This window comes from Oncorhynchus tshawytscha, linkage group LG14, assembly GCF_018296145.1.
Source record: "Oncorhynchus tshawytscha isolate Ot180627B linkage group LG14, Otsh_v2.0, whole genome shotgun sequence".
NCBI lineage: Eukaryota > Metazoa > Chordata > Actinopteri > Salmoniformes > Salmonidae > Oncorhynchus > Oncorhynchus tshawytscha.
Window position 1 is genome coordinate 45,167,227 of NC_056442.1, and position 71,513 is coordinate 45,238,739.

At 45.6% G+C, this 71,513-nt stretch overlaps 2 protein-coding genes and 3 non-coding genes across 5 annotated transcripts; 3 read left to right on the forward strand and 2 right to left on the reverse strand.

Annotated features, from left to right (window-relative positions):
* The first annotated feature begins 1,313 nt into the window (after window positions 1-1,313).
* Window positions 1,314-1,385, forward strand: trnap-agg. Its single transcript has one exon. It is a non-coding gene; the product is annotated as a tRNA-Pro (tRNA).
* Window positions 1,386-1,625: 240 nt separating this feature from the next.
* On the reverse strand, window positions 1,626-1,697 carry trnaw-cca. Its single transcript has one exon. It is a non-coding gene; the product is annotated as a tRNA-Trp (tRNA).
* A 12,130-nt stretch (window positions 1,698-13,827) lies between these two features.
* Window positions 13,828-13,899, forward strand: trnag-ucc. Its single transcript has one exon. It is a non-coding gene; the product is annotated as a tRNA-Gly (tRNA).
* A 60-nt stretch (window positions 13,900-13,959) lies between these two features.
* On the forward strand, window positions 13,960-38,894 carry LOC112267615 (EF-hand domain-containing protein D2). The gene is made up of 4 exons (XM_024445815.2): window positions 13,960-14,612; window positions 24,629-24,776; window positions 37,092-37,226; window positions 38,658-38,894. Exons 1-4 carry the CDS (start codon window positions 14,305-14,307, stop codon window positions 38,790-38,792), a joined length of 726 nt encoding a protein of 241 aa, XP_024301583.2. The 5' UTR covers window positions 13,960-14,304; the 3' UTR covers window positions 38,793-38,894.
* Window positions 38,895-44,461: 5,567 nt separating this feature from the next.
* Window positions 44,462-49,897, reverse strand: LOC112267614 (inward rectifier potassium channel 13-like). Its single transcript, XM_024445814.1, has 4 exons — window positions 49,519-49,897; window positions 45,911-46,169; window positions 45,314-45,650; window positions 44,462-45,067 (listed from the first exon to the last, which is right to left on the reverse strand). Exons 2-4 carry the CDS (start codon window positions 46,109-46,111, stop codon window positions 44,493-44,495), a joined length of 1,113 nt encoding a protein of 370 aa, XP_024301582.1. The 5' UTR covers window positions 46,112-46,169; window positions 49,519-49,897; the 3' UTR covers window positions 44,462-44,492.
* Window positions 49,898-71,513: the final 21,616 nt, after the last annotated feature.

Genomic DNA, 71,513 nt, shown 5'->3' on the forward strand with positions numbered 1-71,513 from the left:
TTTGCCTATTGTCCTGTAGCCCATCCCAGCCTTGTGCAGGTCTACAATTATACCCCAGATGTCCTTACACAACTCTCTGGTCTTGGCCATTGTGGAGAGGTTGGAATCTGTTGGATTGAGTGTGTGGACAGGTGTCTTTTATACAGGTAACGAGTTTAAACAGGTGCAGTTAATACAGGTAATGAGTGGAGAACAGGAGGGCTTCTTAAAGAAAAACTAACAGTCTAATACTAGGGTGGCTGGAGTCTTTGGCAATATTTAGGTCCTTCCTCTGCCTGCCCAGTATAGAGGTCCTGGATTCCTACTCATCACTTATTATTATTACAAATAGAAGATAAACACATCTCACAATGGTGCTATTTTAGTAAAGTTAAATCAAAGCTAAATCTATGTCTCACAAGATCACATAATAATTAGGCTAATTAGTATTTTACATAACAGAACCAAATGTATTACTATAAAGGCTACTGTAGCATAGTGTGCCTATAATATGTTGCATCAAAAACATCTCCTCAGCCATGTCTTACCTGAAGCTGAATTGTCAGCTTTATTTCCTCATGAAACCAAATTGTAACAGCACGTCCAAGCAGGATAAGCTTTGATTGAAACAAAATAGGCTAAAAAGTTTGTTAACACCATCTGCTTTAATATGCCCACAAAACAGTAGTTAAAGTAGATCTAAGTGAAACTGATTGAGATCAAATATTTTCTAACAATATGTGTGGGCACTTAACATAGGAAAATGTTGCGATTGGAGGATGCATGTTATACAATGATATGCAATAGGCTACAGCTGTCTGTACAAACTTTGATTGAGAATTTATGACATAAAAAAATATGTTTGTTCACTCACCTAAAAAAAATAGCACTACATCACTGGGCAATATGGACAGTATATGAATAAAGGTAGATGTTAAAAAGTAAATTAAAATCCAAGACAGTCAAATTATATAGTTTGAGGAGTACTTCTGTCTGTAAGAATGCCCTTTTGTGGGGAAAAAAATCATTTCGATAGGCTGGGCCTAACTGCCCAGTAGGTCAGCCTGGCCCAAGTGGGTTGACCTATGCCCTCCCTGGCCCACCCATGGCTGCGTCCCTGCCCCACCCATGGCTGCGTCCCTGCCCAATCACGTGAAATCCATAGATTAGGGCCTAATGAATTTAATTAAATTGACTGATTTCCTTATATGAACTATAACTCAGTAATATCGTTGAAATTGTTACGTGTTGCGTTAATATTCTTCTTCCGTACAATTAATGAGCCCTGCATTACAGTTTTCAGTTATAAAGCGAAATATTTCAACTTTCTTCACGGCTCGTTGGTCTAGGGGTATGATTCTCGCTTAGGGTGCGAGAGGTCCCGGGTTCAAATCCCGGACGAGCCCACCTTTTATAAATATACTATAGGCTAATCTTTTTCCATGAAAAGCATGCAGATCTTCAACTATAATATCTGCCAATAGCAGAGACCAAAACGATGCAACACAGTCGAACGCTTTTTTTTTTTGTGTAAATGTGTTTTTCTTTTACAAGGTGGATGGCGGATAGGGCTCTCTTCTCACCTAGGAATAACGATTGTTTTACAACCAAGTTTCTACAAAGACAACACATACTAAGAAAAGTAATGACCCCGACGTGATTTGAACACGCAACCTTCTGATCTGGAGTCAGACGCGCTACCGTTGCGCCACGAGGTCTATAATATGCAGTTGTACATCGTCTGTAAAAACAGTTGTTCAATGTCTCAATTTCGCTACATTTATTGTAACGCTCTAGGTAGCTGATGTGATATGGCAAGAGCTAACTGACACTACAACAATGTCACAAAGTTGTTGCAAAACACCCCTTTGCGTGTTAGGCCGCAAGGAAGGAGGAGGAGCAAGAAGCGGCGGATGGAAGAGAGAAGGAAACGGAAGGCATGGGAGTAGGAGAACCAGGAAAAGCGGCGGAAGAAGGCAACCGAGTGGAGGAGCATGAGAGAGAAGAAAGCGAGGGAGGAGTGTTGGGGAAGGAGACGGTGGAAGATCAAGTGGAGTGGGGGGAAAGTGCCCTGGTGGAAGAGATGAGGGGTATGGTGGAGGAGCTGGCGGGGGGGGAGGGTGGTGTCTGTCCACTGCCGCCATCACCAAAGAAGAGAATGAAGAGGAGGGTGCGATTGGCCGACAGTGAGAGGGAGGGGATGGCCAAGAGAGTGATGGGGGTGGGAGAAACCTCTGGGTTGCTGCTGGTTTCCCCAGGCCCTCAACTTCTGTTGGGTGGGGACACACCTAACAAGACTCAGGACTGGGTACAGGAGGAGGTGGGGAGTGTTTTGTTTGGGGACTCAGCCTCCCGATTTTTTTCCAAACCAGCTGCAGCACTGGGGAGGGGAGGAGTGTGGGGGTAGACCCAGGGTGCAGGGCACCCCGGAGCCAAACACTATTCCTGCATCTGGGTTGGTGAGATGGAGGAAGAGGGGGATGTCGGGAGTACAGATGGTGTTCTCACCGGTAGATATGGAGCAGGGGAGCATCGGGTGAGTCTCCTGTTTTTTTTTTTCTGTCTGTGTTTAGAATTTGAGTGTATTACATGTTTTTATTTTATTATTTCATGGGGTCTAATTTTACTTTTGTTAGTTTAAATGTAAGGGGTTTAAGGGATTTTGTTAAGAGGAGGGCGGTTTTTAGTTATTTGGAGGGTGTGGGGTTTGATTTTTGTTTTTTACAGGAGGTTCACCTGAGGGATGGAGGAGATGTTAGTAGGTTTAAGAGGGAGTGGGACAAGGGGGAGTCGGTTTGGGGTATTGGGGGGGTGCACTCATCGGGGGTAGGGATTTTGTGTGGGCACAGGGAGGTAAAAGTGGAGGATTCTTTTGTGGTAATGCAGGGGAGGGTTATAGGGGTGGATGTCACGATAAGGGATTGTAAATTTAGATTAGTGGTGGTGTATGGGCCACAGTGTGTCACAAATAGGAAATTAGTGATAGGGGGGGATTTTAATACAGATTTAGGAATAGGGGGGATAGCAGTGCAGGCGCCATCACCAGGCTAATGGCTTGCCATGGTCTGGTTGATGGTGGTCTGCACACTACTCCGAAAATGGCCGGTCCTACATGGCGTAACTCCAGGGGGGTTGAGCGGAGGCTCGACTATATTTTTGTACCCAGGTCTTTGGGTAAGTTGTCTGGGCGGCTGTTGCCTGTTTTCTTTTCGGATCACGACGGGGTGCTCCTGCAGGTGGGGTCGCCAGTCTGTCTCTTTGGTAAGGGGTACTGGAAGTTAGATCGGGATGTGCTGGAGGAGCAGGCTTTTGTTGACGGGTTTTATGGTTTCTTTTGGAGGCTTGAAGGCCTCCGGTCCATGTGCGAGGGGGTGTTAGAGTGGTGGGAATTAGTTAAGGCGAGGATTAGGGCTTTTATAATAGGGTATTGCAAGAGGAAAAAAAGGGAGGAGAGGAGGGAGGTGGATCGTATCCAAAGGTTAATTGAACTCGAGTACGAGGCAGGCAACCTCGGCGGGTCGTTTGACTGGGAGAGATCCGCAACCCTAAAGGCGCAGCTCAGGGAGTTGCAGGAGTGGAAGGCTCGAGCTTTCCTGGAGCGTGCGCATAGTGGCTTTCTAGAACACAATGAGACTTGTTCTGCTATGTTCTTTAAGTCGGTTAGGGCCAGACAGAGTAGGAAGGTAATGCATGGCGTTAGGGAAGAAAATGGTAGTATAGTTAGAAAACCAGAGGAAATGGTCAGGGTGACAACTGATCATTTCCAAGGTTTATTTAAGGAAAGGGAAATAGATGTAGAGCAGGGAAATGTGTTTTTAGAACACTTGTCCAGGCGGTTGCCGGAGGACATTAGAGAAGTGATGGAGGCCCAGATCTCACTAGAAGAGGTTGAGAGCGCTCTTAGGAGGATGGGAAAAGGGAAGGTGCCTGGGATGGATGGGCTGCCGGCTGAGTTTTATCTCAAGTTTTGGGGTATACTTGGACCAGTGGTCCTCGAAGTCTTGAAGGCCATCCTTGAGACGGGGGTCCCGGGGGGGATCAATGGCTGTTGGTGTGCTGTCACTTTTATATAAGAAGGGGGAAGTAACAGACCTTGGCAACTGGCGGCCGTTGACCATGCTGTGTGTAGATTACAAGCTACTTGCAAAGGTTTTAGCAGACCGGTTGCGCACAGCCCTTCCCTACGTCGTCCATGAGGATCAGACGTGCGGGGTAGAGGGCTGCTCTATTAGATGGAACCTACAGTTAATCAGGGACTCCATCGCTTGGGTTGAAGATAGAGGACTGCCTTTAATGATAGCAGCGCTAGATCAGGCGAAAGCCTTTGATCGCGTGAATAGATCCTTTTTATTCAGAGTGTTAGGTCGAGTAGGATTTGGGGAGAAGTTCATAGGATGGATTCGTACATTATATGTCGGAGCGGGGTGCCGAGTTAGTGTAAATAGTCACTTGGGTGACGTTTTTGACCTCTCGTCTGGGGTCAGGCAGGGGTGCCCACTCTCGGCTCTCCTCTTCGTTCTGTACATGGAGCCTCTGGGGGCTGCCATTAGGACAGACACAGGGGTGGAAGGCTTGTTGATCCCTGGAAGTGGTGGGCTGCGTGTTAAGATGGCGCAGTACGCCGACGACACTTCCTTGCTGCTGTGCAAGGACTCGTGCCTGACAAGGTCCCTTGCCATCTTTGGGGATTTCACCCGAGCGTCGGGAGCGGTTCTGAACCATGCAAAGTCTTCCGTCAAGTTTTTCGGAAGATGGCGCGGTAGAACGGATGTGCCCGGGGGGTTATCTCTCTGTGAGGGGGCCCTGAGGATTCTCGGGGTCCATTTTGAGACCTCCGGCTCAGCGACGCTAAACTGGAACATGCGTATCGCAGTGGTACAGAAGAAGCTAGCAATGTGGAAGGCTAGGTATTTGTCTTTTATGGGCAAAGTCCTGGTCCTAAAGGTGGATGTGTTGCCGTCTCTTTTGTATTTGGCGTACATCTACCCATTGCCGGCTTGTCTGAGGAGGCCTCTAGTGAGGCTTGTGTTTCAGTTCATGTGGAGTGGCAGGTGCGAGTGGGTCGCCAGGGCACGCATGCTCTGTCCCATCGGGGAGGGAGGTAGGGGGGTACCACATTTCCCCCTCAAGCTGGATGCAATTTTTGTTTCTTTCTTGTTAACGGAGCTTGCTCATCCAGTGATACACCCGTCCGGTTATCTCCTGCGGGTGTTCTTCTCGTATCAGGCGAGAAGCGTAATGGTGTGGTCTAACACGGGTCCTCGGGCGGAACAGCTGCCGTGGCACTTTGGTCATGCGGCCAAGTGGCTGCGTGTACACCCTGAGGTTGAAGTTGCCCGAGTAGGTTTAGATCACAGGCACCTGTACGAGGAGGTCAGAAAGGCTGGGAGTCCGGCGCCTGTAGTGGGCATCTCGGAAGTGGTCTGGGAGGGAGTGCAGGCGCGGGGTCTGGACAACAGGCTCAAGGACCTGAATTGGTTGAGCCTCCATAAGTGCTTGCCGGTACGTTCCATCATGTACCGGTATAGTTTGGTGCACTCCCCCACCTGTCCAAGATCCTCTTGTGGCAGGGAGGAGACTGTGCGCCATGTCTTTTGGGACTGTGCCTTTGCCGGAGTAGTATGGGCTAGGGCACGGGTGTTGTTAGGTTTGGTAAGGGGGATTTTGTATTGACGTGGGCCAGGTTAGAGAGAGGTGTAGGGAGAGCGAGAGGGACGGATAGGGACAGGTTTCTGCTCTGGCTTCTCATGAGTCTCTTTAAACGGGGGCTGTGGGAAGCCAGGCAGAACATGGTGAAGACAGGGAGAGATTGGGGGTGGAAGGGATAGTGAGGAGGGTGGAAGGAGATTTGAGGGGGAGGATGAAGAGGGAGGAGAGGAAGTGGGGGCAGCATGTTGCTCGGGAGAGGTGGAAGGGGGGTTTAGGGCTGGGTGTCATTTAGATTTGTAAGGGGATAGATTAGGGACGGGGAGATAGGGAAAGGTAGGTTTCTTTACATACAGCCGAGAAGAACTACTGAATATAAGATCAGCGTCAACTCACCATCAGTACGACCAAGAATATGTTTTTTGCGACGCGGATCCTGTGTTCTGCCTTACAACCAGTGTAACCGAGTGGATCACATGCAGCGACCAAAAAAAAAAACGACTCAGAAAAAGAGGGAAACGAAGCGGTCTTCTGGTCAGACTCCGGAGACGGGCACATCGTGCACCACTCCCTAGCATTCTTCTTGCCAATGTCCAGTCTCTTGACAACAAGGTTGATGAAATCCGAGCAAGGGTAGCATTCCAGAGGGACATCAGAGACTGTAACGTTCTTTGCTTCACGGAAACATGGCTCACTGGAGAGACGCAATCCGAAGCGGTGCAGCCAGCGGGTTTCTCCACGCATCGCGCCGACAGAAACAAACATCTTTCTGGTAAGAAGACGGGCGGGGGCGTATGTCTTATGGCCAACGTGACATGGTGTGATGAAAGAAACATACAGGAACTCAAATCCTTCTGTTCACCTGATTTAGAATTCCTCACAATCAAATGTAGACCGCATTATCTACCAAGAGAATTCTCTTCGATTATAATCACAGCCGTATATATCCCCCCCAAGCAGACACATCGATGGCTCTGAACGAACTTTATTTAACTCTCTGCAAACTGGAAACGATTTATCCGGAGGCTGCATTCATTGTAGCTGGGGATTTTAACAAGGCTAATCTGAAAACAAGACTCCCTAAATTTTATCAGCATATCGATTGCGCAACCAGGGGTGGAAAGACCCTGGATCATTGTTACTCTAACTTCCGCGACGCATATAAGGCCCTGCCCTGCCCCCTTTCGGAAAAGCTGACCACGACTCCATTTTGTTGATCCCTGCCTACAGACAGAAACTAAAACAAGAAGCTCCCACGCTGAGGTCTGTCCAACGCTGGTCCGACCAAGCTGACTCCACACTCCAAGACTGCTTCCATCACGTGGACTGGGAGATGTTTCGTATTGCGTCAGACAACAACATTGACGAATACGCTGATACGGTGTGCGAGTTCATTAGAACGTGCGTTGAAGATGTCGTTCCCATAGCAACGATTAAAACATTCCCTAACCAGAAACCGTGGATTGATGGCAGCATTCGTGTGAAACTGAAGGCACGAACCACTGCTTTTAATCAGGGCAAGGTGTCTGGTAACATGACTGAATACAAACAGTGCAGCTATTCCCTCCGCAAGGCTATCAAACAAGCTAAGCGCCAGTACAGAGACAAAGTAGAATCTCAATTCAACGGCTCAGACACAAGAGGTATGTGGCAGGGTCTACAGTCAATCACGGACTACAGGAAGAAACCCAGCCCAGTCACGGACCAGGATGTCTTGCTCCCAGGCAGACTAAATAACTTTTTTGCCCGCTTTGAGGACAATACAGTGCCACTGACACGGCCTGCAACGGAAACATGCGGTCTCTCCTTCACTGCAGCCGAAGTGAGTAAGACATTTAAACGTGTTAACCCTCGCAAGGCTGCAGGCCCAGACGGCATCCCCAGCCGCGCCCTCAGAGCATGCGCAGACCAGCTGGCCGGTGTGTTTACGGACATATTCAATCAATCCCTATACCAGTCTGCTGTTCCCACATGCTTCAAGAGGGCCACCATTGTTCCTGTTCCCAAGAAAGCTAAGGTAACTGAGCTAAACGACTACCGCCCGTAGCACTCACATCCGTCATCATGAAGTGCTTTGAGAGACTAGTCAAGGACCATATCACCTCCACCCTACCTGACACCCTTGACCCACTCCAATTTGCTTACCGCAAATAGGTCCACAGACGATGCAATCTCAACCACACTGCACACTGCCCTAACCCATCTGGACAAGAGGAATACCTATGTGAGAATGCTGTTCATCGACTACAGCTCGGCATTCAACACCATAGTACCCTCCAAGCTCGTCATCAAGCTCGAGACCCTGGGTCTCGACCCCGCCCTGTGCAACTGGGTACTGGACTTCCTGAAGGGCCGCCCCCAGGTGGTGAGGGTAGGCAACAACATCTCCTCCCCGCTGATCCTCAACACTGGGGCCCCACAAGGGTGCGTTCTGAGCCCTCTCCTGTACTCCCTGTTCACCCACGACTGCGTGGCCATGCACGCCTCCAACTCAATCATCAAGTTTGCGGACGACACAACAGTGGTAGGTTGATCACCAACAACGACGAGACGGCCTACAGGGAGGAGGTGAGGGCCCTCGGAGTGTGGTGTCAGGAAAATAACCTCACACTCAACGTCAACAAAACTAAGGAGATGATTGTGGACTTCAGGAAACAGCAGAGGGAACACCCCCCCATCCACATCGATGGAACAGTAGTGGAGAGGGTAGCAAGTTTTAAGTTCCTCGGCATACACATCACAGACAAACTGAATTGGTCCACTCACACAGACAGCATCGTGAGGAAGGCGCAGCAGCGCCTCTTCAACCTCAGGAGGCTGAAGAAATTCGGCTTGTCACCAAAAGCACTCACAAACTTCTACAGATGCACAATCGAGAGCATCCTGGCGGGCTGTATCACCGCCTGGTATGGCAACTGCACCGCCCTCAACCGCAAGGCTCTCCAGAGGGTAGTGAGGTCTGCACAACGCATCACCGGGGGCAAACTACCTGCCCTCCAGGACACCTACACCACCCGATGCTACAGGAAGGCCATAAAGATCATCAAGGACATCAACCACCCGAGCCACTGCCTGTTCACCCCGCTGCCATCCAGAAGGCGAGGTCAGTACAGGTGCATCAAAGCTGGGACCGAGAGACTGAAAAACAGCTTCTATCTCAAGGCCATCAGACTGTTAAACAGCCACCACTAACATTGAGTGGCTACTGCCAACACACTGTCAATGACACTGACTCTACTCCAGCCACTTTAATCATGGGAATTGATGGGAAATGATGTAAATATATCACTAGCCACTTTAAACAATGCTACCTTATATAATGTTACTTACCCTACATTGTTCATCTCATATGCATACGTTGATACTGTACTCTATATCATCGACTGCATCCTTATGTAATACATGTATCACTTGCCACTTTAACTATGCCACTTGGTTTACATACTTATCTCATATGTATATACTGTACTCAATATCATCTACTGTATCTTGCCTATGCTGCTCTGTACCATCACTCATTCATATATCCTTATGTGCATATTCTTTATCCCCTTACACTGTGTATGACAGTAGTTTTTTTTTTTAATTGTTAGTTAGATTACTTGCTCGTTATTACTGCATTGTCGGAACTAGAAGCACAAGCATTTCGCTACACTCGCATTAACATCTGCTAACCATGTGTATGTGACAAATAAAATTTGATTTGATTTGATTTGATTTGAGGTAGTTTGTAGGGTGACGGGGAGGGAAGATGCTCCCCTGAGGTTTTGTTTGGGGTTTTTGTTTAGTTAGGTTAAAATACCATTTTTGGAGCATGTATGAAAATTATGAGTTGTAAAGAATGAATGGTATTGAAGGTAATAAATTATTTTTTATAAAAAGAAAAAAATAGACTGTATAGGTTTTCACGTTCCGTTTATTGTTTTTGTATTGTTCGTGTTTTTCGTCTATTAAAGATGTATCTAACCACGCTGCATTTTGGTCCGACTCTCCTTCAATGGAAGAAAGCCGTAACAATATTGTTTAGTAGAGTATGGCTGAGAGTATGGCTTGAGCGCGGCTGAGGTGCACCCGTGACCGGCTCGGATACTGGATTGCACAGCGGAGAAGGTACGTTGAGATTCAAAATGGTCAGTGATCTGTTTATTAACTTGGCCTTCGAAGACTTTAGAGAGGCAGGGCAGGATAGATATAGGTCTATAGCAGGTTGGGTCTAGAGTGTCACCCCCTTTGAAGAGGGGAATGACCGTGGCAGCTTTCCAATCTTTAGGGATCTAGGACTATACGAAAGAGAGGTTGAACAGGCTGGTAATAGGGGTTTCAACAATGGCGGTGGATAGTTTTAGAAAGAGAGGGTCCAGATTGTCTAGCCCAGCTGATTTGTACGGGTCCATGTTTTGCAGTTACTTGATGTGGAATAGAGTTCCATGTAGTCATGGCTCTATGTAGTACTGTGTGCCTCCCATAGTCCAATGTGTGCCTCCCATAAATGAATTTGCGATTTCCAACTTGTTGTGTAATGTTTATGGACGATGAGCACCGATTTGTTTTAGCTATCATTTTTCTTCATTACTTCTCTTCATATGACCCGTATTAAAAAGGATTTGCCAGTAGATTGTTGACTTGATTCATGACTTCTAACTAAGATTTTGAAAGTATGATGTTGACATGATTGGTCCTATCAAAGCTATGTGATTTGACATTTTATGGCCAATGACCTTGAGCCTTCTTGGATGGGCACTTCCAATGAAACTCTATGGCAGCACTGAAGGGGCTTGAATTTTTGAGCTCTACCCTTTGATTTGGCGGTGACATACTGTCCCCATGAGTGACAGAGCACTGAGCCTATCACGTTTTAGGGAAGACCCAGGTGCAGACAGTGTCGAAGTAACAAAAGTTAATTACTAGGACAGAGGGCAGGCAACACCACAGGTCAAGGGTAGGCAGAGGTCAGTAATCAAGTGTGGTGGGGCAAGGTACAGGACAGCAGGCAGGCAGGGTCAGGGCAGGCAGAATGGTCAAAACCAGGAACTACAGAAAAGACAGGCGCAAGGGGAAAATCAGAAGTTTTAGAACACCTACTCATTCAAGGGTTTTTCTTTATTATTGCTATTTTCTACATTGTAGAATAATAGTGAAGACATCAAAACTATGAAATAACACATATTGTCACCCCCATGATCTGTTTCACCTGTCTTTGTGATTGTTTCCACCCCTATCCAGTTGTAGCCCATCTTCCCCATCATCCCCTGTGTATTTATACCTGACTTGCCTAGTTAAATAAAGGTTAAATAAATTCATTATGTACTAATCTATGAATTTCACATGACTGGGAAAACAGATATGTATCTGTTGGTCACAGACACCTTAAGAAAAAGGTAGGGGTGTGGATCAGAAAACCAGTCAGTATCTTGTGTGACCACCATTTGCCTCATGCAACGTGACACATCTCCTTCGCATAGAGCTGATCAGGCTGTTGATTGCGGCCTGTGGAATGTTGTCCCACTCCTCTTCAATGGCTGTGTGAAGTTGCCGGATATTGCCGGGAACTGTAACACGCTGTTGTACATGTCGATCCAGAGCATCCCAACCATGCCTAATGGGTGATATGTCTGGTGAGTATGCAGACCATGGAAGAACTGGGCCATTTTCAGCATCCAGGAATTGGGTACAGATCCTTGCAACATGGGGCCGTGCATTATCATGCTGAAACATGATGAGGTGATGGCACCGGATGAATGGCACAACAATGAGCCTCAGGATCTCATCACGGTATCTCTGTGCATTCAAACTGCCATTGATAAAATGCAATTGCCTTTAGTTGTCTGTAGCTTATGCCTGCCCATTCCATAACCCCACCGCCACCATGGGGCACTCTGTTCACAACGTTGACATCAGCAAACCACTCGCCAACACAAGGCCATACACATGGTCTGCAGTTGTGAGGCTGGTTGAACATACTGCCAATTTCTCAAAAATTATGTTGGAAGTGGCTTATGATAGAGAAATTAACATTCAATTCTCTGGTAACAGCTTTGGTGGACATTCCTGTAGTCAGCATGCCAATTGCACGCTCCCTCAAAATGTGATACATCTGTGGCATTGTGTTATGTGACAAAACTGCACATTTTAGAGTGGCCTTTAATTGTCCCAAGCACAAGGTGTACCTGTGTAATGATCATGCTGTTTATTCAGCTTCTTGATATACCACATCTGTCAGGTGGATGGATTATCTTGGCAAAGGATGTAACAGGGATGTAAACAAATTTGTGTATACATTTTGAGAGAAATAAGCTTTTGTGCATATGGAACATTTCTGGGATATTTTATTTCAGCTCATGGGTCCAACAATTGACATGTTGTGTTTCAATTTCTGTTCAGTGTAGATTCAGATGAGCTGACGTTTGGGGGGCCGGAACATAATTACAAATAATTTATATAATGCAAATTGACCGCAAGAAGCCCAATCATTTCAAACCTTGCTTACAATTGTGTCTCTCTATTATGCTTGGGGATACTTGGGGACACATTTCTTAAATTAAATTCACTGGAGCTGATTTCCTGGAGTTTTTACAGTCTTATGTCCAACAATGAAAATTATTACAGTTATTTTTGCTCAGAAAACTTGTGGGGGGGGCATATAAAACCCCCCGCGGGCCACCAGTTGGGAAACCTGGAGTAATGCATTGACCAATGTTGAGAGTGAGAGAGCATAAATGCTCATCTCTGCTCACTAATCCAGACGCTAGGCCAATTGTGCGATTGCGCTGCAGCATAACTGCGCCACCCAGGAGGCTGCTGATACTGTTTTATTTCTGTCAAGCAACATGCATTCTAGAAACAAGAAGGGTGCAACTGCTCACTGGGCATTCCTGAATGTGGGCATTCCTGCATCTGCAGCAACCCCTCCTTATACTTCTTTGAAAAAATATTCATTTATTTAACCAGGCAGCGGTTTGTAACAACGTTTTATTAACAATTTTTTACCCCTTTTCCCCCTAAATGTGGAGTATGAATTTTGTTTTACATAACACATTTTTGCTATCGTTCTTTTTTTTACATTCATTATTAGACAGTGGCAACGTTGATGATTATGAACATGGTCTTTTGCTAGCTAATGCCTGCAATGCAGTGAAGAAAACGATGACAACAATAATGTCTAATGTAAATGGCCCCTCTAAGAGTACAACTGGCCCCAGCTTGGCCCCCCCAGTTGAAATGGTCTAGAACCACCACTGCAGGTAGGCCAGTTGAGAACAAGTTCTCATTTACAACTGCGACCTGACCAAGATAAAGAGTTACAGATAAACAAATGTACAGTCAATAACACAATAGAAAAATCTATGTACAGTCTGTGCAAATGTAGAAGATTAGGTAGGTAAGGCAATAAATAGGCCATAGAGGTGAAATAATTTCAATTTAGCATTAAATACTGGAGTGATAGATGTGCAGATGATGATGTGCAAGTAGAGATACTGGGGTGCAAAGAACAAAAAAATAAGTAACAATATGGGGATGAAGTAGCTGGGTGTGCTATTTACAGATTGGCTGTGTACAGGTACAGTGATTGGCAGAGGTGTGGACTTGAGTCACATGACTTGGACTCGAGTCAGACTCGAGTCACAAATATGATGACTTGCAACTTGACTTTGACTTTTACCCCAATGACTCTTGACTTGACTTAGATGAGAAAAAAAAATCCAGAAAATCACATTGTAGGATTTTTAATGAATTTATTTGCAAATTATGGTGGAAAATAAGTATTTGGTCACCTACAAACAAACAAGATTTCTGGCTCTCACAGACCTGTAGCTTCTTCTTTAAGAGGCTCCTCTGTCCTCCACTCTTTACCTGTATTAATGGCACCTGTTTGAACTTGTTATCAGTATAAAAGACACCTGTCCACAACCTCAAACAGTCACACTCCAAACTCCACTATGGCCTAGTTCGCTAGGCCATTACTATTTTAGCCGGTCCTCGCTATTAATGTGGCTAACGTTACTGTTTTGTTTGTCAATCCAGCCCACACTTGTTTGACTGACACTATATCTCCGCCATTTCAGTAATGGGAGTCGTGTTATGAGCACATAACATGTAAACATAATGGCAACTACGAATTAATGTCCAGATCAATTCCAATGCTTCTGTGAAGTTAGTAAGAATTCATCTAGTAATATACGAGCGTTGGTGGTATAGTGGTGAGCGTTGGTGGTATAGTGGTGAGCATAGCTGCCTTCCAAGCAGTTGACCCGGGTTCGATTCCCGGCCAACGCAGATAGTTTTTTTCTCCGTAGTTCCTTTTTTGATGGAAGCTACATTTTAGTACCTGCGTCACCGGTATAATAATTAGGTTCGATAGAAAGGATGTCCAAGTAAACATACCAAGAATATCTCTCAAATACTAGCTAAAATCAAAACAATTATCCATCAACACCTTGACTGCTCGTGTTGCACCTTTTATGCTCTTATTTTATTTGTTTGGGCTCGCCTGTGGTTGGTTTCAGACGCTGTAATATAGCTCAATTTATGTCTTTATGCTGATGTTCGATTGTGCTCCGCCTCCTCGAAACTGTCCAGGGTGAGAGGAGCTCTGTGTCACGAGCTGACAGACACAGCTGACCACCCTGAGTGCTAGGCACACGCTCCCATCGCATCAAGTCCAAAAGTATCCTACGCACCATGGCATCGGACGAATTGGCGAGGAAACTGCAGCCCAGGATGGCCGCAGAGCAGGCTCCCCAATTCAACCGGTGTGCACCAGAGGAGACCCCGGTGAAACCGAGCGACTCTGTCCCTGAGCCGCAGGAAAAAGCGGTGGTGGTCATTGTCAATGATGCCACATCGGAACTGACGGCGAAACTCACCCGGAGACTGGACATCAACGATGGGAACGCGGCGCGCAAGCAAGCCAAGGTATTCAACCCCTACACGGAATTCAAAGAATTCTCCCGCAAACAGATCAAAGAGATGGAGAACATTTTCAAACGGTAGGCTAATCATTTATTTTTATTTGAATTATCATTCTTGTGGCAATGGTTATAGCCTATGTTGTGACTTGACTTGATAAAGAGGTGTCCTTAGTTTTGTCTGCAGGGGAGACCAGGGAACAAAGTAACAGCGGATCAGTTGTACTGAAACAGTTTAATAACTCAAATTAGAGACTATTTAGAAAGATGTTATGAAATATGTTAGTGCTTAGTGTGTATGTATGCCTAATGCGTTTAGTTCAAATCAATCAATGATGTATTGTCTTTTTATATATACTCGCTGCCTCTCTTTTTTTGGTAATAGACCTGTGGAACCATTCTCCATGTATTTAAACGTGTTACTGTTATCAGTAAGATGGGGTCTTCTGATTGGTATAGTTGATGCCAATAATTGTTAATGTATTTTATGGAGGGTGTTTTTATGTAACACAGTACTTAAAATCGTACATAATATTTATACACATTCACATAATTTTATAAAATGTCACTTCTTTATATCAAGTTTAGCAGTACAATTTAAGATAATACATTAGAATAAATAAAAAAGTCAAATTCAGACTTTTGAATGCTAAAAAGATCTTTATATAAATATATTCATTTTGGCTACTCCTTTTTGGTCAAAAAAGATCAAATGGAAATATTTATTTTACATTTTTGTGTTTCAAATTATCCTTTTTTAATTGCCCATAATTTTTACCATTGAAGACGGTGTTACATTTAAATTTGCAGCCTGTAATGTTTCATCCTGGATACGGTGTCAATTGTAATGTTTTACTTTCGGTTGAATTGTAAAACTTGTATGTCTTAGAAATGTAGTTAATCTATCTATGCTGTTTGTATGAAATATTCTGAATCTAACATGAATAGCCTTTTCATAATAAGAAACGGCTGAAAAGTGTTACTTTGTTTCCTTGGACTCCACTATGCATGTTGCAGGCTAGTCACATCCAGGCAAGGTATTGAGTGAGCATGAGGGATTCATGTCCGAGACAACTTACTGAACACAGAATTGACAAGGTGAACTGAGATTGCTGAGTGACCTCTGTCTACTGCTTGTGGAGTGAAATTGTTGTGGAACTTCAGACTGAATGGTCTTCATCTAGCCTTCAACACTTTCCATTTCTGCCATGAATAGATATGAATAATATATAGCCCTATGTTACTTACATGACAATAATTCATCTCTAGGTTGCTAGCCGAGTGTTATTATTGTATAGGGCGAATCCCCACTTTTTTCTCTACCTCTCATTTAATCCGCTCATAGACTATGTACTGTAATAACCTGCTGTGTGTGTGTGCGTTTGTGCGTGTGTGTCTAGAGCCTGCTTTGTCACTCCAGTCTCTGCAGCACCAACCCTTTTGGAAATGTGTGGACCCAGTGGGGGGAAATGGGGCTATACTAGGCTTTACTGACATCCTCTGTACCAGGCCAAAATAATCTTTTCTCCTGGGCCAATGGAACTGTACAGTCATTGTGCAACAGTCTTTTTTCACTGGAGGGACAAGGGCCACTCTTCTCAAACACTGGGTCCCCAGTGACACCCCCTCTCCTGTGTGATAATGGCTTCTGTGTGTGTGTGTGTGTGTGTGTGTGTGTGTGTGTGTGTGTGTGTGAGTGAGGGGGGGACCGCTGACGAGAGTAGACTTTACTGTATACAGTGTTTCTCTGGTGAGGGAGAGAGAGGGGAGATTGAGACTGGGCAGCATTTGCTTGTGAGACTAGTAGTGTCCATGTACTGTATTTGCTCAGAGCTATAGGGGAGTCAGTGTTAGGGGAGTCTCTCAGAGTGAGGGAGACTTCAGAGCTATAGGGAGATTCAGAGAGACTGGGCTATAGGGAGCATTTGCTTGTAGGGGAGGACTCAGAGCTATAGGGAGTCTGTCAGAGCATAGGGAGTCTACTCAGAGTAGAGCTATAGGGGAGTCTACTTCAGAGCTATAGGGGAGTCTACTTCAGAGCTATAGGGAGGCTACTTCAGAGCTATAGGGGAGTCTACTTCAGAGCTATAGGGGAGTCTACTTCAGAGCTATAGGGGAGTCTACTTCAGAGCTATAGGGGAGTCTACTTCAGAGCTATAGGGAGTCTACTTCAGAGCTATAGGGAGGCTACTTCAGAGCTATAGGGGAGTCTACTTCAGAGCTATAGGGGAGTCTACTTCAGAGCTATAGGGAGTCTACTTCAGAGCTATAGGGAGTCTCAGAGCTATAGGGGAGGCTACTTCAGAGCTATAGGGGAGTCTACTTCAGAGCTATAGGGAGGCAGAGCTATAGGGAGTCTACTTCAGAGCTATAGGGAGTCTACTTCAGAGCTATAGGGGAGTCTACTTCAGAGCTATAGGGGAGTCTACTTCAGAGCTATAGGGGAGTCTACTTCAGAGCTATAGGGGAGGCTACTTCAGAGCTATAGGGGAGGCTACTTCAGAGAGTCATTGAACTTGAGGACATGTAATACTTTTGTTCCAGTTCATCTGTGGCTTTGTAGCTACAGGTGCGTGTGAAAACAGTGTAGAGATGAATATTGATTGGTGGATTGATGCAGTATCACTGCAGTTTTTCCAGGACTATTTATTTAAACTTGAGTTTTGCATTTGAGTTTGGCCTCCACACAGTTGGAATGGAAGACTCAGTAAGTAGAGGGGGATATGGTTCAAAGAGGAAGGGGGCTTGGTATCAACCTATTTCTTTAGGAGGACGTTGGGTTGATGGAGGGAATTTACTTGAACATGCCTTGCAGTGACAAACATGCGCTTAGATGCACTCATGAAGAAACATTTTGTAATCATGCCTCTCTCTCTCTCTCTCTCTCTCACCCACACACACTGCCCCAGATTCTCTATTCTGTTGGGTGTTGGTTGAATGTGTCCTCTATCTCCATTGCTTTCCCCTCTCCTTCCTCTCTTCTCTCTGACTCTCAAGCTGTTCTGCCTGGGGCAGGTTTTATCCATCTCTCCTATAGCCAACACTGGGGCACTTCCTAGACATATGTCCGTGATTGACATGTGTTGCAGCATTACCCACCCATGATAAACACATGTTTCAGCATTACCCATTCAGGATAGACACGTTGCAGCATTACCCACCCATGATAAACACATGTTTCAGCATTACCCACCCATGATAAACATGTGTTGCAGCATTACCCATCCAGGATAGACATGTGTTGCAGCATTACCCACCCAGGATAGACATTGCAGCATTACCCACCCATGATAAACACATGTTTCAGCATTACCCATCCAGGATAGACATGTGTTGCAGCATTACCCACCCAGGATAGACATGTGTTTCAGCATTACCCACCCATGATAAACACATGTTACAGCATTACCCACCCAGGATAGACATGTGTTTCAGCATTACCCACCCATGATAAACACATGTTTCAGCATTACCCATTCAGGATAGACACGTTGCAGCATTACCCACCCATGATAAACACATGTTTCAGCATTACCCACCCAGGGTAGACACGTGTTGCAGCATTACCCACCCATGATAAACACATGTTTCAGCATTACCCACCCAGGATAGACATGTGTTGCAGCATTACCCACCCAGGATAGACACGTTGCAGCATTACCCATTCAGGATAGACACGTGTTGCAGCATTACCCACCCAGGATAGACACGTGTTGCAGCATTACCCACCCAGGATAGACACGTGTTGCAGCATTACCCACCCAGGATAGACACGTGTTGCAGCATTACCCACCCAGGATAGACACGTTGCAGCATTACCCATTCAGGATAGACACGTTGCAGCATTACCCATTCAGGATAGACACGTGTTGCAGCATTACCCACCCAGGATAGACACGTGTTGCAGCATTACCCACCCAGGATAGACACGTGTTGCAGCATTACCCACCCAGGATAGACACGTGTTGCAGCATTACCCACCCAGGATAGACACGTGTTGCAGCATTACCCACCCAGGATAGACACGTGTTGCAGCATTACCCACCCAGGATAGACATGCAGCATTACCCATTCAGGATAGACACGTTGCAGCATTACCCATTCAGGATAGACACGTGTTGCAGCATTACCCACCCAGGATAGACACGTGTTGCAGCATTACCCACCCAGGATAGACACGTGTTGCAGCATTACCCACCCAGGATAGACACGTGTTGCAGCATTACCCACCCGTGTCGTAAGTGTCATAAGTATAGACTGTCATGCTTTAGAGTTTGGTTTCAGTGCAAAGCTCAGACCTTGATGATTAATTAGACCACAATGAGTTGAAGTGCTGCAAACCTCCATTTCCTTAGGATATCCTATCGTCTCTCTGTAGGCTTTTCATTGGCTGAAGTGGAGAGGTCAGATGTGCTGTCTTTGCCTGACTCATTATTTTCTGAGTGGACACTGCTTCCTTTATCTACCCAATCCGTCTTTCATCTCCCCCTGCTGTCCTTAGCTTTACATGCAGGGTACTTGACCTTCTGACCTAGCCACTGGTGGGTAACCTAGATATGGGTGAGACACATGCTCAGCGGGGGCACACTGATTAGACAATGGCCAGTCTCTCTGTGTCCTAAAGTTTGCTTGAATGCAGTCCTGGTGGCAGAGCCTAGTTGGGATGAGGGCCAGGGAGGGGGCACTTTGGAATGTTCTAAGCGGGGGTAGGCTAGATTGATGGCAGGGCCGGGCCATTCCATCCTAAATTATGCCTCTTCTCTCACCCCTTTATACTCTGCCTCACCCCATCATCTTTTGGTCTACCCTCCTCACACTCTCTCTCTTCCCTGATGCTGCACATGCCCTCCTCACCCTCTCTCTTCCCTGACGCTGCACATGCCCTCCTCACCCTCTCTCTTCCCTGATGCTGCACATGCCCTCCTCACCCTCTCTCTCTTCCCTGATGCTGCACATGCCCTCCTCACACTCTCTCTCTTCCCTGATGCTGCACATGCCCTCCTCACACTCTCTCTCTTCCCTGATGCTGCACATGCCCTCCTCACACTCTCTCTCTTCCCTGATGCTGCACATGCCCTCCTCACACTCTCTCTCTCTTCCCTGATGCTGCACATGCCCTCCACACTCTCTCTCTCTTCCCTGATGCTGCACATGCCCTCCCACACTCTCTCTCTCTTCCCTGATGCTGCACATGCCCTCCTCACACTCTCTCTCTCTTCCCTGATGCTGCACATGCCCTCCTCACTCTCTCTCTCTCTTCCCTGATGCTGCACATGCCCTCCTCCCACATGCCCTCCTCACACTCTCTCTCTTCCCTGATGCTGCACATGCCCTTCCTGATGCTGCACATGCCCTCCTCTCTCTCTTCTTCCCTGATGCTGCACATGCCCTCCTCACACTCTCTCTCTCTTCCCTGATGCTGCACATGCCCTCCTCACACTCTCTCTCTTCCCTGATGCTGCACATGCCCTCCTCACACTCTCTCTCTTCCCTGATGCTGCACATGCCCTCCTCACACTCTCTCTCTCTTCCCTGATGCTGCACATGCCCTCCTCACACTCTCTCTCTCTTCCCTGATGCTGCACATGCCCTCCTCACTCACCCACTTTCTCTGCATTCCAGGGGCCTTAACCCTTCCCTGCCTTTTAACTCTGCATAACTCATACTCATCATCAACACTACACTATTAGACAAATATGTGCTATCTAGAACCTAAAAGGGTTCTTCGGCTGTCCCCCATAAGATAACCCTTTTTGGTTCCAGGTAGAATCCTTTTGAGTTCTATATAGAACCCTTTACACAGAGGGTTCTACATGGAACACAAAATAGTTCTACCTGGAACCACAAATGGTTATCCTATGGGGACAACAGATGAATCCTTCTGGAACCCTTTTTTTCTAACAGTGGAGTCAGAATTCTGACTTTTGATCGAGTCACTGATCGAAAAGCAGCCTCTGATGGTAATGCGTTAGTCACTGTGATTTCTGAGGGATTGCTTTTTCACAAATTTCTCTGTTTTCTCCCTCAGAGTCCACAAGTATCTCTGTGTCCGGGGTGAAAATGCACAGACACATGCACTAGCCTGACGCTTGTTTAAAACAGGCTGCATTAGAGATGAGGATGTAGCTCTATCAGCCGGCTCTTACCTGCTCCATCTTCACTCTGACACTAGAATGCCCTATAGCAGCAGGATTGACCTGAATACACTATGAGAAGGGGAGAGAGAGGGGGAGAGAGCTGGGGGGGAGCGAGGGGGAGAGAGCTGGGGGAGAGAGCTGGGGGAGAGAGCGAGGGGGAGAGAGCTGGGGGAGAGAGCTGGGGGGAGAGAGCTGAGGGGGGGAGAGAGCTGGGGGAGAGGGGAGAGAGCTGGGGGAGAGGGGAGAGAGCTGGTGAGAGGGAGAGGGAGAGGGAAAGAGGGGGTGAGAGGGAGTGGGGGAGAGAGGGAGAGAAAGATCCAAAAATACAATGTCCATGCCAGAAGCCTTGGTATCTATAATTACCATACTGCAGGAAGTTAGCTGTGGGACAATAAGTCCTGACCATGGACCGTAGCTGTGGCACCACTCCCTTACAAAGGAAGACATTCCATAACACTCCATTTCTTAACACTCAATAACACTCATTCCATTTCTTGCCACATTTCACTTTTGAGTTTTTTGATAAAGTTACGTCAAAGCCTTCGTCAGACTCTTGGTCGGTAGATTGTGGTAGAAAGCTGGGCCGGTAATAGCAGCCCAGAGTAGTATTTTAATGATCATAGTACTGCCTCTGACTAGGCAGCTTTTCTGTTCTTTCAGCATAACATGTTGTTGTTGTGAGATACTGACTTGCCCCGCTGAGGAGCTGGATTAGGACCTGTCACTAAACTGTGGGGTGGGTCCTGTATGTACAGGTGACAGTTGCTAAGCTGCTCTGTGGTCATCAGTTGCTGTGAACAGTTGTCATACTGGTCAGCTGTGGAGGACCAAACAAAACCAGCTGTCCTAGAACACAGATGTGTGTGTGTGTGTGTGTGTGTGTGTGTGTGTGTGTGTGATGGGAATGAATATGGTGAAAAGTAATTCAGCACGCTTGACAGGGACACGAACAGGAATAACAGTGTTGGGTGGGTTACAGTGTTGGGTGGGTTACAGTGTTGGGTGGGTTACAGTGTTGGTTGGGTAACAGTGTTGGGTGGGGTTCAAATCAGTGGTCCTTTGTGCTACTGAGCACAAAGGCTGATTGTTAGGAAGTTAATAGTCCTAAATCAGGTTGTATTTAAGGGAGGGTGTTTAGTTCCTATGGACCTTTGAAGAGTTAGCCTGAAGAAATGACCTCTCTCTCTTTTTGGTCTCTGGTCTGACCAGATTACACTCCTACCATTCAGGCGTCGGCAGATAGGAGCACATGTGTGTGTGCGTGCGTGCGTTTGAGTGAGTGTGTTTGTGTGTGAGCGAGAGAGTGTGTGTGTGTGTGTTTCCTCACTCACACCCAGATCCAGCCTCTCGAACAGCTGTGCGAAAGGATCTATAAATACGTATTGTGTCAGATAGACAGACTCCTTGCAGCCCCCCCCCCACATACACACACACACACACACACTTCTGTTCTATCTCCATCTCACTCAGTCATCTCTCTCTGTTTTTCAATTATTCCCTTGATCTGTTTATCTAGGCCTCCCAACACCCTTGATTCATCTGTTGTTTTTCTGATGACAAATGAGTGGGTTTTGTTTAACTGTGATTGATCAGGGAAAGTTGGTGTTTGCTTGACTGACACACACAAAGGTAGCTGTCTGGTTAGTGTCAACCACTCGCAACACTATTCCCGACATCATAACATGTCTGTCTCTCCTCTGTGTGTTTTAATGTCATTGGCAGGCTTAGGGCCTGTATCTCTATGTCTAGATGTGGCCGTCTGGTCAGACTCAGGGTATAGATGCCTTTCACCACATTGGGCCTGTCAACCAGTCTAGGCTGAAGTTAGGAAAGGTTTGGCACACATCTTACTAGATCCATGAGTTTTTTTTGAGCATTTGACCTGACCATGAGAAACACCTCTAGTTGTTGGCTATATAACTATCTGTGGCCTTTATGACAGACTTAACATGTTTCCTCTCCTGGTCATTTAATGTGAGTTACTGTAATGTCTGTGTACCTTCCTTTCTCCCTGGCTGTATGTAGACACACCTCTCTGACGGTTTGACAGTGGGAAGGAGGGCTTCATAAAGTTGTGATGTTCTAATGTTAGTTAATTGATCTACCCTCCTCTCGCTGTAGGTTTGACAGTAGGAAGGAGGGCTTCATAAAGTTGTGATGTTCTAATGTTAGTTAATTGATCTACCCTCCTCTCGCTGTAGGTTTGACAGTAGGAAGGAGGGCTTCATAAAGTTGTGATGTTCTAATGTTAGTTAATTGATCTACCCTCCTCTCGCTGTAGGTTTGACAGTGGGAAGGAGGGCTTCATAAAGTTGTGATGTTCTAATGTAAGTTAATTGATCTACCCTCCTCTCGCTGTAGGTTTGACAGTAGGAAGGAGGGCTTCATAAAGTTGTGATGTTATAATGTTAGTTAATTGATCTACCCTCCTCTCGCTGTAGGTTTGACAGTAGGAAGGAGGGCTTCATAAAGTTGTGATGTTATAATGTTAGTTAATTGATCTACCCTCCTCTCGCTGTAGGTTTGACAGTAGGAAGGAGGGCTTCATAAAGTTGTGATGTTCTAATGTAGTTAATTGATCTACCCTCCTCTCGCTGTAGGTTTGACAGTAGGAAGGAGGGCTTCATAAAGTTGTGATGTTATAATGTTAGTTAATTGATCTACCCTCCTCTCGCTGTAGGTTTGACAGTAGGAAGGAGGGCTTCATAAAGTTGTGATGTTATAATGTTAGTTAATTGATCTACCCTCCTCTCGCTGTAGGTTTGACAGTGGGAAGGAGGGCTTCATAAAGTTGTGATGTTATAATGTTAGTTAATTGATCTACCCTCCTCTCGCTGTAGGTTTGACAGTAGGAAGGAGGGCTTCATAAAGTTGTGATGTTATAATGTTAGTTAATTGATCTACCCTCCTCTCGCTGTAGGTTTGACAGTAGGAAGGAGGGCTTCATAAAGTTGTGATGTTATAATGTTAGTTAATTGATCTACCCTCCTCTCGCTGTAGGTTTGACAGTGGGAAGGAGGGCTTCATAAAGTTGTGATGTTATAATGTTAGTTAATTGATCTACCCTCCTCTCGCTGTAGGTTTGACAGTAGGAAGGAGGGCTTCATAAAGTTGTGATGTTCTAATGTTAGTTAATTGATCTACCCTCCTCTCGCTGTAGGTTTGACAGTAGGAAGGAGGGCTTCATAAAGTTGTGATGTTATAATGTTAGTTAATTGATCTACCCTCCTCTCGCTGTAGGTTTGACAGTAGGAAGGAGGGCTTCATAAAGTTGTGATGTTATAATGTTAGTTAATTGATCTACCCTCCTCTCGCTGTAGGTTTGACAGTAGGAAGGAGGGCTTCATAAAGTTGTGATGTTATAATGTTAGTTAATTGATCTACCCTCCTCTCGCTGTAGGTTTGACAGTAGGAAGGAGGGCTTCATAAAGTTGTGATGTTATAATGTTAGTTAATTGATCTACCCTCCTCTCGCTGTAGGTTTGACAGTGGGAAGGAGGGCTTCATAAAGTTGTGATGTTATAATGTTAGTTAATTGATCTACCCTCCTCTCGCTGTAGGTTTGACAGTAGGAAGGAGGGCTTCATAAAGTTGTGATGTTATAATGTTAGTTAATTGATCTACCCTCCTCTCGCTGTAGGTTTGACAGTAGGAAGGAGGGCTTCATAAAGTTGTGATGTTATAATGTTAGTTAATTGATCTACCCTCCTCTCGCTGTAGGTTTGACAGTAGGAAGGAGGGCTTCATAAAGTTGTGATGTTATAATGTTAGTTAATTGATCTACCCTCCTCTCGCTGTAGGTTTGACAGTAGGAAGGAGGGCTTCATAAAGTTGTGATGTTCTAATGTTAGTTAATTGATCTACCCTCCTCTCGCTGTAGGTTTGACAGTGGGAAGGAGGGCTTCATAAAGTTGTGATGTTATAATGTTAGTTAATTGATCTACCCTCCTCTCGCTGTAGGTTTGACAGTAGGAAGGACGGCTTCATAGACCTGATGGAGCTGAAGCTGATGATGGAGAAGCTGGGAGCTCCTCAGACCCACCTGGGCCTCAAGAACATGATCAGGGAGGTGGATGAGGACTTCGACAGCAAGCTGAGCTACAGAGAGGTGTGTGTAGTGTGCTGTCTACTTCCATGTCAATGTCCTTGTGTGTGTGCCTGAGGGAGTCAATGCCTTACAAGGCCTGTTAATTACAATGTGTATTTTTAACTGCAGTAACACATACAGAACCTTCAGAAGGTATTCACTCTCCTTGAGTTTTTCCACATTTTGTTGTTACAGCCTGAATTGTGTTTTGTCACTGACCTGCACAAAATACCCCATAGTGTCCAAGTGGAATTATCTTTGTGAAATGTTTACAAATTAATAAAGCATTTAAATTTGAAATGTCTTGAGTCTATAAGTATTCAACCCCTTTATTATGGCAAGCCTAAATAAGTTCAGGAGTAAAATTGTGCTTAACAAGTGACATAATAAGTTGCATGGACTCACTCTGTGTGCAATAATGATGTTGAACAAGATTTTTAATTGACTACCTCATTGATGTACCCAACACATACAATTATCTGTAAGGTTCCTCGGTCGAACAGTGAATTTCATACACAGATTCAACCACAAAGACCAGGGAGGTTTTCCAATGTCTCGCAAAGAACGGCACCTATTGGTATGTAGATGGGTAAACATTTTAAAAAGCAGACATCGGATATCCCTTTGAGCATTGTGAAGTTTTTAATTACATTTTGGATGATGTATCAATACACCCAGTCACTGCAAAGATACAGGCGTCCTTCCTAACTCAGTTGCCGGAGAGGAAGGAAACCGCTCAGGGATTTCACCATGAGGCCAATGGTGACTTTAAAATAGTTGCAGAGTTTAATGGCTATGATAGGAGAAAACTGAGTACCTCATATACATTTCTTGTAATTTTAATTGATGACGGCCTCTCTTTTAAATTGCATACTCAACAACTTACTAAAAAATTGAAGCTGAAATTGGGATTTTATTTTAGGAATAAGGCCTGTTTTTCTTTTGAAGCCAGAAGTAGCCTAGTATCAGCTACATTTATGCCTTTACTAGACTATGGGGATATTTTATATATGAATGCTTCCGCTCAGTGTTTGAGATCAATTGACACTCTTTACCATGGCACTTTGAGATTTATTTTAAACTGCAAAACCCTTACGCACCACTGCACTTTGTATACCAGGGTTGGCTGGTCTTCTCTAGTCACTCGTAGGCTCAGTCACTGGTATCTACAAAGCCATTTTTACTACCTTTTTATTTGGGCATTTTTATTGTTCAGAAAGGTGGTGGGTATTCTCTTCATTCGCTGGACTTTATCCTGCTAACTGTTCCAGATGTCTGAACTGAATTTGGTAAAAGGGACTTTATGTACTCTGCGCCATCGTCTTGGAACGCCTTACAAAATACTTTTAAACTGGAAGAACTTGTCCCGATTGGTGTTTTTAAATCACAGATGAAGGATTTTGAGGCTGATTCCCTGACCTGTCAATATTTTTAATTTGCTGTTGATTTTTGTTATACTCTTGTGAATTGTTTTTTTACTAGATTACTTGTAGTTTTTCATGTCTGTCTGTAATTTTTGTAATGACTTGGTGCTGCCTAACTTGGCCAGGATGCTCTTGAAAAAGAGATTTTAAATCTCAATGAGCCCTTCCTGGTTAAATAAAGGTTAAAAAACATAAAATAAATAAAACTAAAGTAATACTGAAAAAGATGTGACAAAGCAATCCAATACAACACATGACTGAGTACCACTCTCCATATTTTCAAGCATAGTGGTGGCTGCATCATGTTATGGGTATGCTTGAGATCGTAAAGGACTGAGGAATTTTTCAGGATAAAAAATAAATTGAATGGAGCTAAGACCAGGCAAAATCCTAGAGGAAAACCTGGTTCAGTCTGGTTTCCACCAGATACTGTGAGGTGAATTCACCTTTCAGTGGACAATAACCTAAAACATAAGGCCAAATCTACACTGGAGTTGCTTACCAAGAAGACAGTGAATGTTCCTGAGTGGCCGAGATACAGTTTTGACTTAAATATGCTAGAAAATATATGGCAAGACTTGAAAATGCGGTCTAACAATGATCAACAACCAATTTGACAGCTTGAATAGGGTAACTAGTGTATTCCCTTCAAGACAGTCTGTAAAAGGGTGTGTCTCATTATCACTCTGCGAGTGTACGGGGAGGAGGAGGAGGAGGGGGGGGATAGAGAGAACCTGGAGAAGAGTCCCCTCTGCCAGCTGGTTTGGAGACTCTACTTACAAACAGACTCTACAGAGCCCCCGGACAGCAACACAATTAAACTAAAAGATAGTTACAGTACTTGACACATTAGAAAGAATAATACAAAAAAACAGAGCAAACTGGATTGTTATTTGACCCTAAACAGAGTACACAGTGGCAGAATACCTGACCACTGTAACTGACCCCAAATGAAGGAAAGCTTTGACTATGTACAGACTCTGTGAGCATGGCCTTGCTATCGAGAGAGGCCGCCATTGGCAGCTCTCAAGAGAAGACGGGCTATGTGCCCACTGCCCACAAAATGAGCTGAACTTCCTAACCTCCTGCCAAATGTATGACCATACCAGCGACACATACAGTGGGGCAAAAAAGTATTTAGTCAGCCACCAATTGTGCAAGTTCTCCCACTTAAAAAGATGAGGCCTGTAATTTTCATCATAGGTACACTTCAACTAGGATAAACTCCCATATCTAGGATAAACTCTCATATCTACAGTGTGCCATCACTGCAGTAATATTTGTGCCCTGTTGCCACAAGAAAAGGGTAACTAGTAACTAGAGCAACTATTTTCACATTGTTATATAATTTGCCTATTTTTAAACTTTTGGGTGTGATGTTTACTGTACATTTTGTATTGTTTATTTCCCTTTTATTTCTTGTCTATTTCACTTGCTTTGGCAATGTAAACATATGTTTCCTATGCCAATAAAGCCGTTTGAATTGAATCGAGAGAGAAACTGATTATGACAGGTGCACTTCTGCATGACTTAGGTCATGGGAGGGGTATGAGGCTATCTCTCCTTCTACCTACAACTCCCCTCCCTCTCTCTCCTTCTATTTCCTACCCCCTCTCTCACCCTTCTTACTCCCCTCCCCCTCTCCTTCTATTGCCTATCCCTCTCTCTCCGTATCTTTCCTACCCCCCCTCTCTCCGTGTCTTTTCCCCCTCTCTCTCCGTGTCTTTCCCCCTCTCTCTCCGTATCTTTCCTTCCCTCCTCTCTCTCCGTGTCTTTCCCCCCTCTCTCTCCGTGTCTTTCCCCCTCTCTCTCCGTATCTTTCCTTCCCCCTCTCTCTCCGTATCTTTCCTTCCCCCCTCTCTCTCCGTATCTTTCCTTCCCCCTCTCTCTCCGTATCTTTCCTTCCCCCTCTCTCTCCGTATCTTTCCTTCCCCTCTCTCTCCGTATCTTTCCTACCCCCCTCTCTCTCCGTATCTTTCCTACCCCCTCTCTCTCCGTATCTTTCCTACCCCCCCTCTCTCTCCGTATCTTTCCTACCCCCTCTCTCTCCGTATCTTTCCTACCCCCTCTCTCTCTCCGTATCTTTCCTACCCCCTCTCTCTCCGTATCTTTTCTACCCCCCTCTCTCCGTATCTTTCCTACCCCCCCCCCTCTCTCTCTCCGTATCTCCACCCCTCTCCGTATCTTTCCTACCCCCATTCTCTCTATCTGTATCTTTCCTACCCCTACCCCTCCCCTCTCCGTATCTTTCCTACCCCCCCTCTCTCTCCGTATCTTTCCTACCCCCCTCTCTCTCCGTATCTTTCCTACCCCCCTCTCTCTCCGTATCTTTCCTACCCCCCTCTCTCTCCGTATCTTTCCTACCCCCTCTCTCTCTCCGTATCTTTCCTACCCCCCTCTCTCCGTATCTTTCCTACCCCCTCTCTCTCCGTATCTTTCCTACCCCCTCTCTCTCCGTATCTTTCCTACCCCCTCTCTCTCCGTATCTTTCTACCCCCTCTCTCCGGTATCTCCACCCCTCTCCGTATCTTTCCTACCCCATTCTCTCTATCTGTATCTTTCCTACCCCTACCCCTCCCCTCTCCGTATCTTTCCTACCCCCCCTCTCTCTCCGTATCTTTCCCACCCCCCTCTCCGTATCTTTCCTATCTCTCTCCGTATCTTTCCCACCCCTCCTCTCTCCGTATCTTTCCCACCCCCCTCTCTCCGTATCTATCTCTCTCCGTATCTTTCCCACCCCCCTCTCTCCGTATCTTTCCCACCCCCTCTCTCTCCGTATCTTTCCCACCCCCTCTCTCCGTATCTTTCCCACCCCCTCTCTCCGTATCTTTCCCACCCCCCCTCTCTCCGTATCTTTCCCCCCCCCCTCTCTCCGTATCTTTCCCACCCCCTCTCTCCGTATCTTTCCCACCCCCCTCTCTCCGTATCTTTCCCACCCCCTCTCTCTCCGTATCTTTCCCACCCCCCTCTCTCTCCGTATCTTTCCCACCCCCTCTCTCTCCGTATCTTTCCCACCCCCTCTCTCTCCGTATCTTTCCCACCCCCTCTCTCTCCGTATCTTTCCTACCCCCCCTCTCCGTATCTTTCCTACCCCCATTCTCTCTCTCTCTCCGTGTCTTTCCCCCCTCTCTCTCTCCGTATCTTTCCTTCCCCTCTCTCTCCGTATCTTTCCCCCCCCTCTCTCTCCGTATCTTTCCTTCCCCCTCTCTCTCCGTATCTTTCCTTCCCCCCTCTCTCCGTATCTTTCCTTCCCCCCTCTCTCTCCGTATCTTTCCTTCCCCCTCTCTCTCCGTATCTTTCCTTCCCCCTCTCTCTCCGTATCTTTCCTCCCCCCCTCTCTCCGTATCTTTCCTTCCCCCTCTCTCTCCGTATCTTTCCCTCCCCCTCTCTCTCCGTATCTTTCCTCCCCCCTCTCTCCGTATCTTTCCTTCTCTCTCCGTATCTTTCCTTCCCCCTCTCTCTCCGTATCTTTCCTTCCCCCTCTCTCTCCGTATCTTTCCTTCCCCCTCTCTCTCCGTATCTTTCCTTCCCCCTCTCTCTCCGTATCTTTCCTTCCCCCTCTCTCTCCGTATCTTTCCTTCCCCCTCTCTCTCCGTATCTTTCCTTCCCCCTCTCTCTCCGTATCTTTCCTACCCCCTCTCTCTCCGTATCTTTCCTACCCCCCTCTCTCTCCGTATCTTTCCTACCCCCCTCTCTCTCCGTATCTTTCTACCCCCCTCTCTCCATATCTTTCCTACCCCCTCTCTCTCTCTCCGTATCTCCACCCCTCTCCGTATCTTTCCTACCCCTACCCCTCCCCTCTCCGTATCTTTCCTACCCCCCTCTCTCCGTATCTTTCCCACCCCCCTCTCTCCGTATCTTTCCTACCCCCCTCTCTCTCCGTATCTTTCCCACCCCCCTCTCTCCGTATCTTTCCCACCCCCCTCTCTCCGTATCTTTCCCACCCCCCTCTCTCCGTATCTTTCCCACCCCCTCTCTCTCCGTATCTTTCCCACCCCCTCTCTCTCCGTATCTTTCCCACCCCCTCTCTCTCCGTATCTTTCCCACCCCCCCTCTCTCTCCGTATCTTTCCCACCCCCCTCTCTCCGTATCTTTCCTACCCCCATTCTCTCTCTCTCTCTCTCTCTCTCTCTCTCCGTATCTCCCCCCTCCGTATCTTTCCTACCCCCATTCTCTCTATCTGTATCTTTCCTACCCCTACCCCTCCCCCTCTCCGTATCTTTCCTACCCCCTCTCTCTCCGTATCTTTCCCACCCCCCTCTCTCCGTATCTTTCCTTCCCCCCCTCTCTCTCCGTATCTTTCCCACCCCCTCTCTCCGTATCTTTCCCACCCTCTCTCTCTCTCCGTATCTCCACCCCTCTCCGTATCTTTCCTACCCCCATTCTCTCTATCTGTATCTTTCCTACCCCTACCCCCCCCTCTCCGTATCTTTCCTACCCCCTCTCTCTCCGTATCTTTCCTACCCCCCTCTCTCCGTATCTTTCCTACCCCCTCTCTCTCCGTATCTTTCCTACCCCCTCTCTCTCTCCGTATCTTTCCTACCCCCTCTCCGTATCTTTCCTACCCCCATTCTCTCTCTCTCTCCGTGTCTTTCCCCCTCTCTCTCCGTATCTTTCCTTCCCCCTCTCTCTCCGTATCTTTCCTTCCCCCCCTCTCTCCGTATCTTTCCTTTCCCCCTCTCTCTCCGTATCTTTCCTTCCCCCCTCTCTCTCCGTATCTTTCCTTCCCCCCTCTCTCTCTGTATCTTTCCTTCCCCTCTCTCTCCGTATCTTTCCTTCCCCCTCTCTCTCCGTATCTTTCCTTCCCCCTCTCTCTCCGTATCTTTCCTTCCCCCCCTCTCCTCCGTATCTTTCCTTCCCCCTCTCTCTCTGTATCTTTCCTTCCCCCCTCTCTCTCCGTATCTTTCCTTCCCCCCCTCTCTCCGTATCTTTCCTTCCCCCTCACTCTCCGTATCTTTCCCTCCCCCTCTCTCTCCGTATCTTTCCTTCCCCTCTCTCTCCGTATCTTTCCTTCCCCCTCTCTCTCCGTATCTTTCCTACCCCCTCTCTCCGTATCTTTCCTACCCCCTCTCTCTCCGTATCTTTTCTACCCCCTCTCTCCGTATCTTTCCCCCCCCTCTCTCTCTCCGTATCTCCACCCCTCTCCGTATCTTTCCTACCCCTACCCCTCCCCTCTCCGTATCTTTCCTACCCCCCCTCTCTCCGTATCTTTCCCACCCCCCTCTCTCCGTATCTTTCCCACCCCCCTCTCTCTCCGTATCTTTCCCACCCCCCTCTCTCTCCGTATCTTTCCTACCCCCATTCTCTCTCTCTCTCTCTCTCCGTATCTCTCCCCCCTCCGTATCTTTCCTACCCCCATTCTCTCTATCTGTATCTTTCCTACCCCTACCCCTCCCCTCTCCGTATCTTTCCTACCCCCCTCTCTCTCCGTATCTTTCCCACCCCCTCTCTCCGTATCTTTCCTACCCCCTCTCTCTCCATCTTCCCCCCCCCCTCTCTCCGTATCTTTCCCACCCCCTCTCTCCGTATCTTTCCCACCCCCTCTCTCCGTATCTTTCCCACCCCCCTCTCTCCGTATCTTTCCTACCCCCCTCTCCGTATCTTTCCCCTACCCCCTCTCCATATCTTTCCTACCTACCCCCCTCTCCGTATCTTTCCCATTCTCTCTCTGTATCTTTCCCATCCCCCTCTGTATCTTTCCCATCCCCCTCTCTGTATCTTTCCCATCCCCCCCTCTGTATCTTTCCCATCCCCCCCTCCGTATCTTTCCCAACCACCCCTCTCCGTATCTTTCCCCCACCCCCTCTCCGTATCTTTCCTATCCCCCTCTCCGTATCTTTCCTATCCCCCCTCTCCGTATCTTTCCTATCCCCCTCTCCGTATCTTTCCTATCCCCCCTCTCCGTATCTTTCCTATCCCCCCCTCTCCGTATCTTTCCTATCCCCCTCTCCGTATCTTTCCTACCTACCCCCCTCTCCATATCTTTCCTACCTACCCCCCTCTCTGTATCTTTCCCATCCCCCTCTCTGTATCTTTCCCATCCCCCTCTCTGTATCTTTCCCATCCCCCTCTCCGTATCTTTCCCAACCACCCCCCTCTCCGTATCTTTCCCAACCACCCCTCTCCGTATCTTTCCTATCCCCCCTCTCCGTATCTTTCCTATCCCCCCTCTCCGTATCTTTCCTATCCCCCATCCCCCTCTCTCCGTATCTTTCCCATCCCTCCGTATCTCCCCCTCTCTCTGTATCTTTCCCATCCCCCCTCTCTGTATCTTTCCCATCCCCCCTCTCTCTGTATCTTTCCCATCCCCCTCTCTCTGTATCTTTCCCATCCCCCCCTCTGTATCTTTCCCATCCCCCTCTCTCTGTATCTTTCCCATCCCCCCTCTCTGTATCTTTCCCATCCCCCTCTCTCTGTATCTTTCCCATCCCCCCTCTCTCTGTATCTTTCCCATCCCCCTCTCTCCGTATCTTTCCCACCCCCTCTCTCTCCGTATCTTTCCCACCCCCTCTCTCCGTATCTTTCCCACCCCCCTCTCTCCGTATCTTTCCCACCCCCCCTCTCTCCGTATCTTTCCCATCCCCCCTCTCTCTCCGTATCTTTCCCATCCCCCCTCTCTCCGTATCTTTCCCATCCCCCCCCTCTCCGTATCTTTCCCATCCCCCCTCTCTCCGTATCTTTCCCATCCCCCCTCTCTCCGTATCTTTCCCACCCCCCCTCTCTCTCCGTATCTTTCCTACCCCATTCTCTCTCTCTCTCTCTCTCTCTCCGTATCTCTCCCCCTCCGTATCTTTCCTACCCCCATTCTCTCTATCTGTATCTTTCCTACCCCTACCCCTCCCCCTCTCCGTATCTTTCCTACCCCCTCTCTCTCCGTATCTTTCCCACCCCCTCTCTCCGTATCTTTCCTACCCCCTCTCTCTCCGTATCTTTCCCACCCCCTCTCTCCGTATCTTTCCCACCCCCTCTCTCCGTATCTTTCCCACCCCCTCTCTCCGTATCTTTCCACCCCCTCCGTATCTTTCCTACCTACCCCCCTCTCTCCGTATCTTTCCTACCCCCCTCCGTATCTTTCCTACCTACCCCCCCCTCTCCATATCTTTCCTACCTACCCCCCTCTCTGTATCTTTCCCATCCCCTCTCTGTATCTTTCCCATCCCCCTCTCCGTATCTTTCCCAACCACCCCCTCTCCGTATCTTTCCCAACCACCCCCCTCTCCGTATCTTTCCTATCCCCCCCTCCGTATCTTTCCTATCCCCCTCTCCGTATCTTTCCTACCCCCCCCCCTCTCCGTATCTTTCCTATCCCCCTCTCCGTATCTTTCCTATCCCCCTCTCCGTATCTTTCCTATCCCCCCTCTCCGTATCTTTCCCATCCCCCCCTCTCCGTATCTTTCCCATCCCCCCCGTATCTTTCCCATCCCCCCTCTCTCCGTATCTTTCCTATCCCCCTCTCTCTGTATCTTTCCCATCCCCCTCTCTCTGTATCTTTCCCATCCCCCCTCTCTCTGTATCTTTCCCATCCCCCTCTCTCTGTATCTTTCCCATCCCCCCTCTCTGTATCTTTCCCATCCCCCCCTCTCTCTGTATCTTTCCCATCCCCCTCTCTCCGTATCTTTCCCACCCCCCTCTCTCCGTATCTTTCCCACCCCCTCTCTCCGTATCTTTCCCACCCCCTCTCCGTATCTTTCCCACCCCCCTCTCTCCGTATCTTTCCCATCCCCCTCTCTCCGTATCTTTCCCATCCCCCTCTCTCTCCGTATCTTTCCCATCCCCCCTCTCTCCGTATCTTTCCCATCCCCCCCTCTCCGTATCTTTCCCATCCCCCCCTCTCTCCGTATCTTTCCCATCCCCCTCTCCGCATCTTTCCTACCCACCCCTCTCTCCGTATCTCCCCCCTCTTCGTATCTTTCCTACCCCCCTCTCTGCGTATCTCACCCCCTCTCTGTCTCCGTATCCCCCCAACTCTGCGTATCTTTCCTACCCCGTCTCTCTCCCCTCTCTCTCACATACTCACAGGGTTTAACAGGTGATAGGGACAGCTGAACAGAGATACACAGACTCTGTTTGGTTTGAGCTCTGAGGCATTGACTAAAGCCCAATCGTCAATCGCCTCTCATTCTCCTGATTGGAGTAGCTGAGTTTCACACAGACATATCCCATTACACAGCACAGTCCCTAGGACCACTGGTGGTCAGGCTAGATGGGGGATTCTATCACCCTTCTGAGCCTGGTTCCTTTCTAGGTGTCTTCCTAGGTACCTGCCTTTCTAGGGAGTTTTTCCTAGCGACCGTGCTTCTACATCTGAATTGCTTTGTGGTTTTAGGCTGGGTGTCAGTATAGCGCTTTGACAACTGCTGATGTAAAAAGGGCTTTATAAAATCTATTTGATTGATATCAGGTCGCTACATCAAGGTCACACACAGAAAACACATCTCATAAGGAGGACAGTTCTGACACTAAACCCACAGACATGAACAGTTATAACATCTATATGATGTTATGATATTACAAGCACCAGTTATCACTTCTATATGATATGATATCAGAAGGACCAGTTATCACTTCTATATGATATCAGAAGGAACCGTTATCACTTCTCTATGATGCTAAAAATTCCCTGTCTTAGGTCAGTTAGGATCACCACTTTATTTTAAGAATGTGAAATGTCAGAATAATAGTAGAGAATTATTTAATCTTTTATTTCTTTCATCACATTCCCAGTGGGTCAGAAGTTTACATACACTCAATTAGTATTTGGTAGCATTGCCTTTAAGTTGTTAATTGTTTAACTTGGGCCAAATATTTCAGGTAGCCTTCCACAAGCTTCCCACAATAAGTTGGGTGAATTTTGGCCCATTCCTCCTGACAGAGCTGGTGTAACTGAGTCAGGTTTGTAGGCCTCCTTGCTCGCACACGCTTTTTTAGTTCTGCCCACAAATTTTCTCTAGGATTGAGGTCAGGGCTTTGTGATGGCCACTCCAATACCTTGACTTTGTTGTCCTTAAGCCATTTTGCCACAAATTTGGAAGTATGCTTGGGGTCATTGTCCATTTGGAAGACCCACTTGTGACCAAGCTTTAACTTCCTGACTGATGTCGTGAGATGTTGCTTCAATATATCCACGTAATTTTCTTTCCTCTGAATTTCATCTATTTTGTGAAGTGCACCAGTCCCTCCTGCAGCAAAGCACCCTCTCACAACATGATGCTGCTACCCCGTGCTTCACGGTTGGGATGGTGTTCTTCGGCTTGCAAGACTCCCCCTTTATCCTCCAAACATAATGATGGTCATTATAGGCAAACAGTTTTATTTTAGTTTGATCAGACCAGAGGACGTTTTTCCAAAAAGTACGATCTTTGTCCCCATGTGCAGTTGCAAACCGTAGTCTGGCTTTTTTTATTGCGGTTTTGGAGCAGTTGCTTCTTCCTTGCTGAGCGTCCTTTCAGGTTATGTCGATATAGAACTTGTTTTACTGTGGATATAGATACGTTTGTACCTATTTCCTCCAGCATCTTCACAAGGTTCTTTGGTGTTATTTTGGGATTGATTTGCACTTTTCGTACCAAAGTACATTCATCTCTAGGAGACAGAACGCGTCTCCTTCCTGAGTGGTATGATGTCTGTGTGGTCCCATGGTGTTTATACTTGCGTACTATTGTTTGTACAGATGAACGTGGTACCTTCAGGCGTTTGGAAATTGCTCCCAAGGATGAAGAGCCTTGTGGAGGTCTACACATTTTTTTCAGAGGTCTTGCCTGATATCTTTTGATTTTCCCATGATGTCAAGCAGAGAGGCACTGAGTTTGAAGATAGGCCTTGAAATACATCCACAGGTACACCTCCAATTGACTCAAATGATGTCAATTAGCCTATCAGAAGCTCTAAAGTCATGACATAATTTTCTGGAATTTTCCAAGCTGTTTAAAGGCACAGTCATCTTAGTGTATGTAAACTTCTGACCCACTGGAATTGTGATACAGTGAAATAATCTGTCTGTAAACAATTGCTGCAAAAATTACTTGTCATGCCGACTTGCCAAAATGTTCTAACCAACTTGCCAAAACTATAGTTTGTTATCAAGAAATGTGTGGAGGAGTTGAAAAACGAGTTTTAATTACACCAACCTAAGTGTAAGTAAACTTCCGACTTCAACTGTATGTATAGTTCTGTTTGAGCCTCTCTCCCCCACCCTGATGTTTCCCTCTCTCCTCCACCCTGATGTTTCCCCCTCTCTCCCCCACCCTGATGTTTCCCCCTCTCTCCCCCACCCTGATGTTTCCCCACCCCCCTCTCTCCCCCACCCTGATGTTTCCCCCTCTCTCCCCCACCCTGATGTTTCCCCCTCTCTCCCCCACCCTGATGTTTCCCCCTCTCTCCCCCACCCTGATGTTTCCCCCTCTCTCCCCCACCCTGATGTTTCCCTCTCTCCCCCCACCCTGATGTTTCCCCCTCTCTCCCCCACCCTGATGTTTCCCCCTCTCTCTCCCCCACCCTGATGTTTCCTCTCCCCCACCCTGATGTTTCCCTCTCTCTCCCCCACCCTGATGTTTCCCCCTCTCTCTCCCCCACCCTGATGTTTCCCTCTCTCTCCCCCCACCCTGATGTTTCCCTCTCTCTCCCCCACCCTGATGTTCCCTCTCTCTCCCCCCACCCTGATGTTCTCCCCCACCCTGATGTTTCTCTCTCCCCCACCCTGATGTTTCCCTCTCTCTCCCCCACCCTGATGTTTCCCTCTCTCTCCCCCACCCTGATGTTTCCCTCTCTCCCCCCACCCTGATGTTTCCCTCTCTCTCCCTCCACCCTGATGTTTCCCTCTCTCTCCCTCCACCCTGATGTTTCCCTCTCTCTCCCTCCACCCTGATGTTTCCCTCTCTCTCCCTCCACCCTGATGTTTCCCTCTCTCCTCCAGTTCCTGCTGATCTTCAGGCGAGCAGCGGCAGGCGAGCTGCAGGAGGAGAGCGGTCTGGTGGCTCTGGCCAGACTGTCTGAGATAGACGTCTCCACAGAGGGAGTCATGGGGGCACGGGACTTCTTCGAGGCTAAGGTAGGAGTGGGTTGGAGGAAGAGGAGAGTGTGTATGTATGTGTGAGAAAAGGGTTGGCTGTGTCAACATTATAGAATCAATGCCCATGATGAACCAGGGTGATTGGACAAGGGGAGGGTGTGTGACGTGTGTTAAGTTTCCCAGATGTATAGTTGTGAATACTTGAGGAAATGCAGGTCACAGTAGGTGGGCCACAAGAGCTCAGCTATTTTAAGACCTGACGTACATTAGCTGGCCTGATTCATTCCTCGTCTCTCCCATCGTAACAGGATTGTACACCAGCATGTCTTAAGCCACATCCACCTCTAGTGGACAGAAAGATAAATACAGTGACTGTGTGTGTGTTCAGTGCTGTTTTTGAGTCTGCAGTGTAGATTGAAATGATCAAATGTTTCAGGTACAGATTCAGTAGTGATGGAATTCAGAGTGGTGTTATACAGTGCATTCTGAAAGTATTCAAACCCCTTGAGGTTTTCCACATTTTGTTACCTTTCAGCCTTATTCTAAAATAGATTAAATAGTTTTTTCCCCTCATCAATCCACACACAATAGCTCATAATGACAAATCAAAAACAGGTTTTCCAAAATCTTTGCAAATGACACTGCAAGTTTGGCGCACCTGCATTTGGGGAGTTTCTTCCATTCATCTCTGCAGAGCCTCTCAAGCTCTGTCAGGTTGGATGGGGAGCCTCAATACACAGCTATTTTCAGGTCACTTCAGAGATGTTCGATCAGGTTCAAGTCCGGGCTCTGGCTGGGCCACTCAAGGACATTCAGAGACTTGTCCCGAAGCCACTCCTGCGTTGTCTTGGCTGTGTGCTTCGGGTCGTTGTCCTGTTGGAAGGTGAACCTCTGTACTTTGCTCTGTTCATCTTTCCCTCGATCCTGACTAGTCTCCCAGTCCCTGCCACTGAAAAACATCCCCACAACATGATGCTGTCACCACCGTGCTTCACAGTATGGATGGTGCCAGGTTTCCTCCAGAGGGAACGCTTGGCATTCAGGCCAAAGAGTTCAATCTTGGTTTCATCGGACCAGAGAATCTTGTTTCTCATGGCCTGAAAGAAAGACTCCAAGCGGGTTGTCATGTTTCTTTTACTGAGGATTGGCTTCCGTCTGGCCACTCTACCATAAAGGCCTGATTGGTGGAGTGCTGCAGAGAAGGTTGTCCTTCTGGAAGGTTCTTCCATCTCCACAGAGGAACGTTGAACCTCTCTCTGTCAGAGTGACCATCAGGTTCTTGGTCAGCTCCCTGACCAATGCCCTTCTCCCCCGAATGCTCAGTTTGGCCGGGTGGCCAGCTCTAGGAAGAGTCTTGGTGGTTCCAAACATTCTTCCATTTGGAAGAAGTCAAGGGTTCTGAATACTTTCTGAATGCACTGTATAATCCCTGGCTGTACTGTAGATCTAATATTGTGTTGTATGGTGCAGGTGCAAGCTCTAAAGGTGGGCAGTAAGTTTGAGGCTGAGATCCGAGAGGAGCAGGAGGAAATGAAGAGGCAGGCGCATGATAGGAAACAGAGACGGGCTGCCTTCAAAGAGCTGCAATCTGCCTTCTGCTCATAATACAGTGCACACACACTGAAAACACACACACACACACACACACACACACACACACACACACACACACACACACACACACACACACACACACACACACACACACACACACACACACTGAAACACACACACACACTGAAACACACACACACACACACTGAAAACACACACACACACACACTGAAACACACACACACACACTGAAAACACACACACACACACTGAAAACACAACACACACACACACTGAAACACACACACACACACACTGAAAACACACACACACTGAAACACACACACACTGAAACACACACACACTGAAACACACGTGCACACTGAAACACACACACACTGAAACACGCACACACTGAAACACACACACATGCACACTGAAACACACACACACTGAAACACACACAAACGCAAACTAAAACATGCATGACCATGCTCATACTCACTTGCACATTAAGGGAGGTTTTAAAGTAGTTCCATAGCTTCCCTGAATACACACATAATAATATTTAATTGAATAATGAACGTTTGATATTAAGGTTATTGTTATGATATGACTGTTGTGATTTATTCTTATTATTGTTCTGATTAACATGATTGTATTAGCTATTATACACAATATTCTCACTTAGTTTAAAACAGTGAGGTCATACCTATTTTAAGAAAATAGATTTTTCTATTTCCCATCAATAATTATATTGTTTGATGTACATTACATAAAAGGTTATGTGGATCAATGTATTGACCAATTTATGTGTAGAAGGCAAAGGAATGTTAAAATACCTGTGTCCAAAGAAAAGTCGCAAGCCACCTTTTCTTTCTTTCTGTTGAAACCTTTAAAAATCACTGAATATACGTGTTTACTATTGGCATATTATAGGTGGTGCTGTTATATTGAATATTGACCTGTAATCCATGTTTGTTTAATTTCTAGAAACATACCAGCATGTAACACTGTAGCATTATGTTGTCTTGTGTCCCAAAATAAAAGGAAATGGATGAATTGTATTTTTCCATAAATAAAACAAGGGTAACCACATTCTGTCTGCTTTCTCAATAATGTGTGTATTCTAGTGATCTGATTTGCTGGTCTGGTGAGTTTCAAACAGCTGTGGTACAGTACTGGTGAGGAGAGACAGGAGGCTGCTTGGTAGCGGAGCTGACTTGATGCATTTGGAAAGTATTCAGACCCCTGGACTTTTTCCACATTTTGTTACATTACAGCTTTATTCTATATTCTACATTACAGCTTTATTCTATTTATACACACAATACTCCACAATGACAAACTAAAAACATTTTTTTTTAGACATTTTTGGAAATTTAGAATAAAAAAACTGAAATATCACATTTACTTATGTATTCAGACCTTTTACTCAGTACTTTGTTGAAGCACCTTTGGCAGTGATTATAGCCTCGGGTCATCTTGAATATGACACTTCAAGTTTGGCACACCTGTATTTGGAGAGTCTCCCATTGCTCTCTGCAGATCCTCTCAAGCTCTGTCAGGTTGGATGGGGAGCGTCGCTGCACAGGTATTTTCAGGTCTCTCCAGAGATGTTTGATCAGGTTCAAGTCCGAGCTCTGCCTGGGTCACTCAAGGACATTCAGAGAATTGTCCCGAAGCCACTCCTGCATTGTCTTGACTGTGTGCTTAGGTTCGTTGTCCTGTTGGAAGGTGAACATTTGTCCCCAGTCTGATATACTGAGCACTCTGGAGCAGGTTTTCATCAAGGATCTCTTGGTAATTTGCTCCGTTCATCTTTCCCTCATCTCTGACTGGTCTCCCAGTCCCTGCCGCTGAAAAACATCCCCACAGCATGATGCTGCCACTACCACGGTCACTCTGTAGGGATAATGCCGGTTTCCTCCAAATTGTTCAATCTTGGTTTCATCAGACCAGAAAATGTGTTTCTCATGGTCTGAGTGTCCTTTAGGAGCCTTTTGGCAAACTCCAAGTGGGTTGTCATGTGCCTTTTAGCTGAGAAGTGGCTTCCATCTGACTACTTTCCCATAAAGGCCTAATTGGTGGAGTGCTGCAGAGAAGGTTGTCATTCTGGAAGGTTCTCCCATCTCCACAGAGGAACTCTGGAGCTCTGTTAGAGTAACCATCAGGTTCTTGGTCACCTCCCTGACCAAGGCCCTTCTCCCCAGATTGCTCAGTTTGGCCGGGCGGCCAGCTCCAGGAAGAGTCTTGGTGGTTCCAAACATTCTTCCATTTAAGAAGGATGGAGGCCACTGTGTTCTTGGGGATCTTCCATGCTACAGAAATGTTTTGGTACCCTTCCCCAGATCTGTGCCTCGACACAATTCTGTCTCGGGGCTCTACCTACAATTCCTTTGACCTCATGGCTTGTTTTTGTTCTGACATGCACTGTCAACTGTGGGACCTTATATAGACAGGCCTTTTACAAATCATGTCCAATCAATTGAATTTACCACAGGTGGACTCCAATAAAGTTTTAGAAACATCTCAAGGATGGTCACAAGTTCATTTTTCGAGTCTCATAGCAAAGTGTCTGAATACTTATGTAAATCAGGTATTTCTGTTTTTTAAAATAAATGTGCAAACATTTAGAAAAACCTGTTTTCACTTTGTCATTATGAGGTATTGTGTGTAGATCGAATGTTTTATTGAATCCTTTTTAGAATAAGGCTGTAATGCAAGAACATTTGGAAAAAGTCAAGGGGTCTGAATACTTCCCGAATGCACTGTACTAACAGGAGGCAGCATGGTAGCGAGGCTGACTTGGTGTCGTACCGTACACACCCAGCTGTAACACCAAGGTCATACAGCATTACATTTTGTAGCCAATTGCCATCCACATTCAACATGTATGTAACATGGTGTTATTGTGAGAGAACCTGTGAAATGAAGTATGAGAAAGTATGAACAAGTAATGTTTCTCCATTTGAATTGTTCAGAAAATATTATTTTATTTCATGTAATGTACACTGTACAAGCCATTGGAACATGTATTATGTTACAATAAGATTTTATCTCTGAAAATCAGGGCTTCCCATAACATTATTTCCATTTTCTTTTTAATCTTTGTGTTTTGCTGTTGACTCATGCATACATGCATGATGTAATAGTGATTTTCGTCTTTACATAAATTCAAAGGGAAAACGTAAAGATGATCTACTGACATCGTTCTCCAAACCTTTAACCTATCACTAAAGTGCTCAATCTAAAGTCATAGCATTTTACATATTGAACATGTGTAATCATTGTATAACAAATTATTACATTTAATCTTTGGCTAATATTTGGTGTAAATAGGCACACTGATTTCAGTGAAGACTTTTTATAAACATTTAAGGCAGTAATCTAATACATTTTCAGTTAAATCAACTGATATTTTCTAATGCATGACTGAAATTTCTGACAGTTCAATATTATATACCTCAGTTTAAAATGATTGAAGACATTGAGTTGTCACCTTTCAAAGTAGGCTCCTCTAGACTACAGAGGCTGCATTTACACAGACAGTCAAATTCTGATATATATACTGTACCAGTCAAAAGATTGGACACACTTAGTCATTCAAGGGTTTGAATTCTATATTGTAGAATAATAGTGAAGACATCAAAACTATGAAATAACACATTTGGAATCATGTAGTAACCAAAAGTGTTAAACAAATCAAAATACATTTTACATTTGAGATTCTTCAAAGTAGCCTCCCTTTGCCTTGATGAAAGCTTTGCACACTCAAATCTAAAATAAAATATTTTCCCTATTATTTTACAATGTAGAAAATGGTAAAAATAAAGAAATACCATTGAATGTGTAGGTGTGTCCAAACTTGTATGTGTGTCCAAAATATATATATACTTTATCACAAGTTGGGATTTTGTCCAACCAGATAAGCTCGTTTGCCAATAATTGGACAAAATATCAGATTTGGGCTGCCTGTGTAAATGCAGCCAGAGTGTATTCCTTAGCAGCACGGTGTTATTGATTGTGGAATATCATCCTTCATGGCAGTGAATGTGCCTGTTGGTTCTAGAGATCACAGGTAACTAGAACATGCTCTACAATTTAGTGATCTTCAATCGACTGGATAAATGCCCTTTGATATGGATGGTTGCTTAACCAGGTAGCAGAGCCATAGAAACCTGTCCCTCCCATGTTGCCCCTAACCCACAATTTTCCGCCCCTATCTCTATCCCTGTGTTACTATACAGTACCAATTAAAGGTTAAAAAAAATTAAAAATTAAAAGTTTGGACACACCTACCCATTGAAGGGTTTTTCTTAATTTCTTACACATTTCTACATTGTAGAACAATAGGGAAGAACTCAAAACTATGAAATAACACATATGGATCATGTCGTCACCAAAAAGGTGTTTAAACAAATCAAAATATATTTTATATTTTAAATTATTCAAAGTACCCACCCTTTGCATTGATGACAGCTTTTCACATTCTTGGCATTCTCTCAACCAGCTTCACTTGGAATGCTTTTCAGACTGTCTTGAAGGAGTTCCCATACAGGCTGAGCACTTTGTTGGCTGCTTTTCCTTCAGTCTGCTGTCCAACTCATCCCAAACAATCTCAATTGGGTTGAGGTCGGGTGATTGTGGAAGGCAGGTCATCTGATGCACCACTCCATCACTCTCCTTTTTAGTCAAATATCCTTTACACAGGCTGGAGGTGTGTTGGGTCATTGTCCTGTTGAAAAACAAATGACAGTCCCACTAAGCGCAAACCAGATGGGATGGCGTATGGCTGCAGAATGCTGTTGTAGCCATGCTAGTTAAGTGTGCCTTGAATTCTAAATGAATCTCAGACACTGTCACCAGCAAAGCACCTCCACACCATCACACCTCACATGCGGAGATCATCCGTTCACCTGCATCTCACAAAGACACGGCGGTTGGAACCAAAAATCTGAAATTTGGACAGATTTCCACCGGTCTAATGTCCATTGATCGTATTTCTTGGCCCAAGCATGTCTCTTCTTATTATTGGTGTCCTTTAGTAGTGGTTTCTTTGCAGCAATTCGACCATGAAGGCCTGATTCACGCAGTCTCCTCTCAACAGTAGATCTGGAGATGTGTCTGTTACTTGAACTCTGTGAAGCATTTATTTGTGCTGCAAATTCTGAGGCTGGTAACTCTAATGAACTTATCCTCTGCAGCAGAGGTAACTCTGTGTCTTCCTTTCCTGTGGCAGTCCTCATGAGAGCCAGTTTCATCATAGCGCTTGATGGTTTTTGCGACTGCACTTGATGAAACCTTCACAGTGCTTGACATTTTCAGAGTTGACTTGTCTTAAAGTAATGATGCACTGTCATTTCTCTTTGCCAAGACTGTTCAACGCTGTCATCAAGGCAAAAGGTGGCTACTTTGAAGAATCTCAAATATAAAATATATTTTGATTTTTTAACACTTTTTTGATTACAACTTGATTCCATATGTGTTATTTCATAGTTTTGATATCTTCACTATTATTCTACAATATAGAAAATAGTACAAATAAAGAAAAACCCTTGAATGAGTAGGTGTGCCCAACCTTTTGACTGGTACTATATATATAGATATTCTTAACCCCGGAACCCACCCATCCCACGATGCTCTCTGTCCCTTACTCCTCTCACCTATTACCCTCTTCCCCTTCTCCAATACCCCATTCTCCCTTTCTTCTTGCCCATCCTTCCCGTCCACCCTCCTCCTTCCCCACCCTTACTCCATCCTGTCACTCCCATCCCCGTTGATTTGCACCACACACTCCTTGTCCAGAGGCTCATTGCAGTGGGCAATGCCAAAGTGCTGACTGCTCACCTGGTACCTGCCTTGCTTGTCCAACCCCACAGCGGGCACAAAGCGCCGCTCAAACTGGATCTCCTGGCGCAGGTAGGACGTCCTCTTCTGGCAGGCGTCGCCCGTGCCCTCCTGGGAGGCGGAGAGAAACACCACTAGCTCAAAATGGCTGGCGCTGCCCTCACGCAGGGCCGGGTAAAGGGGGCTGTGGCGGTCCAGGACGTGGTAGAAGGTGAGGGGGAAGATGAAGAAGGGGCAGGGGCGTGGGCCCAGCCGGTCCAGCTGGAAGTCCAGGTTGGTCTGGTGCAGGACTTGGTCGTCTCTCTGTTCGTACAGCACGGCACTGACCTCCACGTCCACCAGGGGGCGTCGCAGAAGGTTGGTGGCCCGGAACAAGAGGCAGGGCTGGCCCTGGTGCTGACCTACCACCGCCTGGGGGCTGAACTGAATGGCCCCCGCACGCTTCTGGGGACGGGCGATCTTAGCCACAAACGCACCTGAGAGTGGGGAAGGGAGAGAGAAAATGTAGATATCAGTAGTTTTCCTCAGAAATATGTATGGTGTGTTGTTTTTTTGATCTCTAGAGACCCAGGTGAGACAAAGATTGAGTATTAACAAGAAATTAAAATAATAGAGTAAGAAAAAAAATCCAAGATGAAGAACACCAAACAGCTGTACCCTCAGCATTGAAACGGACAACAACAACCTGAGAAAGAGAAGTGCTCCTCTCCATTAGAAAGTACCTGTGATGAAAGCTTCCAGCATGAGCCCCAGCAGCATCTGAACTGCCAGCAGGGCTATAGCACTGGGACAGTCCCCACTGGGGAACATGGTGCCGTACCCTATGGTCAGCTGCGTCTCCAGGGAGAAGGAGAAGGCTGCGGTGAAGCTGGTGATGTATTTGACACACACTACGTGTCCCTCTGGAGGAGCGTCGTGGTCCTCCACCGCCAGGTCTCCATTGAGGTGGGCCAGTAGGTACCACAGGCAGGCGAACAGCAGCCAGTGGGCCACAAAGGAGGTGCAGAAGGCCAATAGGACCCAGCGCCAGCGCAGGCACACCACTGCCCCCCACAGGTCCTGCAGGGGAGAGCCAGGGAGTATAAACCCATTCAATTATTGCTGGTTTCCCAGACAGAGATAAAGCCTGATCCTGGTCTTATAATCAAGTTCAATGGATGTTCTCAATTGAGATTTTAAATTCAAGGCTAGTCTTAATCTATGTCTGCAAAACTGTCCCATAGAGTGTCTGTGTGTAACCTTTTATGTTAAGTTTACATTTCCGTTTAGTCAGCAGCACCTCTTCAACTATTGTGTGTGTTTCAACTCATTTATTTTACCTGTAGGGCTAGCAGCCAGGCAGAGGCAGATGCCCAGGAGGGCCACAGGCCAGGGGAGGGAGGGGAGGACCGCAGGGCGCAGTGACCGTCCTTGGTCACTAGGCGCTGGCAAGACAGGTAGGACGGGGATGATGTGGACAACAGGAGAGGGGAGGAGGAGACCTTGTTCCCGTCCAGGACATTGGTTGTTTTGGTCGTCATGGTTACAGGGAGGTGAGGGGTCGAGGGCAGGCGAGTGGGCAGGTCAGGATGAAGGTATCTGGAAACAAGGACAATCATGCCAAGAATCATAGAAGACCGTTTATTATAACTTTGTAAACATGGACAACTTTGACTTTACAAATCCACTTTGACATTGTTATGTAGTTAGTTATGTACATAGGGGGACAGACAGAGAGAGACAGAAACTTCCAGAAACGTCTAGAATGTTGTTGCAGGTGATTAGAGATGTGCTCAGTGGGGTATCTGTCAGTGGAACACAGCGACATGCAGAGCAGGAATGTGGTGAGTTTAATCTTGGAGGAACAGACTCAGTAACAATCACTACAGTACCAGACTGGGACTTCTCTCTCCCATCTGTTCTCTAGTCTTGTTCAGCAACATGTTAGAATGCTTTATGGATGATCACTGTGATAAATAACACACACCCTCCTCATGTACTGACTGTAGACTATATCATGGGACGTTTTTACAGTGTGATGACGTTTGAGGTATATATGAAAATATATATCATTCTGTGAGATTAAATATGTTTTTTATGAACCCATGAAGTCTCTTGTTTGCATTGTGTATGTACAGTATTTGCTAGCTGCAAGAGATGAGCTGAGAAAACATTGCACATACATTTTACAAACAATTATTTTAAGTGCTGTATCTAACTCACATCATGGACCAGAATGACTTATAGGGATGCATGGCTAAAAATCGCTCCTGTTTATAACTTTAGCCTGTAAATTGTGCACCATATACTGTCTGTAAGTATAAATGGAATATACAGCTAACAAAGTTATTCTTTTGAATCAAACACACTTCAATAAATGTAATTGTCAAAAGCTGTGCAATGTTTGTACAGCTAACGAAGTAGAAAATCAGCTGGGAAATTGTGTTGTTGTTCTTTTCTGTGTATTAGACGCATACAATTACACTCGGTAGTAAAAATGAGCCCTGAGCCTTGACTACACACGAGGGCAGTCACAAATGTCGTGGGAATCTCACTGGAGTAACTCTATGTTTCTAAGGGGTTTTATTCGTCAACATTTTCATTGGGGAATATTGAGGCACTTATGTTGGCTAATTAAATTACAGATTCGTTACAGTCAGAACCAGTGGTGGAAAAAGTACCCATTTGTCCTACTTGAGTAAAAGTAAAGGTACCTTCATAGAAAAAGACTCAAGTAAAAGTGAATATCACCCAGTAAAATAATACTTGAGTAAAAGTCTAAAAGTATTTGGTTTTAAATATACTTAAGTGTCAAAAGTAAATGTAATTGCTAAAATATAATATTTTCCAATTCCTTATATAAGGCAAAGCAGGGAAAGCCAGGGGCTCCAATCATTTATAAATTAAACGTGTGTTTAGTGTGTCTTCCAGATAGGGATCACCAGGGATGTTCTCTTAATAAGTGAGTGAATTAGACCATTTCGCTGTCCTGCTAAGTATTCAAAATGTAATGACTACTTTTGGGTGTCAGGGAAAATGTATGGAGTAAAATGTACATAATTTTCTTTCGGAATGTAGTGAAGTAAAAGTAAAAGTTGTCAAAAATATAAAGAGTTAAGTACAGATAGAAAAAAATGACTTAAGTGGTACTTTCAAGTACTTTACACCACTGGTCAGAAATAATCACTGGCACGGGCTAACAAGTCAGGCTGCAGCGGCTTGCTGCTAGCTACCACTTCTGTTCTCTAGGCCAAGCATGGGACTGTTATTACAGAAACAATATAGGGTAATGGGTAAGCATGGCTATGTGTTAGTGCAGTAAGAAGTGCTTCATTGTCCTGAGGTGGGGGGATGCCAGCTTGAGAGAGGCCATCAGAGAGGCCGTCACATGAGGGGCATGCGGCGTGCAGGGGAGGCAAAAACACACACACACAGTGGTTACAAATCCCCAATGTCCCCCACAGTCTGTTGGGCCTGGCGGCCATTTTCTCCTCAGTATGTGTGTGAGATAGTGGCGGCTATTAGATGATGCTAACAACAGCACTCTTTCTGTGGGCTCTCTCTGTGGATGGATGAGGAGGCTCAGTGGCTGCTGGGATAGTTTGAGGTTGTTGTTTGGGGTTGTTGGTTGGAGATAGCTTGGCTACATTGCTCCCTAAGCTATAGCTTAGTTTAGCCAACAATGATACAATCATCAGAGGGCCATCTATCACTGCAAAGTGCGGTGCAGGAGAGTTTGCCATTTTCCAGCAGATACGTTCATTGTAGATAATACATTACCAGCATGTTATTGAGTGTTTGTCTTAGGTGCCAAAGTTTAAGGGGGTATAGGTATATGTAGGAGGAGGCTGTTTTACTTGTCCTCTGATTTATCCCTCCACTAGCCTACACTGGTGTTGATTACCGCATCTTACATATGTTGAAGTTTAATATTACAACCTGTCCACCTCTGTTTCATAACCACAGATAAAGCATTTACAGGATGTATATATAATATAACTGAGTCTATAACTGTTTAGCTCCAGATGGTTAACAGGGTCTCCCTTTAACATCCAGCTTTACCCCCATCCCCATAGAGATCCAATGGGAACCTCCACCTGGAGCTAAACAGTTATAGACTATAGATTATAGTTATAGACAGTTATATTATAGATACATCCTGTAAATGCTTTCTCTGTAGTTATGAAACAGAGTAAGACAGGTTGTGCAAGTTGACCTCCCTTTGTCCTACTTAGGCCTATATCTAACGTGTTAAAAATGAAAAGAAACACCCATTTTGTTACTTCAAGCTGGAAAAAGTTGACCTGTTATTTGACTTCTTCAGTCTAGGGTCTCCAAGGGTACAAGCTGTGTTTATGTATTCATTTACATGTACATGATTGACAGTAGACACAGTCTTGGTTACGTTTTGCTGGCAATGGGTGATTCAGCTGGTCAATTTCTTGCACATTGTTCAATAATGTTGCACAAACTCAATCTTGCAGTTTGAATTTGAAAGTCTAACTTTTTGGGGACAGATTTGACAGCTTTTTCTGTTGTGATGCACCATAGTCTCATCTCTCTGTCTCCCTCTCTGTCTCTAATGCTGTGTCACTCTCTGTCTCGCTGTCTGACTCTCTCTCTCTATCCCTCTCTGTCTCTCTGTCTGTCTCTCTTTCTGTCTCTCCCTGTCGCTCACTCTGTCTCTCTATCAATGTCTCTCTCTCTCTGACTCTTTATCTCTCTGTCTTCCTCTCTGTCTGTCTATGTCTCCCTCTCTGTCTCCCTCTCTGTCTCCCTCTCCCTCTCTCTCAATCTGTCTCTCTATCGATGTCTGTCTCTCTCTCGGCCGCTGTGTCTCTCTCCCTGTCTCTTTGTCTCTCTCACACACAGTCTCATATCACCCTCTCTCTCTTCCTCTCAGTGGCCTGGGTCGTCTGACTCCCAGTCCATCCGTAAGGTTACTCACCGTAGTATAGCACCAGGGCCAGCGATCACCCGTCTGATGGTGCCCTTTTCACCCGAGCGCTGATCCGAGGGCGGGCAGGAGGCGAGGCCAGGGGCGGGAAAACCACCAAATCCGTGGGATGAGAAGATGGGGGGTAAATCCCGAGGTATTCCCAAGGTAAAGGAAGGAAAAGATAGTGTCACCCCAGGAACTCTTCGGCGTGGGAGCCGGACTGAGCCCAACGCTCTGCTCTTCCGATCTGCAGCTCCGGCTCTCTGCCGAGGATGATTCGATTGGTCACATTACTCTGCATGTGGCCAATTAGTGTTCCCGGAAGGCGAGAGAGGGAGGAGAATAACCCAAAGAACAACACCTTGTCACAGTTCATTGACAGAGCCAGTTGTAGCTCCTCTGAGTCCTGTGGTTGGTAGGAGTAAATTAGTATAGGAATGATGATGAGAGAGAGGCTCTGGAGGGGGAGTGTGACAACAGGGTGTCTTTGTGTGTGTGTGTGTGTGTGTGTGTGTGTGTGTGTGTGTGTGTGTGTGTGTGTGTGTGTGTGTGTGTGAGAGAGAGAGAGAGAGAGAGAGAGAGAGAGAGAGAGAGAGAGAGAGAAAGAAAGCGAAAGAGAAAGAGAGAGAAAGAGAGGGAGGGGGGGTGAGAGAGAGAGAGAGAGAGAGAGAGAGAGAGAGAGAGAGAGAGAGAAAGGGAAAGAGAGAGAAAGAGAGGGAGGGGGTGGAGAGAGAGAGAGGGAGAGAAGGATTGATTGTTCCATTGCAAAATCTACCTTCACATTACTATCTACCCTCACTCTTTAATAAAGTCTTTCTGTTGCTAAAGTTTGAAATGTTGCAGAAGTTCAAAGTTCAAAGAAAGAGACTTGGCAAAATGGGTGGGGCTATATCTTGCCTGGTTGGCCTTGTCCGGGGGTATCGTCGGACGGAGTCATAGTGTCCCCGGAACCTCCCTGTCTCAGCCTCCAGTATCTATGCTGCAATAGTCTATGTGCTTGGGGCTAGGGTCACTCTGTCCTATCTGGTGTAATTCTCCTGTCCTATCTGATGTAATTCTCTTGTGTGAACTCTCCTCCCCCCCCTCTCTCTCTCAGGGGCTTTATTGCATGGGAAACATATGTTTACATTGACAAAGCAAGTGAAGTAGATAATAAACAAAAGTGAAATAAACTAAAATGAACAGTAAACATTACACTCCTAGAAGTTCCAAAATAATAAAGACATTTCAAATTTCATATTTAGTCTATATACAGTGTTGTAACGATGTGCACATAGTTAAAGTACAAAAGGGAAAATAAATACACATAAATATGGGTTGTATTTACAATGGTGTTTGTTCTTCACTGGTTGCCCTTTTCTTGTTGCAACAGGTCACACATCTTGCTGCTGTGATGGCACACTGGTATTTCACCCAGTAGATATGGGAGTTTATCAAAATTTGGTTTGTTTTAAAATTCTTTGTGGATCTGTGTAATCTGAGGGAAATATGTGTCTCTAATATGTTCATACATTGGGCAGGAGGTCAGGAAGTCCAGCTCAGTTTCCACCTCATTTTGTGGGCAGTGTGCACATAGCCTGTTTACTCTTGAGAGCCAGGTCTGCCCGCCGTGGCCTTTCTCAATAGCAAGGCTATGCTCACTGAGTCTGTACATAGTCAAAGCTGTACGTTGTCAAAGTTTGGGTCGGTCACAGTGGTAGGGCCAAGTAGCATTCTGGTTTTCTTGTGTTCTCTGTTTTCTTGTGAATAATTATCTTTTTGTTTTCTCATGATTTGGTTGGGTCTAATTGTGTTGGTGTCCTGGGGCTCTGTGGGGTCTGTTTGTGTTTGTGAACAGAGCCTCTGAACCAGCTTGCTTAGGGGACTCTTCTCCAGGTTAATCTCTCTGTAGTTGATGGCTTTGTTATGGAAGGTTTGGAAATCGCTTCCTTTTAGGTGTTTGTAGAATTGAACGTCTCTTTCTGGATTTTGATAAATAGCGGGTAACTGCCTAATTCTGCTCTGCATGCATTATTTGGTGTTTTACGTTGTACACAGAGGATATTTTTTCAGAATTATGCATGCAGTCTCATTTTGTGAATTCTTGGTTGGTGAGGCGGACCCCAGAGCTTACAACCATGAAGGGCAATGGGTTCTATAACTGATTCAAGTATTTGAAGATCCTAATTGGTATGTGGAATATTTGTAAGGGGTGTGTTGGTGCCAATTTCACCTCATTCTACCCCTTCAACCAGGGTGGTAGTTGCAAATTTGCCTCTGTTTATTACGGATGATCAAATCAGGAAAGAGATGAGTAATTTCAGTAAGTTTGCTAGCAGATGTTGTTAAGCACGTTGTTTCGCACCGCAGGCAAGTGTTCATGTTTCTGAATAACAATGAGCAACAGCTAAATGTTCATTTTAAAGTGAGGCATGGGGAGGGGCTCTATGCAGGGTTTGCCATCACAGATAGTCTACGGTGTTTTGAGTGTGGGGATTTGGGGCATAAAGCTTTGCGTGACCACATAAAGGCCGTAGACAAGGTGAGGGTACAGGGGTCAGTGGGGGAAATTGAGGTCAATGTGCAGGGGGACAATGAAATGCAGGCAGCAGAGGCTGGGCCTAGTCATGCCAGTGATGGTGGTGTACATGAGGCTGAGCCTAGTCAGGCTAGAGATGGTGGCATAGCTGAGGCTGGGCATAGTCATGCTATGGATGGTGGTGTAGATGAGGCTGGGTCTAGTCAGGTTATGCTAGTGGATGAGGAGAGTATAGTGGGGAAGTGTAAGAGACTGGCACCATGGAACCTTTGCCTGGTGCTGGGGGGAGGCCCTGACCAGAGAGGAAGGGCAGGTGGTCAGGATGGGAGATGGAGATGAGGAGGAGGAAAGTCAGTCTGAGGAAGAGGATGATGCGGAGGCCTATTTTTCAGCCTCCTCTTCATTGGGTCTGGAGCTGACAAGCAGAGGGGACAAGCAGAGGGGTCAGTATACAGTGAGTGAACTGACAAGGTTCCTGAATGAGACCAAGAGGAAAAAAGTACATTTTGAGGCTTTTTTTTCTGATCTGAGAAAGTTTGTAAGATCAGTATAACATTGTTGTGTCTTTGGCTATGCCGGATTAAGTGATATGACATGCTATTCTATAAAATCCTTTCTCTGTAATTAATATTACCTGATTGAGCTAATCATGTAAATGCAATTAACTAGAAAGTCGGGGCACCACAAAATAATATTTATAGTGCTATTATCTTCCCGAATAAACTCTTAAAGACCTAGTAATATTTTACATCAATAGCAGTCAATATTAATCATCACCTTACTTCAGTCTCATCTGAAAGTTGTAAATTCTTGGTTATCTTTACGAACCCTGGCTGAATCAGCAATACAAAATTGGGTTTAATTCTTTATTTAGTAAATACCTAACTAATTAAACAGAATTACATATACACAGAATGAATCATACCTTGATTACAAATTATGTCATAAAGGAAAACGTCCCTAGCGGACGGAGCAGATATGACAGCTGGTTACACAAAGGAAAATGGGTTGGGTTTGACTGAAAGAGCGGGAAGACTGAGGAACAAAGGGAGAAGCTGTGCTATCATAAATACAATATTCTATGCATTCTAAATTACCACCCATTTGGAAAAGGAAAATGCAATAAATATTATATAAAAAATATATATATAAAAAATAGGTTGGTGGTAGATGGAAGGCCGTGTTGCCCAACAGAGTCCTTGTCCTTTGAAGAGTGTCTCTGGTGGTGAACGGGAAATGTTGTAGTGTCGTCGTTGGGTGGTAGGCAGGATACTCTGTCTGTCCTTTCCTAACCCACGTTTTTAGCTGCCGTTGCTAACTCAATGGCTATGATGTCTCACTTCTTTAGTGAATAAGAGTTCACGCTGAGGTTGGCTTAGTTCTGTAGTTGACATGTTAGTCCTTTTCAACGTATGGACCGTCTTCCCCACATCCTCGGAACAGGAGGTTACATTTTCGTCAAGGCTTTGTGGCAAAGAAGGGGGTCAAGTGATAAATGGCAGATATGTGAGAGCAGAACTAATAAACGGGCTCTGACCGATCACTAAAATGGCCACCTCTGTCAGTACTACAGATCACAAAATGGCAGACCGCCAAGACTACAAGTCCCAGAAGCAAGGGGAACCCTCAGAAGGTGGAGCCGACCCACAGATAAAGGGTCAAGAAAAACCAGGAAGAGGAAGAGAGAGTGCTGGAAGGATCTATGAACAGTAGAGAAAGAGACAATAGAGATTGGCTGGATTTACCGTGTATGAGCTGGATTGTTTTGGACTTACCTGTTGGCGTTTGGACCTGGACCTACCGAGAACCCGATTTGTGTACCGAACCCTGCTACCTTGACCTCGCCTACGGCCTGGGTGGAGCAGGACGGAGAAACAAACAAACAGGTACTGTCCTGTTCGAAAGAACTCTTATTCTTGGGTGATTTGGTGACAGTTTACCACTTAATTTGAAACAAACGCTCCTAACCTTGAAGAGGTTTGCCACAGCTTATATAGTGGAGGGAGAAGTGTGTGTTTTCATAGTTTTATAACCCATGTCTCTTCACAGGGGCGGGCCACTGATTGAGCAGAGCCCTAACCTTATGAAACCCAATTCTCTCATTTGGAAGCTAAAATTACATTTAATCTTTTCACCAATAATTTTATATTCAAACATTTAAATTGCACAAACATTCCATGTGAATCTGATGTGAAACTATAATGTGTAGACTTTCCACTGTACCGTTTATGTCATCCTATCATTGATGAGAATGTCTCAGATGACAACCGAACTGACATCCTATTCATTAACCAGTTACCTCTACAATCTCGTTCTGAACATCGTATAGTCCGTGAATCTGCACGGCCCCGGGTCTCACCAATGAGTTCGTACCACACCAATCTTAGTTAAATATTTATTTACTAAATAGCTAAAATGATGATAAATGATACACATAGACAAAACACATTATAGGCTATTGATTAGAACTTAGTATAACGGGCCAACACACTATGGCGCGTTACCCACAACAGGGATTTCAAAGAGAGAGAGAAAACAGAAAGTACACGAGATAAATATACATTTGGGTGAATTTGTCAGCTATGCTTATTCTAACCCCAGCCTTGCCCCAAACTGCCGCTCTTATGGGTCAGAATATAATGATGTAATTACGTGGGGAAGTTCTCTGTGGATTCTCCGCGTGGACCGTTCAGGCTGCTCGATGACGCTCTTCTCCGTCGCACCTCTCAGGTCGTCCTCACGATGTGAGTGTACTTTTGGCTTAGGAGTCTGTTCCCTCACCCTTGCTCTGGAAGGAGTCTTCAGAGGACAGACAGCTCTGTAGCTCAGAGCTCACAGCATTGGAATGAAACAGTGTAGATACCTCAATTCGATGGGAGATGGAGGCTAGGTAGTTCGACTTGAATTCACCCGCTTAGACACAGGTACTCATCTGTAGCTTGGGTAGAAAAATATTTATTTGTCTTCAAACTTGTGTTGCGTTCTGGGTTCGGTGACTTTTTAGACCTTGGCTGCAGCTTGGGTCACGTAGTCTTGTCTGTAAATTCTTTACTCACAGGTTATATACCCTTTTGTCAGAAGTGGGCATAACCGCCTTAAGAGCAATTCTCTGGGTGTACCAAGTTATGAGGGCAAGATCTAGTTTTGACTCAAATCCAATTTTAGACAACTAACTTCACATTTCATCTTTCCCAAAACATTCTCTTTGATTTGGATATTTTTCATACAACGTACAATGTGTAAACATCAAACATATACTAGGACAACTCTTCACGTTACAATGTTTTCATCATAACGTCATCTATTAACCTTTAATAACAAAACAAAAAAGACATACATTTTCATATCCCATCTATCGTCATGTCCACCTTTGTGGCTGACGGAAACCATTGTTCCAAAGTCCCTTTATTTCATGTTTAATGTTCTGGGGCTGGTTCTCCATATTAACAGGACAAATGAATTTGTCTGTGGCCTGAGATTTACCAGGGGCGTGAGGGGTCATAAAACCCCCACATCTTCAGACCCCTAGATCTCTCCTCCTCTGTTGGGGTTAAGAGATAATCTGTAGGGTTGTGGTCTCCTGTAACCTGACCTGATCAGGACAGTCATGACACTGGCTTTTCACTCACTTTTTATGGAGACACTTTGGGTAGGTTCACTTAATATAAATGGCGTCAGAGATGTGAAAAGAGGAGTATGTTGGGTGAATATGTAAAACAAACAAAAAAGTACAGGTGTTGTTTCTGCAGGAGACGCATGGTGATGTGGTGAATGAAGTTGATTGGGGGCTCTGGTGGAAAGGGGCAAGTGTGTTGAGCTATGGGACAAATTTTAGTACAGGGATGGCAGTCCTTTTTGTACCGGTCAGTCTGTAAAAATGTGCTCCTCAAAAGAGGTGTGTAGGGGTAGGCTGCTTGTTGTAAAGCAGAAATTAACAATATGGGTTTTGTCTTAATACATTTGTATGTGCCTAACACAGGGAGAGAGAGAGGGTTTCTATTTGGGTGTCTTAGACAGGAACTCTCACAGGTTGTGTCTGAGGAGACGCTGGTGGTCGGCGGGGAATGGAACTGAACAATGGATTTGACAAAAGACAGAAATGGGGAAGAGCCCTATTCAGGGTCAGTGGGAGTGTTAAGGGACATCATTAATCAGTTCGATCTAGTGGATGTTTGGAGAACTAAACATCCTGACACAACACAGTATACATGGGTAAAGGTGTTTGGGCCTAGGGTGAGTGCAGCCCGACTTGATCGGTTTTACATGTCTAGGAATCGGAGCAATAGGCTGCTGGACGCCACCATTCTCCCAGTGGGGTTTTCGGATCATCACATAACCATGGCTCGGCTGTCTTTCACCAGGGCCCCGGCAGGCATCTTATTGGAAGTTCAATGTAAGGCTCTTACAAGATGCCACTTTTTCTCAGGTTTCCAGACCTTTTGGGAAAGGTTGGGGCAGCGAAGAGAGGAGTATGAGTCTCTGAGTCAATGGTGGGATGTGGGGAAAGTCCAAATTCGGCTTTTCTGTCAACAGCATACATCTTTCTCATCCTCAGAGGCTAGGAGAGTATTGGGGGAACTCGAGCATGGTATAGTGAGATGGAGGTAGCGATGGTGGGGCAAGGCAATGTAGGCCTCCAGGCTAATTTAGCTGAATTACGTAGGGACCTGGGCAGTTTTTTCCAGGTTAAAGCAAAGGGAGCACTTGTAAGAGCTAGGTTCTCCATGCTCAAGGAGATGAACGCTCCCAGCTCCTTCTTCTTTGTTTTGGAAAGACAGAGTGGTGAAGCCAAGAGTATGCATTGTCTAGGGCTGTCTGATGGGCAGGTGACCTCTGTGGTGGGAAGATGTGGGAGTGGTCTGTGGAGTATTATACTGAGTTGTATAGGGCAGAACTGTGTTATCCTATGTGTGCTCAGGTCTTGTTTTCAGAACTCCCTAAGCTCTCTCTGGCACAGAGGGATGAAATTGACATTCCTCTGTTGTCCCATGAACTGGCAGAGGCCGTAAGTTTTGTAAGGAATTCTCGGGAATAATTGAACTGGACTTCTTTTGTGTGTTGCGTGAATGCGTCGGGGTAGGAGAGTTGCCGATGAGCTGCCATCGGTCGACTCTGACTCTCCTGCCCATAAAAGTGGACGTGTGTGAACTTAAGAACTGGAGGCCTATGGCATTGCTCTGTGCGGTACTATAGGATATTTGACAAGGTCCTCTCTAACAGACTGATGTCCCATCTGGACTCTATAGTACACAAGGACCAAACATATTGTGTACTGAGACGATCAATCATGAACAATTTGTTCTTAATCAGGGACATGTTGGACTTGTCGAGAGGTTCTAATGTGAACTTTGGACTGCTCTCTTTAGGTCAAGAGAAGGCCATTGATAGAGTGGACCATGAGTATCTGTTTGATATGTCTGTTTTGGGGATTGGGAAAAGTGTTTTGACCTGTGTGAAGATGTTGTATGCAGGGGTGTCATGTATGGTCAAGGTGGGAGGGGGGCTCAGTAGGCCAGTCTGGGTGAGACTGGGCATTAGACAAGGATGCGCTCTATCGGGGCAGTTATATACACTAGCCATTGAAACTTTTTTTGGCCTGCTACGCAGGAGACTGCAGAGAGTGTGCTGGACAGGCATGGGTGTGTTGACAGGCATAGCATTGTCGGCGTGTGCAGATGACATTTCTGTGATGGTCAGGGATGATCAGGATATGAAGGCACTAGAGACTGATATGAAGGTGCATGAGGGAGCTTCATCAGTTAAGGTAAACTGGGGCAAGAACAAAGCTCTGTTAAGTGGGGCATGGGGGGATAGGGCCCCTCTGTTTCCAGGGGGTTTGCAGTGGGGTTGTGAAGGGCTTAAAATGTTGGGGGTGTACCTGGACTCAGAGAGGTGGGTCAGAAAGAACTGGGAGGGGCTGTAACAGTCAATGGTGTCAAGACTTGCCAGGTGGAGGTGGTTCCTGTCCCAAGTGTCATATAGAGGGAGGGTGCTGATAATCAACAACCTGTGGCATAAACTGGCTGTCCCCAACCCCCCCGCCGGTCTGCTCACAAGCTGGTGGATTTTTTCTGGTCGGGCCATCACTAACTGAGGGTGGCAGTGTTGTACATGACCGTCCACACCCTGGAGAGCAGGGTGTCTGCTTTCTGACTAAAGGCAGTGCAGAGACTTCTGTACCATACTGATGTCATTTGGAGGGAACCAGCGTGTGCGCTGCTGAGGAGAGCTGGCTGATTCGGTTTGGACCAGCAATTGTTCCTCATAAAGCTGGAGAGGCTGGGTACAGGACCTGGCAACTGCTAAGGCCCACACGAGAAGGGGGTGTGGAGCCTGGGCTGTGGGAGAAGCCTGTCTTCCACAATCCAGCCATCCTTTTGAGATCGGTTCAGTCTGCCACCCTGCAGAGGCAACTGATGGGTTTACTAAGGCTGGGTGACCTGAGACTGCTGGGAGACGAGGGGTGGAAAACCCCGGAAGTCCTGGCACAACAAACAGAAATAACATATTTTAGGCTGCTGGAGAAAATCCTGGAGGAGGTCCAGGAGGCACTGTCTGAGCCGGTAAGGGGGGTGTTTGTGTGGCCAAAGGGGGAGGATCCACCAATGTTTCCGTCACTGCAGGTGTCGGCAGAGACTGGGGACTGGCAAGGATGACTTGTTAGATTTTAACACTCCGAGCCTGGGGGAGTTTGAGGATGTGGGAGGTAAAGCCCTCTACAACCTCTGCGTTAAAGTGAGGAACATTAGGAGCCTAACAGGAGTGAAGGCACATCAGTGGCAGGGTGTATGTGGGGCGGACAGTGTGGTGGGTTTTAGATGGAGGGGGCTCTACAAACCCCCAGTACCAAAGAGGTCAGGGGACCTCCAGTGGAGGGTTCTACATGGAGCCCTGGCCACTAACCGCTGGTTGGTACGGGTTGAACCGAGAATCGGGCAGTGGTGTCCTTTCTGTGTTATGAGAGAAACTGTGATTCATGTGTTTTCTGTGTGCGCCAGGTTAATGCCTTTAATGTCTCTGTTGGAATGTCTGTGTGAGAGGTTGGGAGTGGTTTTTACTGCTGGGATGTCTGTGTGAGAGGTTGGGAGTGGTTTTTACTGTTGGGATGTCTGTGTGAGAGGTTGGGAGTGGTTTTTTACTGTTGGGATGTTTATAATGGGGTACAGGTATTCGAGCAAGGAGAAAGCCAAATGTGTTTTGTTGAATTTTCTGTTTGCTCAGGCAAAGTTGGCTATTTGGCTAACAAGGAGGAACAGGGTCAAAGGTGGGGGGATAACAGACCATTTACTGTTATTTAATGGGATGGTCTCTGCGTGCCTTAGGGTGTAATTTGAGTTCTATTAAATGATAAAAAGGGTGGAGATGTTTCAGGAGATATGGTGTGTTGGGGGGCCTGTCTGTATAACTGGGGAAGATGTTTCAGGAGATATGGTGTGTTGGGGGGCCTGTCTGTATAACTGGGGAAGATGTTTCAGGAGATATGGTGTGTTGGGGGGCCTGTCTGTATAGCTGGGGAAGATGTTTCAGGAGATATGGTGTGTTGGGGGGGGTCTGTATAGCTGGGGAAGATGTTTCAGGAGATATGGTGTGTTGGGGGGCCTGTCTGTATAGCTGGGGAAGATGTTTCAGGAGATATGGTGTGTTGGGGGGCCTGTCTGTATAGCTGGGGAAGATGTTTCAGGAGATATGGTGTGTTGGGGGGCTGTCTGTATAGCTGGGGAAGATGTTTCAGGAGATATGGTGTGTTGGGGGGGGGCCTGTCTGTATAGCTGGGGAAGATGTTTCAGGAGATATGAAGATGTGATATGGTGTGTTGGGGGGCCTGTCTGTATAGCTGGGGAAGATGTTTCAGGAGATATGGTGTGTTGGGGGGCCTGTCTGTATAGCTGGGGAAGATGTTTAGGATATACGGTTGTAGAAGTGGTGAGGTTTTTGGTTATTGTGGTGTTGTTTTGTATCGTGGGTGTCACGCTGCTATACGAAGACCAAAGAAACACTGTACAAAAACACAAGGTTGAAACCCAAACAAAAATGCGAGGAGTACCTTGAATAAGTAACACACGCGTACAATGATTAACACACGGGACGAGACCCGTAATCATCTGCGCAATCCACAATGGCAAGAAAGCCAGAACACACAGCACAGGTACTCACACGCACCAACGGACAGTAACGGATAGTAACAATAATCGACCAGACCATGGAAACCAAAGGGTACATATATACAAATACAAATACTAATCAGTGGGAATAGGGGTCAGGTGTGCGTAATGAAAGTTCCCAGAGGCATCCGTGACAGTGGGGTAGAGGGCATGGTGAGTATGGTACATGTATGCAGTACAGGATATATTTTGGTGTTTTATTTGAAGGGGGAGAGGTTTTAATGAAATTAGATTGTTTCATTAAAGAAAGACCAAAAGTCTCAATCTCTCTCAACCTCTGAATGCTCGGCTATGAAAAGCCAACTGACATTTATTCCTGAGGTGCTGACCTGTTGCACTCTCTACAAACACGGTGATTATTACGATCTGGCCTTAATGGCCATGTATTCTTAGAAGCTCCACTGGGCACAGCCAGAAGAGAACTTAGGTTCTAGCCTTTCATGGGAGTTTTTCCTCACCCCCGTGCTTCTACATCTGCATTTCTTGCTGTTTAGGGTATACGCACTTTGTGACATCTGCTTTACAAATATAGGGCTTTATAAATATAGGGCTTTATAAATACAGGTGTCACATTCTGACCTTTATTTCCTTTGTTTTGTCTTGTCTTTATTTAGTATGGTCAGGGCGTAAGTTGGGGTGGGCAGTCTATGTGTGTTTTTCTATGTTGGGGTTTTGAGTTCAGCCTAGTATGGTTCTCAATCAGAGGCAGGTGTCGTTAGTTGTCTCTGATTGAGAATCGTACTTAGCCTGGGTTTCACTTTTGAGTTGTGGGTGTTTGTTTCCGTGTGAGTGTTTGTTGCCACACGGTACTGGTTCGGTTTTGTTCGTTTCACGTTTATTGTTTTGTAGTGTTCAGTTTGTCTTTAAATAAACGTTATGGACACTTACCATGCTGTGCATTGGTCCTCCGATCTTTCTCGCTACTCCTCCTCAGAAGAGGAGGAATGCCGTTACAACAGGGCTTTATAAATACATTTGTTCCTAGGGAGGAGGGGTTAGGGTTTCTTCTGGAAAGGGCCTAAATACACTGGCCCAGCGTACTAGCAGCAGTGTGTGTGAAAGTGTGTGTGTGGTGTCAGTATGCAGGTGTGCACATGTTATGTGTGTGCTGGAGTTTCAGTGTTAGTATGTGTGAGTGTGTGGGTCGAGTCCAGTGTGTGTGCATAGAGTCAGTTCAAGAAATGTAGTGTAAAAATGTGTTAATGCAGATATTCCAGGTAGCCATTTGATTAGCTATTTAGCAGTCTTGTTTAGCAGTCTCATGGCTCCCGCCACTCTTTCGCCGCCGCTTGGGCTTTCAAGTCCTGGGGATTAGAGCCTGCTCTGGAGTAAACAGAAAGTACAGAGCTGCCCACTAGTTGAAGTAGATGTCCTGAAACTGTTTTCAGTCATAGGAAATGATAGCGGAGACATTATGTACAAACAAAAGTTAAGATCAGTGTAAAAAAACAACACCCGAAATCGGTCAGAATCCTGTAAGACGGCTGTTATCCACTGCACACGGTAACATGCCCCATCTAAGTTACACAACTATCCAGAAAGCCCTTCAATTGCTGAAATGAGTTAATCAAATCAATGATGAGAATAGTCAGAATAACCAATACCTGACATGGTGGCGTAGCAGGAAGCTCAGAGTACCATGTACCAAGAGGTTGTGAGTTCAAATCCCAGGTGAGAATATGTTGAATAATTATTACTGTATCAATGAACATGCACAATGTAATCATCTATGTCAAATATTAATATTGAAAGCACTGTGTAAGTATCCCTAACCTTGCCAACAGAAAAAGAGCTAGGAATGGATCAATGGTTCACCAATCAGGGCCTTGATTGGCTCGGCAAGAGTAACAAGCTTTTTCTTTTGGAGAACGTTTCTTTGGGACCTTCAGGCGACATCCTGACAACTGATACACATAAATGTTCTTGCAACGTCCCATGAAACATGTCTAGAACATGAATATCTTATATAATGAGAACATGGCGACCACGTTCTGTGTATGTTTGCTGGGACGTTGCATCAGCCTCCTGTATTTATGCTGCAGTAGTTTGTGTTCGAGGCGCTAGGGTCAGTCTGTTATATCTGGAGTATTTCTCCTGTCTTATCCGGTGTCCTGTGTGAATTTAAGTATGCTCTCTAATTGTCTCTCGTCCTTTCTTTCTCTCTCTCGGAGGACCTGAGCCCTAGGATGCCTCAGGACTACCTGGCCTGATGACTCCTTGCTGTCCCCAGTCCACCTGGCCGTGCCGCTGCTCCAGTTACAACTGTTCTGCCTGCAGCTATGGAACCCTGACCTGTTCACCGGATGTGCTACCTGTCCCAGACATGCTGTTTTCAACTCTCTAGAGACAGCAGGAGAGGTAGACATACTCTGAATGATCGACTATGAAAAGCCAACTGACTTTACTCCTGAGGTGCTGACCTGTTGCACCCTCGACAACCACTGTGATTATTACTATTTGACCCTGCTGGTCATCTATAAACATTTGAACATCTTGGCCATGTACTATTATAATCTCCACCCTGCACAGCCAGAAGAGGACTGGCCACCCCTCGTAGCCTGGTTCCTCTCTAGGTTTCTTCCTAGGTTCTGGCCTTTCTAGAGAGTTTTTCCTAGCCACCGTACTTCTACACCTGCATTGCTTGCTGTTTGGGGTTTTAGGCTGGGTTCCTGTACAGCACTTTGTGACATCAGCTGATGTAAGAAGGGCTTTATAAATAAATGTGATTGATTGATTGATGGAAAATTCTCCTAACCCACAGAAAACTGGGAACGTTTGTTAGCTGGGTTGTTCCATTGCAAAATCTACCTTCACATTACTATCTACAGCACTCACACTTTCATAAGGTCTTTCTTGGCATCTTTCAAAACTGCAAACTGAGTTGTGTAATGTATGTTTTGGCTTGTTTCAGATCTCTTTATAAGTAGAAGTCTTTAGATAGAATGTCATGTGGGTGTGTTGTTATACCTGCTGTTGGCTCTGACTGACACTCTAACCCTCATTCAGTCTCATTAGTCTGAAGACAGAGGTAAGGTAGAGAGACAGAGAGAGAGAGAGGGCAGACTCGGGTCATTCACCTGCTGCTGGGCAAAATGTTGCCGCCCCTCCATCTCCCCCTTCTTCTTCTTTTCAGTAACACTCTGTGTTTCTTTCTCTACCCCCCTTTTCTCTGTCACTCCCTCTTCCCCTCTCTCTTTTTCTCTCTGGTCTGGTTGGGCTGTGTTCAACTATGCCAGTACAACTCCTTTCCTCCACTGTCCCACTACAACACAAGTGTTTCCCAGTGGAGAACAAGCTGCATTGTGTAGTGGTTACCACTAGAGAGCAGATTACCCTTTTTTTAAATCCGGATTTTCTCAGTGGTTTGTAGAGTGGTTTGGTAGAGTGGTTTTGGCGTTATGGTGTGACAGAGCTGCTGCATAAAAGCCTGACTGTCTTTCTGTAAAAACGCTCACTGCTAAGACAGTATGCTGTGAATCCTTAGGTAACACGCTTTGTGTTCACACAGACATAAATCACTCCCGCTCTCTTTCTCTCCCTCTTGCTTTCTATTTTTGCTTTTTCCGTTTTTCTCCTGGTTGGTGTTAGCTGACAGTGTGAATTAAATGCCCCATTCTTACTCTAAAGAACATACTGCTACTGAATGACCATAAAACACCTTATAGCTGAAGCTAACAACAAACGTCCCCACAACTTTAGAGTACGTTCCCTTAAAAGTGTAATTTGGTCATTACTTAACTTTTTCATAGGAATGTTCCAGTGATGTGCATGGACTGTTTCCAAGAGACCATTGCCTTAATGCCAAACATAACTTACCCAGAGAACGTGGTGACCATGTTCTCAGAATATTCACCATTAATGTTCTAGACTTGTGTTTTTGGAACGTTGGAAGAATATTCCAGTGTTCAGTTTTCTGAAGGTTTGGAGAATATTCTATCAACGTCACACCAAACAAACACAGAATATGGTTGCAATGTACTGGCCCAACGCTCAAACCACTTGGCTACCTGCCGGGAATGTTCTCCTAACTCGAACGCCAAACATGCTAAATAAGTTCTCAGGAGGTTTTTGCTAACACACATAAAATGTTCCCCAAACGAATGGAAAATTGGACACTCAAACATAATGGACAATTACGAGTTACATTACAAAAACGTTCTCTATCCCTAAAATTGTTAGCTGGGCAACTGTTTTCACACACACTACCGGTCAAAAGTTTTAGAACACCTACTCATTCAAGAGTTTTTGTTTTTTACTATTATCTACATTGTAGAATAATAGTGAAAACAAACTATGGAATAACACATATAGAATCATGTAGTAAACATAAAAGTGTTATAAAATATTTGGATTTGTTAATTTGAGATTTTTCAAATAGCCACGTAAAATACTGTATTCAGTACAGGTTACAATTACAGTAACTAACAACAACAAACATAAAACATCATCTGAACAAAACTGACAATATTGTACAGAAAATACTACAGTAAACATACTATATATTATCTCTTCACCTAGCTGGATCTGGCCAGAGAATTTCATCAACATCACAAGCAATATCGTCATTAGCAAGACAACGCGGGAAGAACCGTCTTGAATGTCGAATCCATCCTTGAACAGCTGCGGCGTAGACTTGGTCACAGGCGTCCTCCATGGCCTGAATGAGGGGTACCTGAGCCTGGGGCTGGAGATCGTAAACCTTCCACCGCCATGCAGAGAACAACTCTTCCATAGGGTTTAGAAACGGAGAGTATGGTGGAAGGTATAGTACTGTCAACTGTGGATGGTGTTGAAACCAGTTCTGGACCAAAGCAGAGCGGTGGAATGACACATTATCCCAGATGACCATGTATTGCATCTGGTGCATTTCATTACCTGCTGTGACGATGTGGTGCAATCGGTCCAAAAAGGTGAGAATGTGAGGTGTGTTGTAAGGGCCCATTTTGGCATGACGGAGGACAACCCCATGCTGTGAAATGGCAGCGCAAAGGGTGATGTTACCCCCATGTTGCCCTGGGACATTGATTATAGGCCTGTGGCCAATGATATTTCTACCTTTCCTTCTTGCTTTGTGAGGTTGAACCCTGCCTCATCAATATATGTGAATTCATGCAGGATTTCCTCAGTATCCATCAGCAAAACTCCCTGAAATACAGTGAAAGACCAGATTGTGTAGTTCAGGATAGGTCTAGTATACAGTCAATGTAAAAAGTCATGTGTGCAGTATTTAACATCACAGTGCTAAAGTGAACAATACAAACCTCCACATACTCATGCCGCCGTTTGACCCTCTGAATTCCGCTCAAAAGGCACTCGATAAAGTTGTTTCATTTGAACCTGATGTCTTTTCCGGATGCGTGCCAGTGTTGACAGAGACCTGATGGACATTATTGAAAATGGCATGGTCACCGATAATGTTGTCTTGTAGTTCTCTGAGCCTGATGGGCATTATTGAAAATGGCATGGTCACCGATAATGTTGTCTTGTAGTTCTCTGAGCCTGAAAGCATTATTGGCCAAAACCTTGTTTATTATCTCTCTCTCTTGTTCTTGCGTGAATATGGGCCCCCTTCCCCCTTGTCGTTCCCGACCCTCAATCCTATGTAGAGAATAATACATGTAACTTACTGTATGGTGAGGATATGGTGCATACAATAAGCGGCTGATTACTGTAACTGTAGACAGATCTTTTACCTGTTTTCCTGTCGAAAAATCCTTATGACAGATACCACTGTATATCTGCTAAGATTTGGCTGAACTCTCAGTCCAGCCTCCCTCAGCGTCAATCCGTTTTTCACAACATGGTCCACTAGTGTTGCACCAATGTCATTTGATGAGTTTGGTCCTCTTCTTCTTTGTGCATGTTCTCCTCCTGCTTCAGGTCTTCCTCGACCTCTGGCTCGGCCTCTTCCTCTACCTCCTTTCCTCCTCCTCTGTGTACTCCTCCTCTCACCCTCACTCTTCTGACTCCTTCCATTTTGGTTGAAGACAGGTGAACCTACCTGCTGCATTTTTATAGTGCTTAAACCTGATTGGTGCGTCTACAATTTAGCAATCATGTGGACCTGATGGCTGTGTTTAACAGATTGGCTCATAGGTGTGGTAATTTGACAGTCAGTGCTTTGGAATTACAAGGAAGTAACATCATGATATACTTCTGTGTCTGATGTATACACGTGTGTTTAGAGTTTTCCAAATCACTGTGTGTAATGTTTTGCAAATAGTGTGAAGCTGACAATGTTCTTACAGTTGTGCAAATCTAGCCTTGTGTTTTGCTCCTTGAGTGTAAGGTTTTGCTAATTGTGGGAAAAGTTACATTTTAGTGTGTAAGCAATCGTAAAAAAACTGTAAGACATGAAAGTCAGTCAATTTGAACTTTGAAAGTTTCTTCAAGTGCAGTCGCAAAAACCATCATGCGTTATGATGAAACTGGCTCTCATGAGGACCGCCACAGGAATGGAAGACCCAGAGTTATCTCTGCTGCAGAGGATAAGTTCATTAGAGTTACCAGCCTCAGAAATGGCAGCACAAATAAATGCTTCACAGAGTTCAAGTAACAGACACATCTCCAGATCAACTGTTGAGAGGAGACTGCGTGAATCAGGCCTTCATGGTCAAATTGCTGCAAAGAAACCACTACTAAAGGACACCAATAATAAGAAGAGACTTGCTTGTGCCAAGAAACATGAGCAATGGACATAAGATCGGTGGAAATGTGTCCTTAGGTCTGCAGTCTAAATTGGAGATGTTTGGTTCCGACCACCGTGTCTTTGTGAGACGTGGTGTGGGTGAACGGATGATCTCTGCATGTCTATTTTCCACTGTGAAGCATGGAGGAGGAGGAGGTGTGATGGTGTGGGTGTGCTTTGCTGGTGACACAGTCTGTGATGTATTTATTTAAGGCACATTTAACCAGCATTGCAACCACAGCATTCTGCAGCGATACGCCAACCCATCTGGTTTGGACTTAGTGGGACTATCATTTGTTTTTCAACAGGACAATGACCCAACACACCTCCAGGCTGTGTAAGGGCTATTTGACCAAGAAGGAGAGTGAAGCTGCTTGAGAGAATGCCAAGAGTGTGCGAAGCTGTCATCAAGGCAAAGGGTGGCTATTTGAAGAATCTCAAATATAAAATATATTTACATTTGTTTAACACTTTTTTGATTACTACATGATTCCATGTGTTATTTCATAGTTTTGATGTCTTCACTATAATTCTACAATGTAGAAAATAGTTGTTTTTTAAAAATTCAATGAGTAGGTGTTCTATAACATTTTACGGTAGTTTAGAGAAACAGGCACAGCAATACATCAATCTACCTTACTATTTGAACAAATCAATGATTTCACAAGTTTCTGTGAAATGTCAATGTTTAATATACAGTAGTGGCAATCAGATCAAAAACTGTTGGAAAAGGATAGTCATACGATATTTAACTAAATCCTAATTCAATTGACTTGAATGAACTGTTGTGCAAAAATATCTCTCTCTCCCTCCTCCTTCTGTTCTTGATTTCAGTCTTAGAGATGGGTACAATACTCTCTAAAGAAGGCAACAGGCATCTCTTGTGTCAGACAGGTCTCACACTCATACATGAAAATCTAATATAATCTAAATGTAAATCAAAAGGGAGGGAGACAAGAGGGCAGAAAATATATTTTTTTAAAGGTGTAGAGGGAGCAGCTAGAAAGGGAGGAAACTGTGCCAGACAGATAGCAGGAGGAAGGTGTCAGCCTGTCTATAACAGCCCTGCACAGGCCCCAGGGATGCCCCCTGTTATCATCCTCTGCTCTTGTCTGACAAGGTTGTCAGAACAGTGATGCAATCAGAGAGGCTCAAAGTAGGCTACTTATTTCCAGTAATAATGGGGATATAGGGCACCTGGTAAGAACTAAGCCCTATCTGCACCAGCTAAAGACAAGAAGACACTGCAGGCACATCCATGGACAAATCCACACTGTCCAGGCCCATCCTAACCGGAATAGGAACGGAAACGTCATCAGGACTGGAAATAGAAACACAGAGTTCAATACCAGGATACAAAGAAAAGAAGATCATTAAGGAACACTGGGGTGGATGGAGAGGAAGGGTGGATGGATGGGGAGGGAGGGAGGGAGGGTGGATGGATGGGGAGGGAGGGAGGGAGGGTGGGTGGATGGGAGGATGGAGAGGAAGGGTGGGTGGATGGGGAGGGAGGGAGGGAGGGAGGGTGGATGGATGGGGAGGGAGGGAGGGAGGGTGGATGGGGAGGGAGGGTGGATGGATGGGGAGGGAGGGAGGGAGGGTGGATGAGGGAGGGAGGGTGGATGGATGGGGAGGGAGGGAGGGTGGATGGGGAGGGAGGGAGGGAGGGGTGGATGGGGATGGGGATGGGGAGGGAGGGAGGGAGGGTGGATGGGGAGGGAGGGAGGGAGGGAGGGGGAGGGAGGGAGGGAGGGTGGGTTTAGACACTAATTCTCTGCCATAAGTGACTATCCTGTTCTTTTCTCTCTTTCCTGTCTTGTATATTACGCCATTGTGGAACACAAATCAGTTACTATATAACTATTCATGATGATATTATACGTTGTTTATATATACACATTTATATATGTATAGAGAGTATATATACACAGTATATAGAAGCAGCTCTTCTGCATACCTGTGGACTTCCTGATAATGGATGTTCAACCTTAATACTAAACCACCTAATTGCATGCAAACAAAGTGTGCGCATACACACTGCCGAATCCAACGTTTGTCCATAAATATCACATTGAGGGTTAACTTTAGACGTCTGTCGCAAATGGTTATGTTAAGGGTTTGGGATAGGGTTAAAACATATTAATAAATAATAACACAAAATACAAAATGCCCTGCACTGGGATTGAAAACACGACCCTCAGAGCCAGATCTCGCGGCCTACGCCTGTCTGCCAATCTCATCAACAACGGTGCCATTGGATTGTACAGGAAACCATTACTAAGTGGCTATAGACCTTGAGATGAACACAGACCCTGAATAGGTCTGTAGCTATTGTGAATCTGAAAGCATGCTCTATATGTATAGCTGTGTTGTCTAGGTGATGAGAGCGAACCTTGAGCTGAAAAGTTTCCTTTCACATCCTGTACTCACATTTGAAATGGTCTTACCTCTGTGATCAACCCTGTCACACCTGTTCACCTAACATGTGGAGACATTACACGTGTGATCATGAGAGAGAGAGAGATGGAAAGGATGTGTGTGGGTGAGGTTGTAATGTCCGGATGGTCTACCTTCATCCTTCTCCTTTCAGAGAGACTGCATTGAAAGGGTTTTGATCATAGAACTGGAACCAGGTTTTGAAGGATGTCCATCTCCTAAGAAGTGACCGGGGCAGTGAAAGACAGAGGAAAAGATACCATTCATCTTATAGAGCATCGGGAAAGGGGATATCTAATCAGTTGTATGCATTCAACTGAAATGTGTCTCCCACATCTGAATCAGAGAGGTGTGGGGGGCTGCCTTAATCGATGTCTTTGTCATCAGAGCCCAGTTGTTGGGGATTAACTGCCTTGCTCAGGGGCAGAAAGACAGATTTTTACCTTGTCGGCTCGGGGATTCGGTCCAGCAACCTTTCGGTTACTGGCCCAACGCTCTAACCCGCCAGGATCCATGAAGAAGTAGACTTCTACATACTGACGTCAGCAGTCTGCAGCCTCACAATTCAAAGCAGCCCAGTGATCTATAAGATGGGAAGGCTAAAGGTCATGATGCCAATATTTTTACTCAGACAGCTATCGTCCCACTGGCACAGGAATGCTGCACATGTGGAGGCTGTGTAGGGGGGGAACGAGGGGAGGAGTGTGGAATTAGGGACTCTTGTGTGGGTCTCGGTGTCTGGGGGTAGGAGGGTGTGGAGTGTGTGTGTGTGTCACACCTGGGTCAAATACTAGTCAAATAGTTAAAAATACTTCAGCTGAGCTTCATTTTCATTTGCTCAGAACCATTACTCCCCAGGAGACTCTCTCTAAATCAAGTATAACTCAAATACTTTCAAATACTCATGTATATGAGGTAATGCTATATCACCTTCTGAGGCTGCTTACGGCTGTTGAATAGTTTTCTTTCAAACCATTTGAGTGTGTGTATGTGTGTTGGTGGACACAGGCAGGGCATTGTATTAGCCCTGGCTCAAATTAAACCCTGCTGATGAGGAGTTGTGCGCCAAACACCAGTGACTCATCCCTGGACCAGCACTAGACACTGAAATAAATAAACACTGTCTCCCTGTCAGTGTGTGTGCGTGTTGTGTCTGTGTGTGTGCGTGTGTGTATGTGTGTGTGTGCGCCTGCGTGCGTGTTGTAGGTGTGTGTGTGTGTGTGTGTATGTTTGTATGTGACAGTATGTGACAGACAGCTTGTCTGTGTTCACAGCTGGTTGGGCTTCCTCCTGCTTCAGTGAATATGACTCCAGTGCTGAAGAAGTAATCTGTTGCCAAAACACAGTGCTGTCAGTATTGATTTTGTGTGTATTTACAAATGTGTCTGCATGTGACTGTTTAATTTTCCTATTTATTTGTTATTCGCTGAGCCAATTAATAGTAATTTGTGAAGTCATAGTACTGAATTGAGGACTATTCAAAAACATTTGACAGGGACAACATTGGTAATACACTTCAATTTATTCGGCTTCCCTTCTATTTGCTCCTCATTTTAATCTGTTTATCTCTCCCTCTCTCTTTCACCTTTCCTCTACGTCAATCTCCCTCTCTCTTTCACCTTTCCTCTACGTCATTCTCCCTCTCTCTTTCACCTTTCCTCTACGTCATTCTCCCTCTCTCTTTCACCTTTCCTCTACGTCAATCTCCCTCTCTCTTTCACCTTTCCTCTACGTCAATCTCCCTCTCTCTTTCACCTTCCTCTACGTCAATCGCCCTCTCTCTTTCACCTTCCTCTACGTCAATCGCCCTCTCTCTTTCACCTTTCCTCTACGTCAATCGCCCTCTCTCTTTCACCTTTCCTCTACGTCAATCGCCCTCTCTCTTTCACCTTTCCTCTACGTCAATCGCCCTCTCTCTTTCACCTTTCCTCTACGTCAATCGCCCTCTCTCTTTCACCTTTCCTCTACGTCAATCGCCCTCTCTCTTTCACCTTTCCTCTACGTCAATCGCCCTCTCTCTTTCACCTTTCCTCTACGTCAATCGCCCTCTCTCTTTCACCTTTCCTCTACGTCAATCGCCCTCTCTCTCTCCTTTTGTCTTCATCTGTCTCTCTCTCTCGTTCTGTCTTCATCTGTCTCTCTCTCTCGTTCTATCTCTTTATCGTGGCACAGTGAAAGTAGATCTGTGCTGCTGAAGCTG

Coding starts and splice junctions, on each gene's coding strand:
- LOC112267615 (XM_024445815.2), top strand. CDS start 14,305: ATGGCATCGGACGAATTGGCGAGGAAACTGCAGCCCAGGATGGCCGCA. Junction 14,613..24,628: donor ATGGAGAACATTTTCAAACG/GTAGGCTAATCA, acceptor CTCTCGCTGTAG/GTTTGACAGTAGGAAGGACG. Junction 24,777..37,091: donor GCAAGCTGAGCTACAGAGAG/GTGTGTGTAGTG, acceptor TCTCTCCTCCAG/TTCCTGCTGATCTTCAGGCG.
- LOC112267614 (XM_024445814.1), bottom strand. CDS start 46,111: ATGACGACCAAAACAACCAATGTCCTGGACGGGAACAAGGTCTCCTCC. Junction 45,651..45,910: donor CCTGGCTGCTAGCCCTACAG/GTAAAATAAATG, acceptor TCTCCCCTGCAG/GACCTGTGGGGGGCAGTGGT. Junction 45,068..45,313: donor GCTGGAAGCTTTCATCACAG/GTACTTTCTAAT, acceptor CCCCACTCTCAG/GTGCGTTTGTGGCTAAGATC.